General features: G+C 38.2%; 4 protein-coding genes across 8 annotated transcripts in view; 2 read left to right on the forward strand and 2 right to left on the reverse strand.

Annotated features, from left to right (window-relative positions):
- The first annotated feature begins 9,512 nt into the window (after positions 1-9,512).
- Gnpda2 (glucosamine-6-phosphate deaminase 2) lies at positions 9,513-27,148 on the forward strand. 4 transcript variants are annotated; one of them, XM_041671322.1, is made up of 7 exons: positions 9,513-9,608; positions 11,996-12,158; positions 15,514-15,615; positions 16,965-17,147; positions 22,438-22,622; positions 24,254-24,428; positions 26,234-27,148. In XM_041671322.1, exons 2-7 carry the CDS (start codon positions 12,035-12,037, stop codon positions 26,293-26,295), a joined length of 831 nt encoding a protein of 276 aa, XP_041527256.1. In that variant the 5' UTR covers positions 9,513-9,608; positions 11,996-12,034; the 3' UTR covers positions 26,296-27,148. The 4 variants fall into 4 exon arrangements, with proteins under 4 accessions (XP_041527256.1, XP_041527257.1, XP_041527259.1 ...); XM_041671323.1 differs by having other exon boundaries at positions 22,444-22,622; XM_041671325.1 differs by having other exon boundaries at positions 17,037-17,147.
- Positions 27,149-31,050: 3,902 nt separating this feature from the next.
- On the reverse strand, positions 31,051-31,540 carry LOC121460858 (40S ribosomal protein S16-like). Its single transcript, XM_041671508.1, has one exon. The coding sequence runs from the start codon at positions 31,523-31,525 to the stop codon at positions 31,085-31,087; it is 441 nt and encodes a 146-aa protein (XP_041527442.1). The 5' UTR covers positions 31,526-31,540; the 3' UTR covers positions 31,051-31,084.
- A 1,206-nt stretch (positions 31,541-32,746) lies between these two features.
- Guf1 (GTP binding elongation factor GUF1) lies at positions 32,747-47,927 on the reverse strand. The gene is made up of 17 exons (XM_041671418.1): positions 47,706-47,927; positions 46,621-46,732; positions 46,312-46,460; positions 45,958-46,038; positions 44,758-44,835; positions 44,098-44,181; positions 42,917-42,981; positions 42,162-42,365; positions 40,770-40,909; positions 39,576-39,699; positions 38,784-38,916; positions 37,831-37,974; positions 37,169-37,302; positions 35,823-35,924; positions 34,895-35,014; positions 33,516-33,552; positions 32,747-32,899 (listed from the first exon to the last, which is right to left on the reverse strand). Exons 1-17 carry the CDS (start codon positions 47,838-47,840, stop codon positions 32,762-32,764), a joined length of 1,980 nt encoding a protein of 659 aa, XP_041527352.1. The 5' UTR covers positions 47,841-47,927; the 3' UTR covers positions 32,747-32,761.
- A 14,243-nt stretch (positions 47,928-62,170) lies between these two features.
- The window catches only part of Yipf7 (Yip1 domain family member 7), a 17,363-nt gene continuing 7,444 nt past the window's right edge, over positions 62,171-72,089 (forward strand). For both annotated transcript variants that reach the window (XM_041671526.1, XM_041671528.1), the window contains exons 1-3: positions 62,171-62,274; positions 63,935-64,051; positions 67,606-67,769. In XM_041671526.1, the coding sequence (XP_041527460.1) occupies positions 62,174-62,274; positions 63,935-64,051; positions 67,606-67,769 (382 nt within the window). In that variant the 5' untranslated portion in view covers positions 62,171-62,173. The remainder of the gene's footprint in view (positions 62,275-63,934; positions 64,052-67,605; positions 67,770-72,089) is intronic.

Consider the following 72,089-nt stretch of genomic DNA (forward strand, 5'->3'; position numbering starts at 1 on the left):
TGGTGAAAAGCAAGGCAGCATGAAGGTAGACACCGTGCTAGAAAATGAGTTGAGAGTTCTATACATTGATCTGTGGGCAACAGGAAGTGAACTGTCTATCATACTTGGCATAACAAGCATATGAGACTTTCTTTAGGTCCTGGTAATTGTGGAGGAGGGTTCAGAACCAGGGAATTGAGAGAGGGGTGACCTGTTTAACATGAATCCTTCAATTTAGCTTCCTGGAACTCACAGGAATTCTTTAAGTTTGTGAAAACATAAGTTTTAGACACATACATTGTATAAACAGCAGCATATTTATGCCAGAATGACTGTGACAGATGTTTTCGTACAGTGAAAAGTATCTTTAGAAAACGATCAAAGAGAATTTAAAATCTTGATCTTGCAGTAGTGGTAGGTACTCTATCAGAGTTAGATTAATAGCTTATCAACATTTAAATGATAATGCTAAGACTATGAATATAATGAGAGAGAGAAATTTGATAACTTGCATTTGTAGTTTGCAGGTACATACCTTAATAATTTGTATTTGTATACCTTAAAACACCTTTTATTAAACATGGTAAGAGGTCATACTGAAATCTGTGAGGTTATCCTTTTTTTTTTTATTGAGAAACGGAAAAAAACAAGTTTCTGCCTCCTCCCAGCCTCCCATTTCCCTCCCCCTCCTCCCACTCCTCTCCCCCTGCCCCCACTCCTCTCCCCCTCCCTCTCCAGTCCAAAGTGCAGTCAGGGTTCCCTGCCCTGTGGAAAGTCCAAGGTCCTCCCCACTCCGTCCATATCTAGGAAGGTGAACATCCAAACTGGCTAGGCTCCCACAAAGCCAGAGCATTAAGTAGGATCAAAACCCCATGCCATTGTCCTTGGCTTCTCATCAGCCCTCATTGTTCGCCATGTTCAGAGAGTCCGGTTTTATCCCATGCTTTTTCAGTCCCAGTCCAGCTGGCCTTGGTGAGCTCCCAATAGATCAGCCCCACTGTCTCAGTGGGTGGGTGCACCCCTCGTGGTCCTGACTTCTTTGCTCATGTTCTCCCTCCTTCTGCTCCTCATTGGGACCTTGGGAGCTCAGTCCGATGCTCCAGTGTGGGTCTCTGTCTCTATCTCCATCCATCACCAGATGAAGGTTCTATGGTGATATGCAAGATATTCGTCAGTATTGCTATAGGATAGGGTCATTTCAGGTTCCCTATCCTCAGCTGCCCAAGGAACTAACTGGGGACATCGCCTTGGGCTCCAGGGAGCCACTCTAGGTTCAAGTCTCTTGCCAACCCTAAGGTGGCTCCCTTAACTAAGAATTGTGCTTTCATGCTCCCCTATCCAACCTTCCTTTATCCCAATCATCCTTTTTCCCCATGTTCCCCCCATCCTCCCCTTCTCACTTTTCTCTCCCCATCTCTCCTTACCCCCATCCCACCCCACCCCCAAGATCCCAATTTTCTCTCCGGCAATTTTGTCTACTTCCCATAGCCAAGAGGATAACTATATGTTTTTCCTTGGGTTCACCTTCTTATTTAGCTTCTTTAGGTTCACCAATTGTAGACTCCGTGACCCTTATTTATAGCTAGAAACCAATTATGTGTGAGTGCATCCCATGTTCATCTTTTTGGGTCTGAGTTACCTCACTCAGTATAGTGTTTTCTATTTCCATCCATTTGCATGCAAAATTCGAGAAGTCATTGTTTTTTACTGCAGCATAGTACTCTAATATGTATATATTCCACACTTTCTTCATCCATTCTTCCATTGAAGGGCATCTAGGTTGTTTCCAGGTTCTGGCTATTACAAATAATACTGCTATGAACATAGTTGAACAAATGCTCTTATCATATGATAGGGCATCTCTTGGGTATATTCCCAAGAGTGGTATTGCTGGGTCCAGGGGTAGGTTGATCCCGAATTTCCTGAGATACCAAAACCCTGATTTTGAGGTTATCCTTTTTAAACTGACAAAAACTTCTCAACTATCAAGCTGCATCAGAGATCTTTGAGAACGATAAAATTTTATTTGAGTTATTGATTTTAAAAAATGACTTAGAACTTACTCGATTGGCTACCAAGAGTCAAGTCCTCAGGATCCATGATGGCCATGACAGGGAACTTACTCAATTGGCTATATAGAGCTGCTCTTAAGGGTCCTTCATGGTTGTTGAAGACAGGGTTTTTCAGGGCTGTACTTCCCTTTTGTGGTCAGCACCGAACTGCTGGACTTCAGAAAATCCTGTGGGTTAGGAATCTATAGGAAGATAAGCCTACCTTGCCCTGAGCAGCAAGATGGTTGATTCCAATTTTCCTTCATCCACATCTGGAGATCTTCAGGAGTTTAGATGAAAGGCAGTTTTTCCAGTGATTAACACTTTCACTTGATTAAGCAAATTGTGGATAGACATTGTTCTATGCCCATCTGTCTTCTGTCTTCTTTGGAGTAAACAGAATGCTGCTGCTAGGAGCCAATCTGTCTCTCTGTTATGAAAAGCCTTTTAATAATTAAACATTTAAATGCCATATTTTCCAGATCTCTAAGCACTTGAAATCTATTTAGGGTACCTATAATTTTGACTACAGTATAGAATTTGCCTGGAGAGCTGGGTCCAAGCTTAATTGTACTGGTTTTTAACCTAACAGGTTAAAAGGTTATACTCGTGAAAGACAAAGAAGAAAAAACTGTTTGCAATAGAAGCTTAACAATAAAACTGACGCTAGTGTAGAACAGCTTACAGGAAAAGCTGGAGGTTAGCTTTTAATTTGAAAGAGCTTTTTATAACCTTAAATTTTTATCATTATATAGAGTATATTTTAAAGCAGAATTCAATCACATATACACTATATTGTAATAGGTTTAAAATATAAAAGTACATACCAATTTAAAATACTTGAAACTTATTGCTTTCTTATTATGGAATGAGATACAATGAACAGAGCTTTTTATGTAATGGATGCCACAGCAGTCCTTCCAAGTTAGACCATCATGCAAACACAAAATGCAATGGAGCATAAAAGTGATTTTTAAAAGCCTGGCTAATGACTTAAATGTAGCTGATGGCAGGTCATGTATCTAGGAAGCATGCAAGTCACTACTGGAATGTGGTCAGCCTGTTAGCCTCGAGCTGCTGGCACCATTTGCCTGGGACAAAACCTCATGAGTCTGTGACCCCTTCCTATCTTAAGCTCAAACAAAATGGTCAAGGTCATGTGGTGCACTGCACAGAGCAGCCGCAGAAATGTTGCCACTAACAAAGATGGTGGCAGTCATGTGATGGAAAGCATAGAGAACCCATGGGAATTTTAAACAGATAGAAATAACTAGAGAGACATATAGGATGCATAGAACATACATTTACAACAGAATCACATCCATGTGGCCACTCCATTCACACATGAAGTAGACAAGAAACTTTCTCAATATTGCCAACTGCAGTCAGGTGGGAAAAGGGACCTACTCCTTGAAAGCGGAAACAAGACTGAGGGGCAGACAGCGGCTGTGGGGGTAGGTGCAGGTGGCAAGGGTAGTGACCCCACCAGCTTTGTTGGCTCCTGCCCGAGATCCCACCCCAGACAGATTTGGCTGTGGTGGGAGGCAGACCAATGGAGGGAAAAGCAGATGTGGGTGAGATACCGACAGGATAGACTTTAACATAACTGGATAGAAACTTTTACATATGCCTGTTTGCACACAGAAATTAGAAAGTTTCTGTGTTGGGGTCTGTCATTATGCAGCCAATATAGATTATTATTTATGGAGTACATAGGCCACGACCCAGAGCTGAGGGAGGGATGAGAGATGAGATTCAATAGCCAAATGTGCTAGGCATCCCTAAATTAAGGCAAGGCTCCATCAGATTGGTTAAGCCATTCTAAGGCTAGAGAAAAGGAGGATTGGGATAAAGGAAGGTTGGATAGGGGAGCACGAAAGCACAATTCTTAGTTAAGGGAGCCACCTTAGGGTTGGCAAGAGACTTGAACCTAGAGTGGCTCCCAGATGCCCAAGCCGAGGTCCCCAGTTGGTTCCTTGGGCGGCTGGGGATAGGGAACCTGAAATGACCCTGTCCTGTGTCAATACTGACGAATGTCTTGCATATCATCATGGAACCTTCATCTGGTGATGGTTGGAGACGGAGATGGAGACCCACACTGGAGCACTGGACTGAGCTCCCAAGGTCCCAATGAGGAGCGGAAGGAGGGAGAACATGAGCAAAGAAGTAGGGACCACGAGGGGAGCACCCACCCACTGAGACGGTGGAGCTGATCTGTTGGGAGCTCGCCAGGGCCAGCTGGACTGTGACTGAGGGAGCATGGGATAGAACTGGACTCTCTGAGCATGGCGAACAGTGAGGGCTGATGGGAACCCAGGGACAATGGCACGGGGTTTTGGACCTACGTAATGCTCTGGCTTTGTGGGAGCCTAGCCAGTTTGGATGTTCACCTTCCTGGAGATGGACGGAGGGGGGAGGACCTAGGACTTGCCACAGGGCGGGGAGCCCTGACTGCTCTTTGGGCTGGAGAGGGAGGGGGAGGGGAGTGGGGGGAGGGGGGAGAGGGGTGGGAGGAGGGAGAGAGGGGTGGGAGGAGGGGGAGGGAAATGGGAGGCTGGGAGGAGGAGGAAATTTGTTTTTTTTTCCTTTTCTCAATAAAAAAAGGGTTAAAAATAAAATTTAAAAAAAAAGATAAATGACTACTTTTCAAGCAGAAACTTTCCTCAAGCCCCCAAAGGAAGAGAGACCCTTATCCAAATTCCTGATCTTGGGAAAAGTGATGTGGGATTCTCTCTGTATGCTATGAATATGCTTTTTTACCATTGGTTATTAAAGAAGCTGTTTTCAATGGCTTAGTAGAGTAAAGCCAGGCAGGAAATCTGATCAGGGATATAAAGAAAAAGTAGGTGGAGTAGAAGAAACGCCATGTAGCTGCTGAAGGAGAAAAACTTCAGCCTCCAGTCTCCAGCACTTTCAAAAACCTATAAAATATGGCATTTAAAATGTTTTAAGAACTTACACTTTTCTTGATGGTGAGTTATATCTTCTTCTGACAGTACCAATTGCTTCATGAGGATGATGTGCATCGAATAATCTCTTTATGGAGCTTGCTAGCCATTTGGGCAAGAAACTGCTCTTGCCTGGACTGCTTGATGGTATGCTGTTATGAACTGGACATGCAGGACACATAGAAAAATATGGGAGCCAAGAATGCAGATCATTTTCCATATTTGTCTGATGGTCAGAGTAGCTGTGAGAGTAACTGCTGCATTCTGGCACCTTCTGACACAGGAGGTAGTTGCCTAGCTCCTTTGATAGTAAAGAAAACCGGTGGCCATCCTGAAAGTGGTCAGGATATGCTAATGCCGTTCTGCTCCTTCTATTGTAATTATGAGGTCCCCCAAGGAAGAGGTGTTTTCAAGTCTATGTAACAAAATAGGCATAAACAAGACGTGACTTAAGCCGTTCCCTGCTATGAAGGAAACAGAATGCAAATGAGGTTTTTGTAACCTTCCCCCCTCAGTTTATGTTTAATGTTCCCACGCAGGTAAAATGGTAAAAGATGTTTTATGTTGGGGCTAGACCCTAACAAAAAAATGACTACTGAACTTGCCTAAAGAAAATAAGATGGTACTTCAGGGTTCCTGCTTCATGAAAGAAACTTCCAGACATTCTGCAGGACACAAAAGAAAGCAACTGATGAAGTTTGTCATTACAAGGCAAAACAGATCTTCAAGTTTCCTGCTTCATGAAAGTCTGCTGGATATTACTGGCTTGTAAGCTAAAGAGGGATGCCCCAATGATACACAGGTTCTTCTTCTTCAGACAGTCCAAGAAGTGAAATGGCTCTGTCAATTCTAAAACTCTGAAAGTTGCTTACAATGTACTTCCTGTTTACTTAGGTAATATTATGTACTTCTGGGGTCTTTGGTGGAATTAAAGAAAAATAATTGTAGTTTTCCATAGTTATGATAAAAGATAAATTATATATAAAACTTTAGACTCCCAAAGATAGGATGATAGAATATTTCCCTTAATTTGCTAAATGTCTAAGTGAACTCAATATTGTAACTGTAATTCTTGCTTGATAACTGTTTTGTTATATGTAATTTTACTATGTTAACGTTAAAGCCTTCTGCAGCGCACAATGCCTGTTTGTGCTCTATGCACTACTATACAGTTCACAAGCTTCGGGCAAGGGGCTGGAGATTGAAACACACAAAGACACACAGAGAGACAGAGACAAGAACCTCTAGTCCCTGGTAAGAAGGCCTTTATTCACAAGCACCACGGAGGCTTATATACCCAACAGTCAAATGAGGCCAACAGGTGAAAACCTTATCCTCAGATCCTCAAGGTCAAGGCAACACGTGCTTATGAAGCAGAGCTGGTAAACAACTTTGACACAGCTTTTAGTAACTCAAATCAGAAGGAAAGTAAAGATCTCTAGCAGGGAAGAGCAACTGTAGGCCAGAACTCCAAATGGTCCCAACAGCCTTCCTTTTTATTTAGAAGAAATGGGGAAATGATATGGGATTCCCCTCTATATGATATGAATATGCTTTATTACCTTGGTTATTAAAGAAGCTATTTCAGACAATGGCTTAGTAAAGTTAGGTGGGAAATCCGAACAGAGATATGGAGAAAAGGCAGGCAGAATCCAGGAGACACCATGTAGTTGCCAATGGAGAAAGGCACCAGCTGCCATCCAGAACCTTACTTGTAGGCACAGCCTCGTGGTGATACACAATTAATAGAAATAGGTTAATTTAAGATATGAGTTAGGCAAAAACATGCCTAAGCTATTGGGCAGTGTTGTAAAGTAGTATAGTTTCTGTGTGATTTATTCAAGTCTGGGTGGCAGGGGATGAATGAGCAGTTTCTACCTACTAAAAAGGATTTTGGTGAAGCAGACAGTATATTACAGTTTCTTAGTGTTACCAAATGGGCCTGTTCCCCTCAACCCCCCCCCCCACACACACACAAAGGGAAGGTACTGATATCTTACTCTTTTCTCATTTTACCATTATTCTGATTCTGTATTTATTAACTGAACTCTTGACTTTAAGGCCTCAGACCCTGGATATGAAGTGTAGGCAGTTCATCCTTGGGCTCAGGTGTGTCTAGTAAATCCCTAGCATTCTTCTTCTTGGTGGAATTAAGAGGGCATAACCTGGTTCCATGGTGGTGGGGAATTTTTTCCAAAGAATTATTTTGTTGAGAGAGGCCACCATTATACGCATTTTTAGCCTCTTACCAAAGACCACACAACATTTCCCAAAGGGAAAGGTAGTAATATTGAAAATCATTAAAAATGAACGTACAAAGGAGCTGGAAAAGTGTGCTATAAAATGTTGAAATGCTGGAACTTCATCAAGCAGCAATGATCACCATGTGGTCGATGGCAAAGAGTCTTCCGATTTTTACGTATTTCTGCTCCTGAGAGGGGAAATTTCGCATGTCCCCCCCAAATTCTAGAGTCCTGTAAGAAACCTCCAGTCCTAGAGAATCTGGATTCCTCTTTTATTTATTTATTTATGCATTTATTTATTTATTTATTTAGTGCCAAATGTTGAGTGTTCTGTGTTGTGCTGGATAGTCTGAAGAAAGAGTGTCACTCCAAGATAAATTTTAGGACCTCTGCCACATGAGAAGAACAGCTTCTGTGAACTAAACATCAGACAGCAGTGCCAAGGTTTATTTATTGTTACACAAAAGTTGGTTTTGGGGTAAAAACAAGTTCATTATACCAAAGTCCCTGATCTAATCTCTATGTTTTCTGAAGGAAAACATCACATGCCCACCACCTTAGTCCTTACTTGTATACTGGTTTCAGTACTCAGTAATTCAAGAGTTCCAGGTGTGTCAGGATAGTCTTGTGGCCAAAGTCATGTAAAGGCTGTAAATTTCCATTAGAAAAACAACTCCATGGGGGAACAGAAATCCATGTTTTCTACAGTGATTCCGCAAGGTCAAAGTACTTCTAGAAAATAACAATCCATTCTGATGTTTACCCTAGACACAGTGAAAACAGCTACCTCATTCTAATGCCTACCTGAGGTACAATGGTTCTACTAAATTCCTATAACAAGTTTTGTGTTAGAATGTTGAAAACATCTTAGGAAAAAAACATTGAGGGAAAAAAATCTAATTTAAAAATGCTATTTACGCATCAGTAAAATTGCAATATGACACAGTAAACATTTCTGTGAAAAAAGCTGATAGTACTGAAAAAGCTAATACTTGTTTTTTAAAGTTAAATGAATGAGATCATAAGAAACATTGTTCAATATCAACATATTGTAACTGTTCTGTTAGCCCTCATAAGAGCTGAAATCTTGATTTGCCTGGAGGATTTACCAAGATATTTGACCCAGTCGGGATTTATAGTGATGGTACCTAACTTCAGGAGTTTAAAGGAATAACACACTATTTGTATCTTAATTTTGTAGTATCTACGGAAACAGAATCCTGAATCATCTGCCACCCAATGCTGGTAGTGAATTTGTTGCTCCTGGTGGAAAGTCCAGCAGTTTTTAATCAAATATTCTGAGAACAAAAGATTTTTTTTATTGGTGCATGTGTGCGTGTGTGAGTGACTGCTGCTTACTTGGTGATTTTTTTCCCTTACAATGAATGTCACAACAGCCATTCAGTTTATGTACACTTCCACTACCCCTTAGAATCATTCAGAATAAGTCACACAATGCCATATATAATCTCAGAAAGGTTATATATAATCCTTTCTGAGGATTCAGTTACTGTGTTTTCAAAAGAATGAACTAAGTTCTCAGAAGAGAGCACTGTACCTGTTTTAACCCTTCAGAACTGACTATAACTCAGTCTTTGTAGGAAGAAGAAATGTTCCAAGTCCAGAGACACATTATCTCGGGAGGTCTCAACCTTTTGCATGATGACTTATTGCCTCCCTTGTATCTGACCAAATATCGTCGTGACTAGTAGGAAAACGCTCTTAGAACAAACTGACAGAAACTCAAAGGCTAGGGCTTTCATCAGGAAGCAGCATGAAATTGTTTCCTGGTTGGAATATAGTACTTTGGCTAACTGAAATCTTGTTCCCTAGCCATAACTATCACTGCTTGGCTCCAGGATAAACTCTTTCCTATTCCCTTTAAGTTAAGAGCTATTTTACGATGTTGAAAAAAAAGAAAGAAGTAAATATTCAATAATTGGGATAAAGTAATCTAGCTGTTCACTTTATCATACACAGGCACTACAGGCCTACAATCAATCTCCTGCAATTCAACCTCTGAAAGACTTAAAGAAAAACTAGTAGCAGGTGGGTCCCCCAAAACAGAAGAGTCCACCACTGGCCCCTAGCCAGGGTGGAAAGGTAGTTCTGGGCTGGAGAGATGGCTCGGCCCATTAAAGGCTAGGCTCACAACCAAAAATATAATAGTTCGGAAAGGCGGTTCTGCCACAGGTGTGAGGACTTCCCTCTCCCAGGCACCTACGTCGGCAGTGCGCCTGCGCGCCGTCCTCCCGGGTCCTTCCTGTGTTGGTGTCTGCATCCGGGTTCCCAGGCTTCATAACTGCTCACCGGCTGGAGTCGCTGGCGGGTTGCCGGGTGCGTCAGTTACCGCCGCTCTGGTGTCGTCGGAGGCTGCAGGTTTGCGGGTGAGTTTAAGGGGGGCACAGCTCCGACGCGGGGCTTGGACGGGGCTCGTTGCCGCTGACCCCCTGGGCACAGTGCGGAGTCGGGCGCGCTTGGGGCGACCCTGCTCGGCGGCGTCTCTGAGCCCCGGGTGCTGTCGGCCTCCGTGGAGCCAACCAAGGCTTCCAGCGCCCGCCGGCACCGAGTCCTCCTGTCCCGGGCTGCGCAGGGCAGGGCAGCCCTGGCCCTGAACTGTCTGTCCCTGTGTGCGCTGAGGTGGGGGCAGCCTGGGCATCTGCTGCGCGGGGCATCACACCTGCTCGGGTCCGGGGGAGGGTGCTGCGGGAGCTGGGCACACCGAGTGTGTGTATTCCGGATCTGGCCCCCCGGTTAAAGGGCTGTGAAAGTTCCCTGGTGTAGAAGTTCCCACCCCATAGAAACTTCAGGGACTTGGCGTCTGACCATCCCTGGGGATGCTCTGCCCAAATGAATCAGCACCTGCAGGAAGCACTTAAGCGCCAACTTTGGCGTTTTTAATGCTAACTGCTCACCATGCCAGGGTCACAAAGCATCGACAGTTTCGGTTTCTGATGACTGTAAAACCTGGGAGAAAGGAGCGTCTTAAAACTCCGAATAAATGTGGAGAAGAATTTATCTTGAGTGACAGAGATTCTCTGAGGAATTTTGAAAGCGAAGACTGCCCGTTTAAGAATAAAAACCACAAATAACTTGGCTGCGCTTTATGGTCGGAATGACTTGGTTGAAAGTGTTCTCATTTTAGCTCAGGTCTAAGACTCACCTGTGACAAGTGTCTCATTAGCTCAACTCTTAAGAATCACCTGTGATGCCTCACAGGCGCTTGGACTCCATTTGAGATCTGTTGGAGCTAAGGAGAGGGGCCCAGAGCCTTTTAACAAGTGTCATTAGTTGTTCTAATTGGATCAAACAGTGAATGCATGGTTATTTGTGTCAGCTACACTTAAAGTCTAGCTCCCTCCAAAACTCAAATACCTTTGTAATTTCTGTAGAATTTGAATTAATTTCTACATTGAGGATTGAGAATAATTGCAAATTGAGGAAGTATTAAGCTTATCGGATGTCTTTTATCAACAAGGTCTTTTTCAAATTGTTTCAGTGCAGCCCAGGACAGTGTTTAATACAGTGAGTGTGATAAACTCCGGGATAACACGGCACCTGGAATAGTAATGCCTCTCATTACTGTGCCTTTTCCTTCGGATGTTTGCTGCATAATCATCTTAGAAAATATCGATATCTTATTGTTGGCTATGACAGCCAGCAGTTGTTTGGGATTTGGGGTGGCACTCTGTAGTTATTTTTGATGTTAGATTCTTGGTATACCTAAATGAAGACAGGGTTCAGTTGTTAGGGCTGAGTTTTTAAAAACTTTATAATTCTTTCCTACAAATGCTGTGTATCCCATATTACTGTCCAGGATTCTAGATTATAGTCATCAAACTTTCGTTGCTTTAGAATTCTAAGTCGTGTTCTTAAGAATATTATTTGGTTTCTGTGTCTTTGTCATGAGACTGTCTGTTTCCCTTAGCTTAAGCATTTGACTGAGTAGTCTTTGTGAAGTGTGCAGTTACCAAACAGGAATGCTGAAGCCGCCATGCCATTAAAGGGTTGGTGTTGGTGACCGAGACATTTAAACGTGAAACTAGAAATCTAAAGCTGAGAATTGTGACTTTCGGATATAGAACATAGATGTTTTTAGAAGTTATTTTTAAAAAGGGGTAGGCAGTAAGAACTAAAATTGCATTTTTTGTGAATTTTTCACCCAGAGGTCAGCACTTTCCCTCAAGTATGATTTTAATTAAACCCTAAAATAGTAAAACGTGTGTGTAGCTAATGATAATGCACAGTACCTCTGGTGGAATTTGTTTAACAAAAAAGGAAATTTGATCATTATGGTATTTATAGGGACAATTCTGGGTTTGGGTCAGTAACTCAAAGGTGCAAGGTCATTGTAGTAGTTAACTTGTCATTGATGAGTGCTCTTTCTCCAAGGATGGTTGCTTTGGGTAGTGTATGTACTATATTTGTATATAGTATAGTCTTATATTTTCATTTGAATTCCGCCATGTCCTTTGCCTGCATGATCACAGGCAGGTTGTATGAGCCCGTTTCCTCCTCTGTAATAAAGCATTGTTTTTACTTCACAAGATTGTTATAGGGATTAGCATATGCCTCTAAAGGACCTAACCCACTGTCCAAAGCACAGATCCTCTTTGACAAGAGAATCCTGTTGCTACTGTTTCATAAGTATGGATTGTATTTTTATATGTGCATGTCCTCCTTAAGTACTTTTTAAAAAAATCAGTATATTATACAATATATACTCTGGATGTCTGAAAGATGTCTAAAGATGTCTGTAATGGGATTTTCACAGGTTTGAACCTCTTGTGCTAAGAACCGTGTATCACCAATAATGAGACTTGTGATTCTTGATAACTATGACTTGGCCAGTGAATGGGCAGCCAAGTACATTTGCAATTGCATCGTTAAGTTCAAACCTGGACAAGACAGGTATTTTTCACTGGGCTTACCAACAGGTATCAATCATGCTTTCTATTTTATATACTCATGTTATATAAGATTAAGGAAGTAATTGGGCTTTTTTTTAGTAAAATACTTTTTATTATCATTCTATATCGCTGAACATATTAGTATATAAAGGCAGAAGTATGTGCAGTTTATTGCAGTATGAATGTATTGAGTCTGTTTGTGTTAAAGCTCTGTATTACCTGTGCCTCCAAACACTGCGGTTTCAGAAAGCACCCTAAGTTAAATGGTGATTGTAATGTTTCTGCGCCCTTTTCTAATAATCTAGAGTTTCTAGTGCACTGCTTTCATATAATTTTTTCATATAATTTCTTATAACTTAGCTCTTTCATTAGTAACAGGTGGAAACCAAAGTGGTTCCTGCTATTTCTTATTCCATATTACCTTCTTTATGATCTCTGATCTTGTTAGGCGTTTACTTTTTATTCTTCTGTTATAGAAGTATTTCAGGTGTAAATTTTAAATGCTCATGTCGTTTTTATCACATAAATAAACCCAAATGCCAATTATAAGTTCTATTGACTTCAGTTTTCCATGAAGAGTTGCCTTTAAAGAGAATCAGGTAGTATCACGTGATCTTTTGGCATGTTTGTATTGGTGACTTTTGATTTTTTGCAAACTGTGTGAGACCTAGACTCAGAACTGACTTTTAGTGGCTTCAAGGAATTCATTCCACATACCTCAAGCTTTGGATTCCTTACATGCACAACAGATAAAATGGTAATAGTTATGATAGCTTCACTACTCTTCTGACGCTCAGCTGCAGCAGTGTATGCGCAGATCTTTTGAATGCAGTCAGTGCCATGTGGCTCTAAGCTCTCGTGCTTATTTAAATAGACTGTTTTCTTCCTGATTTCCCTACATGCATTCTAACTGTAAAATCTATAGTCGTAATTCATTTTACTCACTTGATTTTTATGAATTATATTTTTCTAGATTTTATTTGCTATTTTGCTGTCTCATTTTGTCAGAACAGGAAAGGTCTTGAGAATGACAGTGGGATGTTTTGGGAACTGGGCATAGATACTGCATAGTCACATGAGCACCCTCATGCTGACTCTCGTGACTCAACACACCTCTATATCTGTGATGACAGAAAAAATAATTTGAGCTGGGGACAGGCAGGCTTCCAAGTACTGCATGTTAGCAGTGGGTGCTAGGCATGTTTCTTACGTGTTTAAACTGACAACTAGTGCACGTGCCAGGGGAGAGCCTGAAGACCCTTTGACATCTCATGTGCTCTCCTTGTTGAGCATTGCTGGTGTTTGTGTTCTTGACTTCCACCACTGCTTCTGAAATTGGAACATGCTTATCTGAGGTTAAAGACAACATCCTGTACATCGGTAATTCTCCCACCAGGCACAATTTCTGTATTTTTAAGTGAATTATTTTAAAGACCTGCATATTTTGGGTCTCACTTGCCTGAGAACCTTATTTTGACCATTTCCTTACCCTCAATTGGTTTGGAAGTAGACTGCTTGCCCAAAGGATAAGCCTGAACTTTCTGGCTTACTGGTTTTTTTTTTTTTTCTCTCATTTTGTTGCCCTATTGTATCTGTGTGTGTTTTTGGAAAAAGCACATAAATCCCTGGTTTTATTACCATTTGGCAAATTCATTCATCTTTTCAATCCAGTTCTTACATTTCCAAAAGAAAGATCCTGCCTGTTTTCCAGGATTCGAGATCTCCATGAGGGAAGGTGTGGAAACACCTGCATAGCATTTAAGCCATGGGCTGGGCGTGGAGATAACATCCTTGAACGTTTTTTCTGCATCTTTTGTCTGTCTTAAATTACAGATTGCTGTGTGGTTGTCAGGATTCCAGCTCTTCATGACTCAGTTGAACTGTTATCTTAGATCATTCTTTTGGCAAGCAAGATTGGAGCCTTTTATTCTTTTAGCACCATACCTTAGAATTACTGAGGTTTTTCTTTATGCCATGGTTTTGTACTTTGAATATGTGTTGTGAGTTCTTCTCAAACAGCAAAAGGCCTAACAAGCTTGGACTCACAGATACCTGTTATGAATTACTTTAGGGGGAATTAAGTGCACATCACAAAGCAAATAATGAAATGAATTTCTGTAATAGATTTACTCTCATCACCTCTTTGTTTTTTTAACTACACTGATTAAAAGTCTAGAAAGTAAATGGGTTCTTTATCACTGCCATTGGGGCAGTTTCTCACTTAAGCAAAATTCAGATAGCCTTGATCAAATGACTAAGCTTTCTAGCAGTAGGAGGTCTGTGTGCTTCTGGAAATGGAAGAGAAGCGAGAAGCAAGAAGCGTGTGCTCTATCTCCATGACTGTTGTCATGTCAGTGGGCTATAGATCTCTAAGTTTGGATGGGAAATTTGATCCTATGGCTGGACTTTTGAATTATTACTTATAAGTTCAGATATTCTTAGCCTTAAAGTCCATTATTCATCTGCTTTCTGCACTCTGTGGTAGTTTTCATTACGGCCACATTATTTACAGCCATTTGTTATTCTGTCTTCTCAAGTGAGGAACACTCACTCTTCCTGAAACTCCTCACCCCCTTTCTTGTTTCAGCTTGAGAATTTTTTTTTAATCTACCAGATTTCTAAATACTGCCTAAGTCTAACTACTGCTCCAGAAATGTTCATTTTTGTGGCATTTTTTGTTTTTGTTTCATGATAATACGTGGCCTAAATATCCATTCCACCCATGTCTGAGAAGACAGGTCACATGCTAATAAGGGTGCCTTTTTCCTTGGGATTATAGTGAAAAACAAAAAGCAAATTTAATAAACAAAAGAAGGCCCTTCATAAGCTGATAAACTTTATTGTGTCATATCATGAAGCTGAATTAAATAATTATATAGTCCATCTAAAATAAAATAATCACCTTATAGCCAGTCGTGTTTGCTCTGAAGAGATCCTAGAAGTCCTCTCTATTTCAAAGGCAGCACTTTTCTTTCTCAGCCGAGCCTTTTAATTGATACATGGGGAAGATAAACACGAAGCAAAAGGAGAGGCACAAGTTGTGCCTCGCTCATGCTTCCGCTCATTTTCTTATCGGCAAGTGTGGTGTTCACTTTTCTTTTTACCCAGTGTTCATTCTAAAAGGTTTTAGTCTTATAATTTGTAGTAACATTTCAAAATACTGAATACAATTCAGAATAGATTTCCAACTTCCATTTTTGTTTATGGGTTACCAACCAAATTATGGTGTAAGAAATTTCAGTGCATTATGGAAAGAAACTACCTATCATGAGCATTAAATCTGTATTTAAGTTGTTTGTCTATCTTGAAACGTAGAATGTTACTCATCGATTTAAACATGTTTTCAAGTTATTTCAGAAAATGGACACTTTATCTCTTTTAGGAAGCACACCTTTAGGATGTTATAAAAAACTAATAGAATATCACAAGAGTGGAAACCTCTCATTTAAATATGTGAAGACTTTTAACATGGATGAATATGTAGGTAAGATATATTTGAATATGCTATTTGAATATATTATATATTACATTTTGAATATTCTGAAACTTTAAAATATGTAATTCCTAGACCCCTTTGTGTACTGCTTTGTTGGACAAACTGATTATAGCATAGAATGATGGAAGGAATACAAGGCTTGGAATCTGAACATCTGCATTCCTTCTGCTGTTTGAGTGCCTTGACCGTCTGTCCAGTCACACGTCCTTCATATCCATTCTCTCTCCCTCTCCTTTCTCTTTTCCCTGTCCATCTCATCCCCTTCTGCTTCTTTCCTTAAAGTATAATTAAAATTATAGAAAATTAACTGAAACATATGTAAAAGTTAATTCATAGTTTTTTTTTTTAAAAAAAACTGTGTTAGCACCCACAAAACTTGTGTAATTTGTTGACTTGCTTAACTTGAAGAATCTATGACAGTGCTTAGAAACCCCTTTCTAAAACCTAAATATGAGCGTACATTTTCAATGTCTGTATAAGCAATAGCCAAATAGCTATTATGGTTTAGCATACTTTGCATACATGTAGGATGAATGTAAGAAAATTGAATGTAAGAAAATTGTGGCCACTAGTTAATTCTTTAAAAATACCCTATTATGGGTATAGCTTACACAATGAAGTCTCACCAGCCTGGCTGCATAACATGATCTTAACAAAGATGTCATGACTATACATGCTAATGTGGAAACTGGAATCTCAAGAAGCCTCAACCCTAGACACAGAATTACAGGCAAGTAAATGCAGAGAGTAGGAGAAATACTCTTCCCCAGGGAAGGTTAACTTCTATTAGCAATTAGTTATTCAGTACCAAGTGGTCAGCCCTGAAGACATACATACAAATAAGCAGGTTGTCAGGAATATATAAACACACACACACTTTAAAAACAAAAAAAAAGGCATGAATTTAAAAATATGAGACACAGAGTATATGGAAGGTTTTGGAGGAAAGGGAAAGGGGAAATTAGGTAATTGTGTTGTAATCACACACATATACAAAAAAGAAATGGTAAAAATACAGAAATCAGTACCAGTACTTTTTGTGCACATTTCAGAAGTGTGTAGTGACTACGTGGCTAAACTAGACTTTCGATGTTTACCTCGTAGACCCTCTATCAGCTGTCTGATTTGACAGAAGTTCCATGCTTCATATGTTCATCTATAAAATGAGAATGATAGTAGTATTTTATGTACATTTACAAAGTAATTGTATTAGTGTGTAGATACTTAATGTGACACAGGTATATATCAAGGATATGTTTTATGCCAACCATTTTAAAATTAATGTATAGGAAAGGTTTTTCTGGGAGTTATATTTTTATTATTAACTTCATATTTAGGACTTCCAAGAAATCATCCTGAAAGCTACCATTCTTATATGTGGAATAACTTTTTTAAGCATGTTGATATAGATCCTAACAATGCTCACATCCTTGATGGGAATGCCGAAGATCTGCAAGCAGAATGTGATGCATTTGAAAAGAAAATAAAAGAAGCCGGAGGAATAGATCTTTTTGTTGGAGGTATGAAAGAAACATTGTTATCATTTTATCTGCTAATATTTGAAATAGTATTTTTAAAAGTCACCATTGTATAATGTAAAGAACACCTGTTAACTGACTGTTAATATCCAATAATAGAAATAAAATGATTCCAATTTTACTTTATTTTCATTGAAAAGTACAGATAATGTAAGTAAAAATAATCTTAAAATTGCAACAGTTAATACATCGTTTAAATTATGCCTGGAGAAGTAGGTCTCCATGCCTGTTAAACGTTTGATTACCTCTAAGGTCAGCAGTTCACCACATCCTGGAAATGCACTGCTGGTCGTTGTGCTGAGCGAAGCCTGTTTATTTCTCTCTAGCTCCAGCACAGACCATGTAATAGATTAGAACTGAGTATATGAGAAATGGGTAGATTTTTAGCACATAACTCCAGTTATGCTGAGCTCATTCACGTTGCATAAGAGTGATGTAAGACTTTGATTACAAGCCTTTAGACAAATTAAATTCTCCTAGTGCCTTGCTACATTCCAAAGGGAATGAACATTTGGTTAACCAAATTCCAAGTAAAAATTAAAATTATGTATTTATGTGCATGAATGTGTGCATAAATATACTGAAAATGTGTTCCTTTGTAATAGCTATGGCTCTCTATTACCAGAATGAAGCAGCTTGAGAAAGTTGTTGTGTCAGAAAAATATAAATCAACTACACTAGAGTCAAAACTGTTTATGCCAATCTTTAGTATTCTACTGAAATACTAGTGCTCTATACTGCCTTTATATATTTTACACCTAATTAATGGGAAAATTGCACCAGAGGTATGTGGATTCATGGTTGCAGTGGCTGAGTATGTTTGCAGTGGTTGGTTGCTTTTGGGATTTGGAGTAAAATTTATATTTGTATCTTCAGTCTCTCTGTATGCCTGGTAAGTTTAGTGAAGTTCATTGTAACTAGATCATGTGCAAGACAGGATTAACTCTTAACTTGCTCAACATTTGTGAAAATTCAATATATTATAATGTGGTTGAAGTGCTTTAGAGTGGTGCTCGGCACCCAGCTGACTCGGGGCCCACTTGAGTGGTTTTTTCCGTGAGCTGTAGTGGCTAATATAGTGTTGGCCCTGAGTTCATTGAGTTCCCAAGGTTTTTCCTGAATTACATTATGGATGACCAGGCGAGACTGAATGCTTCTCCGAGGAAGTTTTTATCTATGTGTATCAAAGCCAGTGCTGTTCGTTTTCTTTTATAGATAGAACTGCTATTTATCTGATCAAGAATGTATGTTTGTTATTTTGCCTTTTAACTACTCATCCATTTTAAGTAAATCTTGCTAGTATTCACTTTAGCAATCCTATATAATGCGTTCATATTCTAGCTTTGTACGTATGGTTTAGTTTTGAGATAATTACCATATTTGTCAGTATTAAGCCTGAGATACTAGATGTTTGGGGATGTTTAAACTTAATTTTGTGATTTCCATATCAAAATAAAATTGTTGGACTGTACTATTCCTAAATGGTTTATCTTAGTTTTTTTTTTTCAAGAAGCATTTTCACTAATTATTATGTTGTAAACATATGCCATATATTAGAGATAGTGAGTAGCTTGCCTCAAGGAAAGAGAGCATCCTGGGCAGGGGATTAAGATACCACTGTGCTCTTCTTTACCTTCTAGAAAGCACTCTTCAGTTTAGTAGGTTGTTAAGGTTGCAACTCTCTCATCCCATATTTCTGGTAGAAACTCAATTCCCATTGCTTTAAATCATTTGTTATTTCTTGTGTTTTTGCTCTGTTTCCTCAAAGTAATAAACGCCACTTTTCCCTTCTAAGTGAATAGGATATTAGTTACAATTATGCCTGTCACTGACTTATTGTCACTTTGTTTTTAAACCACCTTTATCTCAAGCTCCCTATAGTTATTTCTTTACTATGTCCCAAAGCAGAAAACATTTTTAAGAAAATTATTTTCATCTTTCATTAACATTTTTACTGGAGTCTGATGATTGAGAGCCTGACATTTTTTTATGTACTGCCCGGGGAATGCAATTTCTGTGCAGAGAGAGAGGAATTAGTGTATGCTTCATTTTCCTATTGGAGTAATGATTGTTGAGCATGTGCTTGTTCCTGAAAGAATCTCCTTTGATTCTTTGCAATTCTTGATCTAGGTAATTATCTTTGGAATTTTTAAGATGAGGCTTGGTATCTGGGTCTTACCACTTACCCTTCTTTTGTTCCAGGGTTTGGTTAATAAAAACACTAAGAACTGCCAAATGGGATCAAATTGTCAGCTTTATTAAAGGTAAAGTTGGAATAGAGATTGTAGGTTGGGCTTGAAGCCAGTGTTTTCCCCTCCACTGTGAACCCGGCTCAGACTACGAGAGCCTAAGAGCATACTTTTGTGCTATTCTCCCCAGCGGGTTAGATGGGTTCCTTTCCCTGGGTAGAGAGAGAAAGGAGGAAAGAAATACACGGAGGGCTCTCAGTCTCTGAAGGCAGATATGGGGAGAAAGGTAAGGTGTATCACTTGAGTTTCTGAGGAGTCCTCAGCAGTAAGGGACACAACAGTGGGATTTTGTACATAAAACCTAACTAATTCTTAAAATTTTGGTATTCTGTTTAAAATTTTTAAAAGGCAGTGGGGAGAACTTCGTAATTTTTAGTCGTTGAAGTCTTGGCTTAGTAATGGGGATAACTCATGGAAGGGGACTCCAATGTGTTAATTGGAGCAACTCTGATATAAGTCACAAAACCTAGGAGAAGGGTCAAACATTGGAAAACACAAAGAGCCTCAGCTCTCAAAAGCAGAAGCTCATTAACCCTGGTAGCTGTTTGTCCCTTGTTTGCGGTTCCTTTGTTTCCATTCACCAGATAAAGAGCTGGCTCTAGAGAGTGATTTCCATTGCTTCTGCTTGGAGTCCTTTTCTGTAGGCCACCCTCACTCAGTATGACAGGGACATAAGAAATTACCTTTGAGACCCACTCCAAGCCCCTACCCCTGCAACCTGTAGTGAGGAGTGGAGCAGAAGAGGTGTAGCTGGGAGAAATGGCCGAACCAACCAAGGAAGAATATAGTGCATTAATTCATTCAGCTGTGATTTATTGAGTGCCTCCTGTGTGTAATGTTTGGTTTTGAGTGATAGATTGAGGCACACACAAGCCTTGTTCAGAGGAAGCTTACAAACTGCCCACAGAACTATAGGAACAAAGCAAGGGTAGATAACATAATCCCACCAGTGAATTCTTGAGCTGATGCTGATATCCTAATTTAGATTTGAAGGCCAAAAGAGTTATTTGCTAGCTGAACTTGAAGCAGTATCAGAGCCACAGTCTCTGTGCTAGTTGTGGCGGGAAGCCAATGTGGAGCTCCTTTTCTGTCAGTACCCGTGACCAGAATCCCAGGTTGGCCATATGCTTCTCAGTGGCCCGGGTCACCACAAAGAATGTTGACATGAGCCATTGAAGACATCTGATTTGTTTTCTGAAGCTTTTATATTCCCAGATCTATGCTTTCTTCTGTTCTCAGATAAAGAGGAAAGTGTTGATGTATGTATTATATATATATATATATATATATATATATATATATATATACACACACATATATATATGCATGTAATAAGTATGATATATGTGTGTGTGTGTAATGTATATGTAGTGCATTTATAGCCCCAAGAGTAAAGCAGAAATTTGGAAAACATAGTGAGAAAGGTTTAAGTGCCATTAGAACATACTAGAAACAGGTCTATACTTAGTGCTGGAAAGAGTCTTTGAATATTAACCATATTAAAGTCCTTCTTCAAAATGTACTTCCAAACATTGGTCATTGACAAATAACATTTTGCTTTATACTGTATTCATTTTTCCTAATTCTTCAAAACTAGATTATAACTTGCTAAATTTTTAATGGCTTGGGAAACTTAAAGTTGTATAGCAAGTATCTGTGAAAAACACTTGTTGTATTTCACCACAACTACACATGTGCAGTTTAAATGCAAAATGCTTTGTTTTTATTGAAGTTTCTGTAAGTCTGACAACTAATATAGGTGTATTATAAATTTGATTTTTTTAAAGGTTTTTTATTTTATGAAGGGAATTACCTCCAATTGTCTTCAAATCAGGAATATTGCATTCTTTTCTATACTTTCGAAGCCATCTTAGAATATAGCAGGTGTATATAGGTCACTTTGGTTGTTACCTGTATGTCATGAAATCAGTGCAGCCAGTAACATCCTGCATTCCCTTCTTGCATTAGTAAGGAGATGAAATGTAACAGAAAAGATCTTACATGACTGCCAGTAAAGCTAAGTGTTTCATGCATTTTGTTTGTTTGGTTTGTGTGTGTTAGATTAGAGCAAAAAATCAAGAAAGCTTGAAAAACTTTGGTATTATACAATCTATATATTGTCTTATGGGCACAGTGGTTATTGCCTTACCTAAACATGAGTTCAGCGAAGCAAAGTGAGAGTGTAAAGACCACCCAGTAGTAGTCAGAAGGCTGATAGGAGTGTATCTGTTCCTGATGTGCCATTTATTTACTTTTTGCTCATCAGTTTATGAGTTAGCAGAAAGGTGGCAATGAAGGAAGCATCCATGTTTAATCTTGCAAGATTACCTCCTATTATCTGTTATGAAAATGCTTCATAAGCCTATCGTGTTATGTGTGATGCTTCCCTGTTGGGAGGAGTGGGCTGCTTGTCATCCCAGCCGCCCTGCTATCTTACACCCGAAATAATCACACAGAAATTGTATTAATTAAATTACTGCTTGGCGCGTTATCTCTAGCCTCTTATTGGCTAACTCTCACATCTTGATTTAACCAATTTTTAATAATCTGTATATCACCATAAGGTCGTGGCTTACCGGGAAAGATTTAGCATGTCTGACCAGGCATCTCCATGGCGGCTCTCTCACTCTTTCTCCCTCCCAGAATTCAGTTCTGTCCCGCCTCCTACCTAAGTTCTACCCTATCACCAGGCCCAATGAAAGCAACACAAATACAGAAGGACCTCCTACACCATTTTGTGGGACAAACAAGGCTCCCCCTCTTTGTGCTCCTCCTACAACACTTCCCTACTATTGGTAGAACTGTGTTATTTCATGCTGTGTATATAGCACATATGGAAATAGTAAATGAAATATAGAAACAGATAATTTTAATATTAGGAATTCAGCTCTAAAAGAAGGTAAGTGTGTTTATCGTTATTTCCTTGCCTTTATAACTGTTGAAATTTGAGAAAATGTTTACTCTTATGTTGGAAACCTTTCTTTATTTCATGTTTATATGAGTGAATATATCTGTTTTGAAAGGAATAGGTCCAGATGGTCATATTGCTTTCAATGAGCCAGGATCCAGTTTAGTTTCGAGAACAAGATTAAAGACCCTAGCTATGGACACCATTTTGGCAAATGCTAAATATTTTGATGGAGACTTATCAAAAGTACCAACCATGGCTTTAACTGTTGGTGTGGGGACAGTGATGGATGCTAGGGAGGTAAGAAATGTTCTTTGATCATTTTTCTTTGATGTTGAAAACTTATGGTGTTAAATATTTTAGATCTGATTTTCAATAAAAATGCTTAAATTTCCAGCATCTAACTTTTGTCATGCTCATTGACTTGTAAAGAATCAACTTAAGTCTGCAGTTATAAACCAAGCCCCAGGAGCTACCCACTCATCTGCCCAGGCATGCTTCAGTTCGAGCTGTTAAAATCTTAGTAACTCTTATTTGCTGACATTGGAATAGTCTTGTGAAGGGCAGGTGGACCGTGGCGCAGAGCAAATGCCCTGCGTAGTTTTGCAGCATATGGGATTGATTAGAGTGCTTCATGACTATACTCAGGAGCACTGGCTGCATTGGTTTCCCACAGCTCCATTCCCGAGCCCCACATACTTGAAGGAGAAAGCTGATTGATGGATGTGCACACACACAAATAAGTAAAAGGCCATTTAATATTTTGTAAAGAAGCATTATAGAGATCCAGCTGCCTTCTGAGAACTTCTGTGAGATCATTGGCATGCTGGTGACCAAACAAACTTTCATTACTGACCAATGTTCCAGAGATTAGAAAAGACCTGAGATAGCCAGTGATGTGTAGGTCTTAGAGCATGTAGTACACACACATGTCATTTTGCTTGTTTCTGTACAAATACTCCATTCTTTAGACAATATTCTGTATAACACTGTCCAGCAAGGAAAATGTACAGATTCATTAATACTTTGCTTTTCTTACATCAAATGAGTTAATTTTTGTTGTAAAAGACAGTTGGTTTTAGATAAGGCGATACACTCAACTCTAGTTAAGATTCACCTTCACCTAGAAAATCATTATGAATTATGATTTTAAAAAGAAATAGAATACCTTGATCCAGTCATCTTTCATTTTCTGTAATTTAGAATACCTAGGCATAAAATACTCATACATAATGCGGTTTTTTATTTTAAATACTTTAGAACTGCATTCATTTTTATGTTTAATAATCGTAATGGTAAAAAAGTAAAATAATCCAAGTTTTTTAATTTTGTCATCCACTACAAGCGTCTCATAAGCATACTTATTCAGTGCTCACCTGTAAAGTTTTACGGCTAGTCCTAATTAAAAAGAGAACAATAGACTCTAACACTGTTAGTGTACGCTTGCATCCGCAGTTGTGGGAGGAGAGCTGAAAGATTGTAAGATCCTTGCTGACACACACTCGCATGTTTCTTGAATTAGTTCACAAGGGCTGAGAAATTTAAAAACCAGGACCTTGCAATTTCTGTAATTTCCAAGAATATCATGTGCTTTAAAGTCTGTCTGTCTTTCAGCAGATCTGAATTCTTAAACTCAGTAGTTTAGAACAACTTTAAAGACCATCACATCTATTAGGTGAAAGTTCAGGCTTCCCTAGCCAGCTTTTACATAAAGCCCTTGCTTTTCTAATGTAAGATATTTCGTAACTGAACTAGAGAGATTTGGGGTTTTAGCCCAGATTATATGAATTTGTTGAAGACACATATTTTGTTCCCCCCAGACATGTCTTCTACACATCAGTACTAAAGTGTTAACTCTAGTCTTCACTTTTGTGCTATCATAGAGCTTCCTACTTCCTTTTAATTAACAAGAGGCACTCTGAATTCTGCAGGTGATGATTCTTATAACAGGTGCACACAAGGCATTTGCCCTGTACAAAGCCATCGAGGAGGGAGTCAATCACATGTGGACTGTTTCAGCTTTCCAACAGCATCCCCGAACGATTTTTGTCTGTGATGAAGATGCTACTTTAGAATTAAGAGTTAAAACTGTGAAGTACTTTAAAGGTGAGCATTGAACTAGTATGCACCTGGGATGCTTGTAGTGGATGACAGCTGGATGCTGTGGATGTTAATCTTACAGTTCGGCTTCTTGAAGCCTGGCATTGTGCTAGCACACCAAGCCAATTTTTCAAGGAGTAAAACTAAAGTTTTCAGAACTTTCATGACATTCACTGAAATTCAGTGAAGTATATTAGGTTTATATTGAATATTCAAGACTAAATAATTCAGTAGTGTCCTCTCTGCGTTTATCATTTGTTTGGTAACATTTGAGAGTCTACCTTATCCTTCTAATTGTGACCTAATCCATGGTTAAAAAGCATCACCTGCTATCCCATCTAAGCTTCCTGATGTAAGATGATTCCATCCCGGGATGTTACAGTTGGTATTATAGTGGATATACTTTAAAACAGTATGATATCAATAGCAAAGCAACAGCTCTGGTTGCTTAGACTTGTACATGTAGATTTTCTATAGTCTGGTTATTTTCATATTTTATTTGTAGTGGCTTTATATAGGAAAATACTTGTGACATAATGAACACTTTAGGAGAGCATTTGGACCACCCTAAGCTTAGTGTTTCCTGATTATGAGTGAACTCGTACGCAAGCTCAAACACAAAGTGTAGATAGAGGACTTGTTTAGAGCAGTTGGGTATTGAATATTTAAGTAAGTGGTTCATAAAATGTATAGTATATATGACAATTCTGGGACATGGGTGAATATATACTTTTGTGGTAACTTTGATTAACAAGTGTTAGAAAGTGTATATTTCATAAATGCTGAAAGAAAGGGTAACAAAGCCGCTGTGTTTTACTGACTGTGACTTGACTGAAATCAGCCTGGGATGCATCTTAGCTCACTGATGGTGTCAGACTATCTTGTAAGGACAGTGTAACTCAGAGAGAAGCTTTAATGACTCACACACACACATACCCATTAGAACATAAATTTTTAAATATACCTACATTTAAATGTTTTATTTCCACTCAAAATATGCATACTAACTATAAAATGATTTTTAAAGTCTACCTAAATTTAGAATCTAAGTTTCTGTCTCCAGTCATTTAAAACAGGTGTCTCCATTGTGTTGATAAACATCCTCAGTAGATTATGGATAAATTTGTAATCACCCAGTTCCGTAAATACATTGCAAAGTCTACGTGAAGGCTCGGGACATGGCTTAGCTGGAAATGCGCCTGCTTCGCAATTGTGAAGAACCATGTATGGATCACCCAGTAACTACATCATAAGGCAAAGCATAGTGGTACATGCCTGTTACTCTAGGACTCGACGTCAGATAACAAGATTTCTGGAACTTGCTGAGCAGCAAGTTCCTCCCAGTTACTGATCTCCCTAATCAGTGAGGTGCAGTGATAAAGGGTAGACTTTGACTCTTGGCACCCATACATATACGCAAATATGTTAACACATGAACCCCCCCGCCCCTGCAAAGAAAAAGATGAATAGAGTAATATTTTGGAGAACAGAGCTATCTTATTATGAGAGTTCTGGGTCCCTTGTCATCAACTAGAGCAACTGCCATAAAATAAAACATAAGCTTCTAGATAATAAATTAACCAATCATATTCAAATTCACCAGCCTGCCAGTCTAATCTTCCTGAAGACAAGAAATGAAGCTGCACTGGGACTCCAGTACCTGTACTGTTCTAGATCTACACTAGTTTATAAGTTGTATTTCTTCAACAGTTTTGGTAGACCCTGTCACAAGAATGAAATACTGTAGCATGTAAATCTTAAGTAATAGTTCAAAATTAGCAAAATTATAACTGGATTTTTTTTTCTTGAAGGTTTAATGCATGTGCACAATAAACTTGTGGATCCACTCTACAGTATGACAGAAGAAAACTGAAGGAAACTGGAGCAGAGTTCTGCTTGGAAAAGAACCTTTTCTTACTAGATGAATTTTCAGCTTATGCAATACAATAAAAATGGGAACTATAAAAACATTGAAATAGAAAAAAGAACAGCGTGTGTTAAACATTCCATATTTAGAATGTGTCTGTTTTACACTAGGGTCTAGAACCAAGTGGATCCCCAAACTGGTGGGCATTTATAAAGTATAGAAGCTATATAGCTACCTATAAACAGCATAGCAGCAAAATGTCTGCATAGCAGCAAAATGTCTGCATTTAAGAGATTCTTCACAGGTCAGTGACTTAATCTCTGACTCATTTACAAGAAGGCACTCCAACCCTTTCCAGTGTCATAGAAGCCTTCACTTTTGGAATGTATTTTTTTGTGCATCACACATATGCTTTTGCCTGTAGTTGCCTTAGTCATCTTTCTGCAGTGGTTCTGGACATCAGAAGTCCTGCCATTCACTAACCAAGGAGATCTGAAGAGATGACAGTGTCCCGCAGTAGTTTACATCCTTTCAGAAAGGATCTGTAAGTGCATGCTTCTATGCACCTTCCTAAGTAGGACTTTTCTACACATATGCTTATTTTTATTTAATGACTTGGATCAGTGCCCTTAATATTGGCAGGTATCAGCTTTATACTTAGCTATAAGGAATTCCTTTTGAAGAACATTTTCTGATTATTGTTAAATTTTATAAATCATCCTTATATATGTCTAAAGAAATAATTACTGTAAATGTTTAAATTGCAAAAACTTGTATAATTAAGTTGCAAATAAAAATATTGTTTTCTACCTTTAATTCAAAGTTTACAATAAAAGAAGTATCTAATTTTGTTTCTAAATGTGAAATAACATTCATTGGGAGATTCAGTCAATGTAGTTAGGAAACTAAAAAGATAGTTTATGTTGTTTTTTACTCTTTTAGATTTTTGCTCTTTGGGGCCTCACCACCCAACTCCCAGATAAATCACTCACAGAGTCTTATTCTTAAGAATGCAGGGCCTTAGCTTGGCTTGTTTCTAGTCAGCTATTCTTAAATTATCCCATCTACCTTTTTCTCTGGGCTTTTTTTCTTATTTCTGTACTCTTACGTTCACTCTTATTCTGTGGATGGCTGGGTGTCTGGCCTCTTTTCTTGCTCCCTTTTCTTCCAGATTTCTCCTATTTATACTGCCTGCCTGCCATCCCTACCTGTCCTTTCTTCTTCTGCCTGACCATCAGGTGTTTTAGACAGGCAAAGAATCACAGCTTCGGAGTTAAACAAATGCAGCATAAACAAAGCAACACATTTTACATCATTAAACAAATGCTCCACAGCATAAACAAATGTAACACACCTCAAAATAATATTCCACAACAGACAACACCAAAGAAAAAATAAGGAGGCTGGAGAGATGGCTGAGCAATTGAGAGCGCTTGTTGCTCTTGCAGAGGACCACGGTGGTACACAAACCCAGTGTAGCTCAAGTTCTAAGGAATTCTCTTATGCCCTCATTTGGACCCCCAAGGGCACCAGACACACAAGTGGTACATACATAAATGCAAAACATTCAAACACAAAATAATGGTGCTTTAATACCCAATGATCTTAACAGCCTTGTTCCTGTGTACAAAAGTAAATCCATTTAAAAGAAATATATTTGGAAGATACTGAAGCATGGGAATATGAAGGTGTTATAAAAATTGCTGCAAGCTGGGAAGCCCTTTACAAAGGGGTTTCACATGAGTCTAGAGCACTTAAAATATATATTCTCAAACCTATTCAGACTCAGCATTATCTGTCTTCTGAACTTCAAATACATATTTTGAAGAGCACAAAATAGGACTATTACAAATTCTAAAATTTTCTAAATCCCTTAGGCCTCCTGCTTGCTTAAAACTGGTAGCACCCCACCAAGTTAGCCTTAATAGTGTTCCTCTGTCACCCTCCTGTCTCAGTCCTGTAATCCACATCTCAGTCACAGTGCACTGTTACCTTCTCACTGCCCGGACAAAATACTTGGGAGAAACATAGTATATCCAAAAGGGATCCCATGTCCTTAACATATTTTAGCTAACCAATCAGTAGCATCTTGTACTAATGATTTTGGCTGTACAGCATTGTAGTGAAAAGTTAGCAGTCTCTTTTGATGTGTCATTACTTCCTTGTTCCAAAGACCTAAAATGAGTTGTTTTTATTATAACTCTGATCTTGTCTAATACAGTCTTGTCCTCAAGCACCTCAGCACGTCTCTAGCCATTGTAGCTTCCTAACTCAACACGGGGTACTATTAAAGAGTGTAGAAACCGATTGACATTTCATATAGAGCAAAAATCTTTGAAGAAAGAAATCTTTACTTGAATTCCATCTGTCACCGGAGAATATAAGTGGCAACATCTCACCTTCTACTATTGCCTCCGTTCAAAGTTCTATGACAGCACAGTGGCCAACCCATGCCGAACCTAATGCAGCAACTTTTAATCATACAACTATGCACATTTTTATTAGATTGCAGGGGAATACACGCAAGGCATAAAACTCAATATTAACACTGGGAAATAACCATGGGGCAGTAGATAAGCTTATGCTAAAAAATAAGACTAAAATAACATTTTCCACATATTACAAGTAAGGCTAATAATTCCTAGAGTTATGGATTAAAGGGGAATAAAAAGCCCAAATCAAAAAAGTTCAGATGTTTCACTGAAGATACGTTATATTAGAACACACATGCTTCGACTTTTGACTTTCCTTTAGCAATAATATAGGTACAGAAGTTGTTGTTGTTGTTCATGTTGTTTTTTGAGACAGTTTTTCTGTAGCTTTGGGGCCTGTCCTGGAACTAGCTCTTGTAGACCAGGCTGGCCTTGAACTCACAGAGATCTGCCGCCTCTGCCTTGTGAGTGCTGGGATTAAAGGCGTGCGCCACCACCACCTGGCAGAATAGAACATTTTTTGAACAACTGGATTGTCTTAGTTTCAAATATATTGCCAGTCCAGCTGGCCTGGGTCTGAAAAAGCCTGGGATAAAACCGGACTAGCTGAACATAGCGGACAATGAGGACTACTGAGAACTCAAGAACAATGGCAATGGGTTTTTGATCCTACTGCACGTACTGGCTTTGGGGGAGCCTAGGCAGTTTGGATGCTCACCTTACTAGACCTGGATGGAGGTGGGTGGTCCTTGGACTTCCCACAGGGCAGGGAACCCTGATTGCTCTTTAGGCTGACGAGGGAGGGGGACTTGATTGGAGGAGGGGGAGGAAATGGGAGGCGGTGGCGGGGAAGAGACAGAAATCTTTAATAAATAAATAAATAATAAATAAATAAATAAAAAACACTATTGAGGGAATTTGGTATTTTACACTTACCAAATCTAGCTGGGAGATGTATGCTTTGCTAAAATAACTAATAAATCCTTGCACTGATATTCTAGCCCAAAGCCCACCCCCCCTCCATCCAGGCCTAGGAAGGTGTGCCTCCAAACAGACTAGGATCCCAAAAAGCCAGTACATGCAGTAGAAACAAATCCCAGTGCCATTATCATTGGCTTCTCAGTCAGCCCCCATTGTCAGCCATATTCAGAGTCCAGTTTGATCACATGCTTGTTCAGTCCCTGTCCAGATGGCTTTGGTGAGCTCCCATTAGATCAGGCACACTGGAGGGGGGAGTGGGTGAGGAAGCGGGAAGTAAACGGGAGGAGGGGAGGAAGTGGAAATTTTGAATGGTATTATTTTTAAAGCAATAAAATTTTTTAAAAAAATCACCAGTATGATCAAGTTGGCTTAATCCCAGAGATGTGGGGATGGGCCAACACATGAAAATCTGTCAATGTAATCCACCATATAAATAAACTGAAAGAAAAAAAAATATTCTACCAAAATGTTAAAATTTATCAATAGCCTATTTCTTACAAGGCATGCCATGCTTAAGACAGAAGGCAGTAAGTAAAACCCAGCATGAGGACTCTTTCTTGCAGTAATATATTTATGTTGGTTTGTTTGCTGTAACTGAATAGGAAACTAAGTCATTACTAGCTGTGTCATTTTAGCATTTAAGTAATAGTTACTACTTTATTAGCAGCTGGCGATAATATCAAATGTCTGTTGTATTGCATGAATGCATTTTGAATGTCAGAAGACAGGGCCTTACCCTAAGCTTAACTTAGGTGTATAGCATAAGCCATTTAGTTTCAGAAATGTTTGATTAAATAGATAAACATGAAAAGCGGTAACAAGTGTCTGGTAACATGTTGACATTTTTTTAAAAAAAGATTGTATTTTACATAGCAATCCCAGTTCCCTCTCCCTCCCCTCCTACTCTTCCCATTCCACTACCCCCTCCATTCAGAGTAAGGCCGCCCAAGGGGAGTCAACTGTTATCTCTTGAGGCAGGACCAAGCCCCTCCCCCTGTATCTAGGCTGAACAAGGTATCCTTCCAAAGAGAATGGGTTCCAAAGAGCCAGTTCATGCACTAGGGATAAATACTGGTTCCATTGCCAGTGGCTCCACAAGCTGCCCAAGCCACACAACTGTCACCAACATCTAGAGGGCCTAGTTTGGTCCTATGCTCTTTTTTCTTTCTTTCTTTCTTTTTTTTTTTTAATAGAGATTATGTTTATAAAACTGTAGGGAACCAATTTGTACACAACATCCTTATTTGGCTTTTGAATGTTTTGTTTTAAAGCTTTTTTTTAAATTTATTTATTTATTAAAGATTTTTCTTTCTTTCTTTTTTTTTTTTTTTTAAACCCTAGGATGTTTATTACAAAGGTAAACCCTTATCCTTGAGTTGGGCTTATCGGTAGGATTTCTGGTATCGAGCACGGGCACCAGGACCTCCGAACTTTTTGGATTCACAGCGCCGAGGATCAGCTACAAGCAGGGTCCGATCATACTGGATGAGGATATCTTTGATCTCCTTCTTAGAGGCCTCATCCACATACTTTTGGTAGTAGGCCACCAGGGCTTTCGAGATGGACTGCCGGATAGCATAAATTTGGGCCACATGACCACCACCCTTCACACGGACCCGGATATCCACACCCGCGAATCGCTCCTTGCCCAGCAGCAGAACAGGCTCCAGTAACTTGTACTGCAGCGTGCACGGCTTGATCATCTCCAGGGGACGTCCATTCACCTTGATGAGCCCATTCCCCCGTTTGCAGTGCGCCACGGCTGTGGCTGTCTTCTTGCATCCGAAGACTTGCACGGACTGCAGCGGACCCTTGGCCGGCATAGCTGCGAATATGAACACGAGGTCCTCACTGCTCGGCACCGCCACCGGAAAAAGGCTAAAGATTTTTCAAGACGGTTTCTTTGTTAACAGCCCTGGCTGTCCTGGAACTATCTCTTATAGACCAAGCAGGTACTGAACTCACAGAGCTCTGCCTGCCTCTGCCTTCTGAATGCTTGGGATTAAAGGCAGGCACCACCACCAACTTTTTTTGCTTTGAGAGAGAGGGTTTTTCTGTGTAACTGTTATAGACCAGGCTGACCTAGAACTCGGAGATATGCCTGCCTCTTCCTCTGAGTGCTGGGATTAAAGGCATGTACCACTGCCACCCAGATGAGTTTATTTCTTAATTTTCATATATATCAGTGTTTGGGTTAAAAATTATGACGCAGGGTAATTTTGGAAAGTTTTTAATTGAACTAGATAGAACTAGAGGTCCTTTTACTATAAATAAGAAAAGTCATGCATAAACGAGACAATGTAGCACATGCTTGTAATTTCAACAATGGGAAGGCTAAGGCAGTATTGTCACAAATTTGAGGTAAATATGAATTACATATAAATCCTGGGCTAGCGAGGGCTACACAGCAAGATCCGGTCTCAAAACACTAAACAATAACAAGAAAAAAAGCAAGAAAAAAATTTGACTGTGATTAAATGTATAATATGCCCTCTTAAATATGTAGAATATACTAATTGATGTGGGATTGCCCTCTGTATGCTGTGAATACCATTGGTTAATAAACTGTTGGGCCTGCACAAGGAATAATGCTGGGAGAAAAAAAGGTGGAGTTAAAGAGAAGCCATATAGCTTTGCTGGAGACAGACTTTGGGAACTTTACCCGGTAAGCCACAGCCATGTGGCGATACACAGATTACTAGAAATGGGTTAAATTAAGATATAAGTGTTAGCCAATAAGAAGCTAGGGCTAACTACCAAGGAGTGTTTTAAATAATAGAGTTTCTGTGTGATTATTTTGGGTCTGAGCTGCCCAGCAGCCGGGAACCAACAAGTGACCTCTCCTTTCAACAATTAACCTCTTTTAATTTTCAGAGACAGTACTAACAATCTCAACTGAGTAGTGGAACATAAAAGGACTAGGCAATGTAGCACACATTCTACCTCTTTTCTTCCAGGAGGTCAAAGTTAAAGAGCCTAAAAATAATAAACATTTCATAGTTTTCATTCTGTTGTCAATGCAAATAAAAAGAAAAAGAGAAAACTCCCATTTTCATGAATCATTTATTAGGCTGGGTTTTCAGAACTTTTATGAAAGCATCTTTTGGAATTTCAATGTTGCCAATCTTCCTCAACTTTTTCTTCCCTTCTGCTTGTCTCTTTAAAAGTTTCATTTTTCGGGTAATATCTCCACCATACTGAAAAATAAAAAAATCCAAATGGGTTCAAAGGAAATAATTATATAATTACACCAAGGAACACCACAACCATAATCATATCACTGTGACATCATTTGACTCCTTTTCAGAAAATGATGTTATTATTTATTTAAGCTAAGCATATAACATAGCTACACCCTAATGCAGAGACTCTCAGCAGCAGACCTGTGCCAGAAACTTTACCAGGCACTTAGAAAAAGCAGTATTTTGTTTAGCAACAATGTACATTTTTTACTAAAATAAATAAATAAATAATAAAAATAAAATAAAAAATTAATGTAGCAAGGTAAATTTCAATTGTCACTCTTCCAAGTGTGAGAGTCACTATAAATCTTTCATATCTATAACATTATGGTAGTAACATAAAATTCTCTTTTATATGGTATTACACAAGAAAAGAGAAAATGAGAGGCATTTATTTTTAAATGTTTTTAAAATGATGCTAATATGGTTAAGCAGAAATTTACTCTTTTAAAACAAAACTTGGAAATGAAATATATGGTACATAAAAACTAAAATAGAAACAAATTTATAACCCCACTGATTTTAAACCCATTAAATATAGTAAAGTTAAAAAAAAAAAACATATACATACACATTTGGCCAAAACATTTTTTCTGTATGCTTTCACACTGTAAAAGAAGAATTTTGTTAGGTTGAAAATTTATTACACAGTTCAAACGTATGTGATTTCTATACACAAATCTCCTTTTAAAATATGATAGTATTTAATGATAGTGTTCTTTAGAAAAAGTAGATTATGTAATTAATTAGCTCAAATGTTCTTGTATTTCTTCTCATATACTGATTTTAAGATGGAAAAAGTCCCCTTTAACATCAGCATATCCTATGGTAAGAAAGGTGCAGGTTTGTGGTATGTATGCGCGAGTAGAAATACAAGCATCTGTGACTTCAATAAAAAGAATTACATTATTCCCAGCTTAGCCCAGAAATATTCTAAAGAGTAACTTTTAAAAGTTAAACCATCACACTGCTGGTCTGACTGCCAATGGACAGTGATGAGTAAAGAATTTATTAATAAATCTGTTTTATACAGCCCTTCTCAAGACAAACTACTGTTAATGTAGCTAATCATCAACTATATAACTGTATTACTATGACACTTCCAGATCAACATTAATTTTGAAAAAAGTATCTTTTTTTGAAAATGTATTTCTAATACAATTTATGTGAAAATGACCACATGATAAGTGCTCTATTTTCTAGAATGTTCCCTGGAAGTCTGCCTAATTTCTGGATTTTCTAAGATACTGAATAATTAAAACAAAATAGTGTTTAAAATGAAATTATTCCCATAATGGGATACATTTTATAAAATCTATATCAAAATGGTGGTTCTAGTTCACGAGTACTGTCATATTAGGTTTATGTTAAGCTAGAATTAGGTAGCAATTTCCACTTTGTCTTAACTGAAGAATGTTTCTAACTTTCAGGGTCTTTAGAGCCTGGGATGGGGCAAGAGAAGTGCTGCCCCAAGAGTCTCCCATCATCCACAAAGCCAGCTTCCTACAGAAAGTAACCTATTTCCATATGTACCATAAACCACTAAGGGACCTGGTCTAGAAACCAAAACCCAGCATGTTATTTATAATCTTTTCCAATTCAGTGCTTCAGAGAAAATATTTTATTATTTCCTTAGGTTCTGTTCCTATCACTTACAATCTACCTGAACAAGTTATAAGCCATTGAATGAAACCTTACAGAAATCCCTTAACCCAGAAATTTAATGGAAATAAGCAGAAATTCTTTAATAAACCTTCATAAATTATATCAACTGTAAGTAGCAAAACTCAATGTAAGTACACAAAGTAATCGAACATAAGTGGAAGAGTCGGAATATTCTATCATCTCATGCTCTACAAGAATAAAGTGTAGGCCAAGATTAAAACTTTCACTGTGTTTTCTGGGCGTAGTTCTAAATCCAGCCTCGGACAAAAATGCACTTCAACTCACGTTTCTCTTGCGATGACTTTGCTTCCAATAGCAGCTTGGATGGCTATCTCAAACAGCTGCCTGGGAAGAGAATCCTTCAGACGTTCACATATGGTTTTGCCAACAGTGTATGCTTTCTCTCTGAGACAGAAAAAAAGATAGCTATCCTAAATATAAATATTTAAATTATCTTTATAGTCCATGTGCAGTAATTAACTGTAATAAAAGTAAATTAAGTTTTAAGAGATTCAAATAGAACTCAACACTTTACTTAGTAAGCATTTTTCTATAACTAGGTATTAATCTATATTGACTTATAATTGCATTGATGAAAAATAAACTCATTAAAAAGATAAAAACAAAAAATTGCATTGATATGGCATAATTTCTTTTTTTTTTTTTTTTTGTTTTTCGAGACAGGGTTTCTCTGTGGTTTTGGAGCCTGTCCTGGAACTAGCTCTGTAGACCAGGCTGGTCTCGAACTCACAGAGATCCGCCTGCCTCTGCCTCCCGAGTGCTGGGATTAAAGGCGTGCGCCACCACCGCCCGGCTCGATATGGCATAATTTCTAATAGTCTGCTAGTTTGTCAATATGTGTACTTGACTTCATTATCATGAATGATTTTTAGAAATATGAACATCTTTTTGTTCTCAATCCTTAAACCATCACTATAAAGATTAAAAACATTTTCTTGTACATTAACACAGTAAGGGAAAATTATTTACATGATAATACTAATTTGGCTATGACAACTCTATATTCTGTATTTAGTAATAGGGAAAGAACAATGTAAAAAACAGAAGAAAAATTAGTAGATTAAAATCTATCTTAATTATCTTTCAAAGTTTTAAAAACTGTATCTGCTCCAGTAAGAATGAAGAGCCATCAACCACACAAAAACACCCAAAGTGAGCATGCTTAGTTGGTGATCTTTTCTAGTCTGCTTACCTATGCACCACAGTCACTAGCTCTTCTACGATATTTCCATTCAGGAGAATATCCATTTTTATAAGTTCTGCAGTCTGATAACCTGCATCTTCATAATCAAAACTAATGAGAATAAAGAGAACAATGGTAAACATGATCCTATAAATTAAATCTTATAAATACAATAAATTCCTTTTTCCTACATATTCATTAGCTGTCCTCACCTGAAGAAAACTGATTAAATTATTACCACACATAAAGTTTCACTTAATGAATGTGTACGTCCATAGCAAAGAACCAAATGTATCAAAAGGTCTAAGTATAGGAACTATAAATCACTAGAGGAAGAAAAAGGAACTGGTTAAGGTAAAGTAGGAAAAAACCAACCACCAAAAACAAATGTCAGCTCCTTCTACTGTTGCTAACAGGTGGTGAAATTTGGCTAACACTATTTTAATGGTTCATTATTAGTTTTCTGTTACCAATGACAACTCTGGTAATGGAAACAAATAGAAACAAAAATAAAACAAACATGTTTAGATAATGCACTAATGAGCTGCCATTAAGAAGGGACACTTGGATTTCCTACACAGATACACAGTTTGAACATTCAACATTTTTGTCAGGCCTGAATGAGCTAGTACATGTAACAGTACACGTGGACCTAGAACATACCAATAGTTACAACAAAGCTTAGCCAATCACAAACCAGTGCTCATGTTAGCTACTATTTTCATCAATACGGTCAAAGCTAACAGTGCTAGCTAGCCACAAAGTTTAACTCATAAAGCCACTGCAACAAAACTGACTGCCAGAGGCAATGTAAAAAGTTTTTGCTTATTTAACACTTAACTCTTGTACTCTTATTTGGCTGGGTTTCAAGCACTCCCTTAAAATACACAGATTTTTATTAGCTAGGCAACGTCTGCCTGGGAAGACCTAGTTCTTGACTTCAACGTTGGTAAATGCTGTGCACATTTAGCAGTATTCATGCTCGATATTTACATCCATTTTTCAAATGCAAGTAGATGCTCCAGGGACAAAATAACATACACATATATTTTAAGTGTCACTTGGTCACAGATGTTCTTTGAAATTAATGTCCAATTTTAAGACACAAGGGATTTAAAACTCTTAAGAGGTTGCTTACTTTTTTCAGAGATTAAGTCTGATGAATCAAAAAGAATCTTTTCCTCCTATAAGTAAATTTCAAGTACTCGATAATATCTATAATGTTTCAAGCTCCCTAACCTTATAAGATTCTCAACTTTCAGAGCTAAAATTGCTACGGATAGAAGAGTAAAATCTTACTATCAGCATATTCAAAAGCTCCATTGAGACATTTGAGACTACCATTATTTTCTCACCTTGCATACCCAGAAGACAGAGACTTCAACGAGTCATAAAAATCTACCACAATTTCATTCAAAGGGAAGAGGTATTTAAGCATAACTCTATTTTCATCAATAAAAATCATATTTTTCTGAATTGCTCTTCGTGCCTAAAAAAAAATCAATGATAATCCAAATACTGATGAGAAAAGATAAGTTTTTAATTTCCAAATTATGATTTCTATAAACAAAAGTAAACAAAATGAAGTAATATTATTTAATGGTCTACCAAAATTTTACAAAGCATGAGTTTTTTAATGTAAGAGCAACATTACTTTTAAACCAAAGCTTTTAATCTCTGTCACAGCAGTTTTACTTTCAAAATCATACTATGTTCACTTTCAAGTGCACAGATGGTCTAAATCACACTGAAGTCCCTTCGGGATAAGTATGCAGTTCTTTTGCATTCCTTTCACTAAAATACTGGACTAATACTGAGAGTCAACCAGACTTAAAGCTAGTGTGTAAAATCAAGACAGTGTATCAGTACTGGCTCCGGGTGCAGGGCCCCAAAACAAGAACTATTTATTTAATTATTGAGGCCAATTCCTTAGCAAACAGAATCCTAAATCCTATAAAATATAAACTTAGGTAAGCACTGATCCAGGAACTGAAATCATCACCCTTTGTGTTTCTACCTGGCAAAGCGCCATTATCTTTCCAGTGTATTCCGTTGGTGTGACAACAGTGCCCAGAACAACTGGCTCCAAATATTCTGCTACTTTTGACTTGTCAGGGAATTGTGCAGGGTTAATAATTGTGATTTCTTTTTCTTTATATTCCTAAAAATGAGAAAAATGAAAGGTATTTAAAAACAAACACTAATATAATTACTTTTCTTAACGGTTTCTTTTATCATATAGTATATTTTAGAACACAGTTATAGAACTTACTGCAATTAACAAAGCAGCAACAATAACATCAACAAAAAATACCTAAAGATTAGACTATTACATAATATAGCCTTTCTCAACAAATAAAAAGATCGTCCAGCTTTTAACATTCTTAGTGAATGTATACTAAAAGTATACATTAAAGTATTTTGGTTATTAACATTTACAAATCATACCTCATGAATAACCTAGAAAAAGTATGACAAAATGTTATATTTATAACTTGACTGTTTAAGGTATTCTAACTATAGTGTATAAAATTGGTTTATTTGTGCTCAGGTAACAGTTGTTTAATGAGTAAATAACCACTTACATAGAATATAGTACTGGTTTATCACTAACTTAAAACAAAAATTTCCCACAAGGGTGGAGGTTTTATTTTCTTATTTGGTTATTTATGACCAAAATTATCTTTCATATTATGAGCAAAATTTTCAATGGTCCTCTCCTTCCTAATTCTTTTTACTGTCAGCACCAAACTAATTTTAATAATGAAAAGATCAATCTAAGAAAAATGATGAATTAGTTTTTAAAAGGTAATAAAATTTATATTGCTACTAAGCAATTGTAAATTACTTTTAATAGGGATTCAACTATAAATAACCAAAAATTTTCTCTTGTATTTAGTATATACACATATATTTGTATTAAATTTTTCCTTTCAGGCTGATACAAAATAGAAGTGAATATTATAGTACCTTTATCAATTTTGCAGATGAAAGAACAGCTTTGTATGGAACAGTGGGAGTCGTCAGAATAACAGAAGCATTATATTCTTGCTCTAGTCGCTGGTTGAACACTTCCATGTGCAAAAGTCCAAGAAATCCCAACCTGGATGGAGAAAAGGGGGAGAAAAAACACCAAAATCCTTCCAGACATCCAAGTCCCACTGGGTTCTGTTTTCTGTTGTGAACACGGTGCTACTTTGTAAGAAAGGATGGAAATCGAGACTCATTCCAGCAATTTGCATTTCTTGTATAATTTTATAAAATAAGTCTCAAACATTCTACTATTTTAAATTAGTATAAAAATTATCCACAAAACATGAACCCACTTGAGAAATGAGCAGACATGAAGATTTTTAGATATTTTACTCATAGAAACTGATCTTTAGGCCTGGTAAAATGGCTGAGTGGTACTGTGCTCATTGACCAAACAATAAGGACCCAAATTTGGATGCCCAGCACACACAAGAAAGGCGGGAATTGCAGAATGCACCTGTGACCTCAGTGCTGGGAAGAGACAGCAAGGTACCAGGGTGATATCCCAGGTCAGTGATAGATTTCATCTCAAAGAACAAGGTGTAGAGTCAGGTTGATCTCGGACCCGTGAGCATGAACACCTGGTGTGCACACCACATATACATGTGTATGCATACACACAACGAATACAAAAAATTTAAACTGATCTTCAGAAATGTTAAGAAGCAAGCTACCCAATTAGAACTCATTTTCTTAAAAGAAAGTGACTATGAAGTAAATCTCCCTTACCTCCAGCCAGCACCCAGGGCCAGACTGCTATCCCGATGCACTGTCACACTGGAGTCATTTAAAGTCAGCTTCTCTATAGCACTCTTCAGGTTGTTATATTCAGATTGGTCTATGGGGTACACGCCTGGAGACACAAACATAATATGAAGCACTGTCAAGTTCAAAATTAACCATTTGGTATTTATTTTACTTTTCTTTATTAAATTGGCTGCTAGGTATCTTGGAATCCATTAGCTTTAATGAATATACAAATGTGTTGACACTCCAAACAGTGGTTTTATGCTTTTGGAGAAGTACAAAAAGAAGAAAAAAAACTAAACAACGAAGGGAATTAAGCCAATACATAATTAGGTAAACTATATTTACTCCAAAAATTAGAAGCATAACATGGTCCAGTACTGTGATGAAAACTATTAGAAGGTTAGAAATGGCACTGGACTTCACTTCCAGATCAGTTACTAAATCTAAATATAAATGAACTTTTAGAAACTTACTGCTGAAACTATGAGAGCTACTACTGATTCCTCAGATTCTCTTCACCTCCTGCTCATGAAGTCTACAGTTTACGAATCCTCTGCACTCCAAATGACTGACTCTGCTGAAGTGCAGCAGTAATAAAGCTCGTGATCTGTGAGGGGACTATGAGGAGAAGCCAGGGGATCAAGACCCAGGTTAGAAAAATCAGATAGATAACCCTCCATTAGGTCTTCATTATCTAAATGTCTGCGAGACTCACAGCGAACCGTGTTCTGATGTTACATGTCCTAGAGGCTACACTGTTGTCTACTGCATCCACGAGAGCAGTTTAACTACAAAGAACTCGACTAAGACGTGGGATTAATTCCACTGAGAATTGTAATTAAAACACCCTAATTAATTAGAAAAAAATCCAAGTGTAATCAACTAACTTTTCAGAGAAATAAGAAAATTCATGTTATTAAGATCTCCTAGATATTATTTAAGAAATCCTAAATGAGCTCTCATATAAAATGTTATACAGTATACATGAAGTTGTAAGGTGATACATAGAAATACTGCATACAAATACATAGGCAAATATCATCATCTATATACACATTACAAACAGATCTATAAGAATGTTTATTATTCTCTAGTCCATTTTCTTTCACCACAGATATACTTTTAATTAAAAAAAATTTTGGTCTTTTGGTGTTGAATTTGTGAATTCCTCACCTGCAAATACCATTGGTTTCGCTGATTTAAACCCAGGCAAGGGCTCCACTGGATGATTATGTAAATATAATGTATCTCCTATTTGAGCTTCAGTGACATCTTTCATCCCAGCAATCAGAAAGCCCACCTGTCCTGCATATCTAAATAAAATTAGCATATGCAAATATTTACTGCTTTTCTGTTGAAAGTGTATACTCACAGTTCTGTCTTCCTAAGAATCTGCCATATCCCTTCCAAACAAGCAAGTGGCACATACCAAATTCAACCTCTGAAGCTCATTAAGAAAACAGTGTCTTATCCACTACCCTAATTCTGTACTCATGCTGTCTTTTTTGATTCTGCTCACCTTTCACAAATTAAACACCAGCTTCTAACATCTATTATGAAGCTAATATTAATGTAGAAAAATTTAGAAGACTGTCATGTCTATTACTATGTGATAAAGGTTCATTAAAAAGGGGGAAAAAGATAAATTTCTAACCAAACAGGAAAAAATAAACATGTAACAACAGTCTATTACATATCTGATTTTCACATGAAAAAAGCAGATTCCATGAATTCAGTTTTAGGTTTAAAAACCAAAAAACATACATAGTAGCAGACTCATTTACATATAGGTTATAGCAGAGGAGCAGTAATGAATGAAGACACGGTAATGTTCAATACATACATGATATATATACATACACATTACACATATACAATAAATGAAACACTTCAGAAATACTTCACTAAAATTAAAATGGACTGATTCAGAACATGTCATATTTCACATGAGGCTTTTTAGATACAACATGAAACTGTGGACTCTGATCCACATACTCAAATATTCTATTTGACACTTTAGACAACCTGAGAAGCAAAACTATGATGTCATGTCTTCTCATTACCAGAGTAGCCACTCAGCAGCTGTTTCACAGCTAACTCAGATCTGATTTTCTAGTTCATACTAACTTCTTAATCCTACTCCTCTATACATTTTATTTAATCTAGGTTTAACCCTGCAGCATTCCAGTGAAGAAAGGAGTGATCAGTTTCTGTAGCATCTTATATTGCAAAATTTAGTTGTGATGAGATTAAATGTAAAAGGAAAAATAAATCCATTGAATGAATTGAGGCCTCCTAATACTTAATTGTACCATCAAATACATTAACATGAGAACCAAGTGTGTACTAGATCACTAAGTTATTTCTACTAATTAATAAAACCTAATTATGTTTATAGCCATAAAACTGCCCACTACAAACACATGAGATCCTTCTGACCCAGTGTCTGGATGTAGAGTTGCATTCTACCTATCATCCACTTTAGTTCTACATTATGACCATTCTGAGCACATTGGGAGAAACACATACATAAACTTATTGTACATGCTAAAACAGATTACTTACAATTTATGAGTGGGCTGCTCATTTGGATTCAAAACGCCTACTTCATTAACTTCATATGTCTTCTTGGTGTGTGCAGATACAATCTTATCTCCTTTGGAAACCATGCCATCAAACAGTGCTATGTTGGCTATCACACCTCTATACTGGTCAAAGGTGGAATCAAACACCAATGCTCTCAGTGGGTTTTCACGACGTACTTTTGGACTATTATAAAAGTATATAGAGAAAATATCAAAAAAACTTATTTTCAATTGAGGAAGCATGTTATTTAATTTTTCAAAAGAAAATTACTCAAGAACCAAAGCAAAAAGGCCTTTCTATAAAATATGCTAGATAAATCTCAACCATCAGTTTTAAATTTTGAAATTATTTCAAAATAATATACATTTGAAATATTACTTTTTGAAATATATTCAAAAATATTTATTTGAAAATATGAGATGTATGCTCACTATACAGCAAAGACCAATTACCAATGAACTTATTTCCCTATGCTCTGATTATCAGAGAGACTGTCATTATCCATGCTTTCTTTTCCGCTTTACTATATTGAAATTGAACTTGCGTTCTTTACATTTTACTAAAAGCAAAAGGGTATTCCACCCTAGTGCAAGATCACTTGCCACATCCACTAGCTTAAAATGACAGATCAAGTTGATGGCCTATTAATCTAAACTATTAAATTATAAAGGTCTATAATTACTAAACTCTAAATTTAAAGTAGTGAATATATGAATAGTATAAAAACTGCTTACGGAGGTATTCTTTCAATGACTGCCTGAAGAACACTTTCAACGTTTGTCCCAAGTTTTGCAGAAATCTGAAACCATGAAAAAAAAAAAAAGCACTGAGATTTAAGGCTACACACATTCTTCCTGGGGTCTTGTCATTTATGATCAGGAGGAAAAATTCCTTTATTCATTTATTTGAACACAGAAAAAAAAAAGGATAAAGATATCTTCCCATTATCTGGTGTTAGTGACCCTATGCTTTCAGGATTAAAGTGAAAGAACATTCTCGGTGTGTCCAGAAAGCAATGGAATGAGAATTAAAACAAAAATTTTGATGAGCAAAAATTATGCCTTTTAATAAAATGTATCACTTTAACCAATATCTATCAAGTCCAAAAATACCTGCTCTTCAAAACCAAAATAACTTACAAGAAGTAATGCTAAGGGCAGAAGAGATGACTAAGATTTTGAGAATCCTTGCTGCCTCATAGAGGACCCCAGGGTTACTTCCCAGCACCCACAGCAGGAACTCACACCTGTAATTTGAGTTATAGGAGATCCAAGTCACACTTCTAGACTCCTTGGGTACGTGTACCACTGTGCAGAGTCTGGTGCTGGCACACACATACACATAATGCTACACTGAGTTTCAAAAGGCTTTTAGTTCTGACATACAGGCTAACCAAGTCTACGATATAAGGAAAGTGGTAAAATCTTTAGCCTTAGTTCATTTAAAAGTTACATAGCAACAATCTATATAAATAACATAAAGGGAACTTTCAATAGTTGTGCTAGCTAGATTTATGTTAACCTGACATAACTAGAGTCATTTGAGAGATAGAAACCTCACCTGAGAAAATGCCTCCATAAGATCAGGCTGTAGGCAGGCTTTAGGGTATTTTCTTAATTAGTAATTATGTGTGAGGGCCCAGCCCACTGTGGGTGCTGCCATTCCTGGACTACTGGCCTGGGTTCTATAAGATAGCAGGCTGAGTGAGCCAGCGGAGGAAACAACACCCCTCCATGGCCTCTGTACCAACTCCTATCTCCATGTTTCTGCCCCAATTTCTTTCCTTCAACGACAGCCTATAATGTGGAAGTATAACCCAAACAAACCCTTTCCTCCCCAAGGTGTTTTGGTGATGGTGTTTCATCACAGCAATAAAAAAAGCTAAGACAATCATCTTTTAAAAAAAGGCATTTACCTTTATGCATTCTTCACTAGGGATATCAAACACTTTTTCAATCTGTTTTTCAACCCTTTCAGGATCAGCATTCTTTAGATCTATCTGTAAACAAAATTACTGAATGAGCATAGTAAAAATAAAATTAGTTCACAGTAATAATATTTGGAGATCAATAATACTTTCTATGAGTTAACCTAATTGATCTCTCCATGATTTTTTCAAAAGAATTATTTACCTATGGGTAGTCTTATTTTACATTTAGCACCACAATCAAGAAATGTAACTTAATGCAGTCTGAATTTTTAAATTAGGATTCCTAACTCTATACTACGGGATGAACTTATATGGATGAAGTAAGCATTGACCTGTTTCATGGACAGCACCGATTCTTATTCTATTCCCCTCTCCATGGCAGTGGGGCTGGCACCTTTGCTTAGTCTGCCTTGCTCCCCCTTTTTTACAGAAACACATGCAATTCAAATGAACCTTTTCAACTCTCTGAAAGAAATATTTGACCTGCAATTCTATCACAAGAAATTCAGAGATAAATCAAACTGATAATCTAAGTGAATAGTAACTGAAGACCCCTCATATTAAGAAAAAAAAACATACTTCACAATTAAACATTAAAATATAGAAGGCAAATAATGAATGGCATTGGTGACTCATTTTAATTACCTTGTTTATAACCGGGATTACTGACAACTGTGCTTCAAAGGCAAGGAAGAAGTTTGCTACAGTTTGAGCTTGAATACCCTGGAGGCAAGACAACAGAGACCATGATGACTGTTTGACACTAAATGTATCACAAAATTAGTAATTCCGTACCATTCCATATATCATCATCAAACTGAGATTTTTGGATCACGCTAATAAAATGACACAATATGCCCTCTGTTGGAAAACAGCCAAAGAATGACACATGGTGAACAGTGCCTTGGGGAACCGTGGGAGAGGCTGCAGGAAGTAGGTAGAGGCTTTACCAAAAGTGCATTCTGTTTTCTGTGTTTTTCTTGGATGCGATTTCATGCTTCCTGTCTTAAACAGTGCATTCAATTCATAGGACGTGTTTATTCTTGTTGGAGCAAAAATGGGACATTGTTAAGCATTTTTAATAATTCTTTTTTGCTGATTTCTATGGCATATTTTCTGGAACAGGTGTTCCTTGCCTTCCTGTAACCATTTTTTAATTAACTTGCTATAAAAGAAGCTAGTTCTCCAGAATAAATTTAGTCAGTAGCTTCAGCTCTGTCTACCCCATTAGTTTCAGTCCCAGGTTTCGAAGGCAGATCTGCAAGGTGGACAAAGATTGGCACCATCAACCAGCCAGAGCCATGCCCTAAAACCTAAGACCCTTTGTTCTTCCTCACTTGTGTTTCCTGAACAGGGAGTAGCTTTGTCCCCAGAGTCACCCACAATCATCACAACTGTGCTGTGTTCCGTCGCTACTACGTTATGTTCCATCGCTACTACACTGTATTCCATTATACGTTATTTTCCATTACTACGTTGTGTTCTGTCGCTACTACGTTATGTTCCGTCGCTACTACACTGTATTCCATTATACGTTATTTTCCATTACTACGTTGTGTTCCGTCACTACAATGTTGTGTTCTGTCACTACATTGTGTTCCATTAATATGTTGTGTTCCGTAACTACTACATTGTGTTCCGTCACGACCACGTTGTGTTCCATTACTACATTGTATTCCATTATTATGTTGTGTTCTGTCACTACCACATTGTGTTCCATCACTACTATATTGTGTTCCATCACTACTATGTTGTGTTCCATCACTACTATATTGTGTTCCATCACTACTACGTTGTGTTCCATTACTACGGTCATGTCAAGTCATGTATAAAGAAAGATCTTACCTCATTTGCATCGACCACCAGTAAAACACCTTGGCAAGCAGAGAGTGACCTGGACACTTCATAACTAAAATCAACATGGCCCTAAAAAGCAAAATATTGGTATCCTTTAAATATCAGCTATATTTTTTAAAGGAACAGATATTATTGCTAATCATCTGATATGACAAATACTTGTAAAATGTGTGCTGGGGAAGTTGTGAAAACATTTGAAATAAGCTACACTAACATCAAAAAAAATGAGAAAACAAACACCAAAGGTAGATGTACAAATTCAGCCCCCAAATGAGAGAATTTTGTTTGGAATATCAACAAGACTAACTTCAGCAATTTTTGCGAAGTCAATCTGAAACTTACTGGCGTGTCAATGAGATTTAAAAGGTACTGTTTTCCTTCAAAATTGTAAAACAGAGTTGCTGTCTGCGCTTTCACGGTGATTCCTCTTTCTCGTTCCACTTGTAATTTATCAAGAACCTGCTTATTTTTCGTTGTCTTATCAATTGTTCCTAGAAACGGAAGAAGCATTGATTGATTTCTCCAGGTTTTAAAACGAAACATTAAGCATAAAACATTAAAGAAATAATAGCAAAATGTAAAACATCGTGGTAAAGCTAAATTCCCAATCACTCGAGGCAATCACAAGCTTATGATATAAAATGAAAATACCTGTTAGTTCTAGGAGTCTGTCAGCTAACGTACTTTTGCCATGATCCACATGTGCAATGATACTGAAATTTCTGATATCTTCAACAGGAAATCTAGACATGTCAGGTTTCTCCTAAAAAGGGAACAGAACCTCATATTTAGAGGCATAAAATTTGCATAAAACAAATTACAAATTCAAAGAAGACTCTTAATCTGTGGGCAATTTCACTTATTGCACTTTTACTTCATTTTTTTTCCTACAATAAAGATATATGACTAAGTCTAACTACAAAGAACAAATTACAAGAGACTTACCAATATGTCAGTTCCAGAAACAAAGCTAAATAAAACCCTCGTACTTAATACTTCCGTCATGTATTGAGCCAATCGCAAATTTACTTTCATTAATGGAGAAGGCAAGACAGACTCAAGAGTATGAGAACACCTTATCAAGCAAAAAGCTCTCAGAAAATCTTTACCACAGTGAGACACACCACAAACTGTTGGAAACTGGTATTCAAGAGAAGTGGGATTGTGTGTGCGCCCACGAGTCATTGTCCCCCAGGTGGTTTTCATCATCAGGAAACAAGCTGAAACTGTAATGACTGTAACGTCTATTTTAGCTTTCACTTAGTTACTCAATATAAGGCAGATGAAGGTATAGGGAAACTCTCCAAACAAAACCATCACAGCTGCATTGTAGTCTCTCCTTCACCCATCGCATTCAGGTCAAAGTTCTTCAGAACTGCAGCACTTTCAAAAACCGTGAATTGGGACGAATACAAATCCGTTTTTTCTAACCACAAGACATCTTTCAGCTGGAGCCTTTGTGTCCCACAAACCTCCAAGTTTGATTATTATCTCGCTCAAACACGAAGCTGCAGACTCGGATGCAAAGTCAAGTAAGTTGCCCAAGAAGCATAACTAACAAACCCAGGAAGACCTTTACTAGAGAGCAGCAGCTTCTCAGAGGTTTCCAGAAACAACACATGCTCAAGACTGACCCTGTCCCTAAGCCAGGCTAGCTGGCAAGCAGTCGGGGTCGAAGGGCTCGCCCTCCGTGCACACGCGGAAGCCCAGCGCCAACCCCGGGGAGAGCCGGTCACCTTGAGCTCGGCCGCGCTGAAGGGCCTGCGGGTGGCCCCGGGTTCCAACACGGCCACCTGCCGGAAGCAGGGAGGCAGCAAGCGCACAGCGCCGGCGGCCCATGGCGCGAGAGCCCGCCCGGCGAGCGTCCACATGCCGGGGCGGCTCAGGACCAGGCCGGGAGAGGCCGCCCCATGCCAGGGCCCGCTTCCCTGCCTCGGCCACAGGGGTGCGCCAAGCCTGACGCCAGTAAAACGCGCTGCCTGCGGGTCGCGCCGCTCGTGACGTCAGCGCGCCTCCGCAGGGGTCGAAAGGTCACGGTCGGAGTGCTGCGGAGACCGGGGCTGACCACAGTTGGTCGACTTAGTTCTGGTGCTGTGGTCATCGCCCTGCGGCTGCCTCTGTCTAGGCAAATGCAGCCGGACGTCCGTCAGAGCCCGCCTTTGGGTGCAGTGGGAGAGAGGCACCCTTGGCCTGCTGTAGCATGCAGCGGCTCCCCGAAGGGTCTGGGAGTCCACGAGTCTCCGTGAAGTGCAGCATCTGTGATGTGTTGCATGGGGGGACACGGCTTGACACCCTCCTCTCTGAAGCCCGGCGTGGCTGGGGAGTTCTTTTGAGAGACTTCTACGAAGCATAGAATTATTTATAAAAATATAAAAACAGGAAGCGAGCACAAGTAATTCACGCTTCAAAATCGTTAAGAGAATTTATTCTGGAGCCAAACAGACCATGCACCCCCCCCCCCCCAACAGCACCCCATCCAACACAGGTTTAGGATAACACATAATTTTACATTCCAATGAAATAGCGGTTTTATGAGCTTTCTATGGTGGCAAAGTCTTAAGTAAAAGTAGTTTTCAAACACATCTATAAAACACGCTGTTACAGCCCAGTTTAGAAATCTCGGCTCTAGGCCTCAGGTGCCGGTGTAGAGCATTCCGGCCTCTGTGATGATTAGGACTAGACTTGGTGAAGAGTTCTCAATTGGTTTCCATCTGTGTGAGAAGATGGTGGGTTGATCTGCTAGTCACAGCGTGAATACCTTCCTGTCTTTCAACTGTGATTCCCTTAGTTTTTTTGCTAGTTGTTCTCTAAATTGCCGAATTCACTCTCCCATCTTCTGGAAAGCAAGGGCACGTGCCCTGAGCATAATCCATACTGGCATTTTAATTGTATTTTAATAAATAAAGACTGCCTGAAAATCCGAGAGTGAAACAGCCCCACTGGTCAGCCTTTCAGACCAGGCAGTGGTGACATACACCTTTAATCCCAGTAGCCGCACTTGTTGCCATAGAAACCGGGTGGTGCAAGAGTTTAATCCCAATGCTGTGTGCCTTTAATTACAGCCCTAAAAAGAATTATACAGGAGGCTGGAGAGATGGCTCAGTGGTTAAGAGCATTGCCTTGTCTTCCAAAGGTCCTGAGTTCAATTCCCAGCAACCACATTGTGGCTCACAACCATCTGTAATGAGGTCTGGTGCCCTCTTCTGGCCTGCAGGCATACACACAGACAGAATATTGTATACATAATAAATAAATAAATAAATAAATAAATAAATAAATAAATAAGAAAGAATTATACAATGGTGGGAGACAGTTCTCAGGCATAGTCTCATTTTGAGATACTTGGAGGCAGGATGGCCATTTCTCTACTGAGGTAGAGGTATGCATGCCCTCGTACACACACAGTAAAATGAAAGTGATTTAATAATGGATATTAAATGGGTGCTAGGACTTAGAGTGGTCCCCCAAATCAGAGGCTGGGGGATACCCACAAAGAATGCGTCAAACAATCCTAAAATGGGGCAGGTTAAGATCCCAGACAGGGAAGCTCTTTTGCCAGGGTAATTAGACCAATGCATTACTACAGACATTTTTTTCGCCTAGCTTAGTGTTATATCTTTGAACAATAGTGACAGAACGTTGTTCATTTTGAGTATATTCCACAGAGGGGTAAAGGTCTAGAGTTTACAGGAAGGTCTAAGAAATTTGGCACAAGGCAGTAATGAGCTTCGATTCGTGCTTTGGGAAGGAACGTCGTCAGCATCTGAGAATATTCAATAGTTGGGTTCAAGCCTGACAGGAAAGGAAGCAGCTGGTGTGGTCACAGGGTGATCAATATACTCTGTGTCTTTTGGTCAGCATCCAAAAATTGTGAGGGGGCCTGGAAAACTATGATGTGGGCTTTATCTAATAAGACCCTCTCTATGCTTACATTCACCCTTTTAATCCTGTGTTAATCCTGTGTTGATTGAGATCCATTGAAATGATTTTTTTTCTATAATTCAGATAGAAAGTACTAGATGTCACAGCCTATGAAACAGCCTTTCAGTGATGAGGATCTGAATCTCCTAGAAGCATCAGAGGAGAAGCCGTTAAGACAAGCCTCATGGCTCTTATACAGTATTTAGTTAGGGTTTCTATTGGTGTGATTAAACACCATAACTACAAGGATCCGGGGAGGAAAGGGTTTATTTCTCTTCCATATCATAGTCCATCACTGAAGGAAGTCAGGGAAGGGACTCAAGGCAGGAACTGGTGTAGGAACCCTAGAAGGATACTGCTTACTGGCATGCTCTCGTGCCTCACTCATCCTGTTTTCATACAGCACCCAGGAACCCTGCTCTAGGAGTGGCACCACGTGCAGTGGTCTGGGTCCTTCCACATCAACCTTCAATCGAACAAATGTATCACAGACTTGCGCACAGGCTAATCTGGTGGGAACTTTTTATCAATTGAAGTTCTCTCTTCCTAAATGACTCTACAATGTGTCGAGTTGACCGACTAGCATACACTGAGTCAGCAGGAAGTTCTCTGAATAAAACCTGGGTGATGACAGGAAATGAGGGTTGGATATGGAGCATTCACAGTATCCATTCTAAGAACTGCAATATTCAAACTGTCTAGAAAATAAACTTTAAGTGCACATATGCCAAAAAATATTTAAATTTGTCTCTTAAGTAAAGTGATTTTCTTGCCATTTAATTTACCTTCAAAAAATTACAGTATATGCTGGAGTCATACCTCAGCTGTAGAGCACTTGCATAGCATACAGGAGGCCTAAGCTTGATGACGGAAGGGCTGTAAAACCCAGCGAAGGAAAAATAACATTTACTACCTACTGTTTAATACTTCGATTTTTATTTCCTTCACTGGTTTTTATTCTTTCAAGTACGTAATTATTTATATAATCCTGGTGAATTTTCCTCCTCTGATTTGTCGTTAGACACCTCACACCTGTATTCGCTTATTTAAAAGCAAGTTATCTCAGGACAGTCTTTTCCCAATGTTTTTATTTCCCTGTGACAGATATAAAATTTTTATTTAGTTTTGCTGCTAAGGAAAGGAGTTGTCGCGTCTTGAGTAAAGAACATAAGAAATAAACACTGGATTATAAAGCTGCTCTAGGACCATGAGGAAAATAGCTGTCAAAAATGCATTGAAAACTGCTTGAAAAAGTTCTCTTCAGATAACAGAAAATTTAAGTTTTTCATAAAAGATGTTAGCAGATTTTGATTTTCATTTTTGGCATATTTGGGTAGTGAGCGAATAGCCTACTACTTTTAGGTCTCGTTGTTTGCAGTTTTTCAGTAACTTTAGAAGGTGTCTTTTCAGGTCATATAGTCCAAAATTGTCATTGTTTTGATGAGGAGCACATAGCACCAAGGGGATAAGTTAATTTCTCGAGGTCACACAGGAGCAGTGAGGACAGCTCAAAATACTGCAGAAGGGAAATGTCAGCTTATGTGTTTGTAGAAAACAATGATTTGGGAACCTCTGGGATAAAACATGGTCAGCATCAGATATTTTCACCACTTGAGGGAGAGGAGAGCCAGAGGAGCCTCTGTTTTACCTAAGTAGCAAATGGTGAATGAATGGAATCTTTCCTATCTTTCTTCTGAGAAAGATAAGTTAGAGAGAAAACATATGATCATCATACAGCAAGAAAAGGGGGCATAATGGCTACTGGTTTGTCTTGCCAGGTCAGCTATCTGGCTTGTTCCAGAAACTGAGAATTATACAATTCTAACATAATATTTATAAATATGTTTTTGTACCTTTACCTATTAAAATTAATTCAGTTCATAAACTCATATAATGATATCTAAATGTGTCAATTCCTGAGAGGATCATTGTATTACTCATGTGTTGCTTCAGAACATATGAAACACCCCCCGTGTGGGGAGACTCTCACTCAAGTCTTGGGATAACACGACCTCCTCCCCCCACAGTAATTCACGAGACTGTCCTTACTGCAATCACACGAGGATTATTTGACAGGACAGGAACCAGTGCACTAGGGCCAAGACTCATAACCCACGCAGGGGAGGATTTTGACCTCGAATAACTGGAAGAAGGAGTTTTTAAGGGAAGAAACCACAGCCCAGTAATCCAAAAAGGGTAGGGAGAGTGTCATTGAAAATTCCGAAAATACCATTGATAATCACAAGGGGGTAACTCCCTGTTTCTCAAGATTATAATCTAGCTTTATCTTCAGCTAGTTCCTGAAACAGAGTCACAGAACCTAGATTTTTCCTGCTAGAGGGGTCTGGATTTATCCAGATCTTTCACGTACACTTGTTAGTTTTTAGTTCAATGGCAACTAAGAAATATTCCAGGGATATGTAAATAAATATCACATAGAATTTTCAAATAGGTACCTTCACATCACAATAATTTAGCACAACTGTAGGTGATATCTTCAGAGATATAGAGTAAAGAATGAGAACTGGGACCTGAGTCTTAGTCTACAAATCTCCAGAAATGAACACTGCAAATCCGAGGTGGATTCAATTCTGTCATCTCCTTCAACAATCTTTCACCACATAGATTACAAAACCTTTCCATTGGATCTGTACTTTCCTTAGTGACTTGACAAATAAAAAAGTGCAGTCGGAGCAATGCAGCCTTTCAAGGCTGACTAGTAAATTACTTAGTGTTTGTTTGGGTTACTTGGAGCACTTACTTAGCAGCCCAGCTCCCATTTAATAAGACTACCAATCTTGAGGTTGTAATGATGGAAGAACCCATGTGGAAAGTCTCCCATTGGAGACAGCAAAAAAGACAGAGAAAAAAATACCATGGTTTTTAAATCTCCATTTTGTCTCTTTTGAGGCCAGAGACATCATGGACCAGAAAGATGTCATCTCTTCATCTTGTCCAAATTGCTGATGTGTACGAATATTTGCTATTTTTAAGCCACTAAGATTTCCCCTTTTACTGAAAATGGGTCCTTTTCTCATACAGTATGTCATGATCTTACATGTCCCCCCCTCTACACCTCTCAGTTTCTCCCTCCCTCCCTCTCATCTAGGTTCACTCTCTTTCTGTCTTTCATTAAACAAGAATGAGCTTCTAAATGGTAACAGTACAAGATATAAGATAACATGAAGACCATTGCATTGAAATTGGACAAGACAGACCAACAGAAGAAAAAGAGCCCAAAAGCAAGCATGGGAAGAAGAGACAGATTTGTTCACTGGGGGATCTGTAAAAACACTAAATGGAAAGCCTTAACATATACACAGACCATCTGGTGCAGATTGATCCCTGTAGGCCTTGTGCTTGCTGCTTCAGTTCCCGTGAGTTTTGTGAGCTCATGTGAGCTTTGCTCAGTTGATCTAGACATCTTTGTTCTCCTGGTGTTCTCAGTACTTTCTGGCTCTTAAATTCTCTCTTCCCTCTCTTCTGTAGAACTGAGCTCCAAGGGGAGGGGTTTGATGGAGACATCCCATTTAGACCAAGGTGTTCCCCCCCCCCCGCTCTCTCTCTCTCTCTCTCTCTCTCTCTCTCTCTCTTTATTGTCTGGCTGTGGGTCTCTGCATTTGTTCCTATCTGCTGCAGGAGAAAGCTTCTTTGATAATTAGGCTACTAAATTTTTAAGTGGTTCGTAATGAAAAAAAAAACCAGTTAGCATGAAGTTTCACCAATTTGCATATTGCTTTGGAGTATGCAGAATCCCTCTACATGTCATTTAGTTGAATGTATGTCTGCAAACTGTCAGGTACAAGGTGAGTTGTTGCAGATACAGATGTTTCACAGTTTAGTGTCTCCAGCACTTGATAGCTCACATAAAAGATGCTAAGGAATTAAGGATGACCCTATTACTATCACAGTTCATATCTTCTTCTTCCTCCTCCTTCCCTCCTCCTCTTCTTCGTTGTTGTTGTTGTTGTTGTTGTTGTTCTTCTTCTTCTTCTTCTTCTTCTTCTTCTTCTTCTTCTTCCTCTTCCTCTTCCTCTTCCTCCTCCTCCTCCTCCTCCTCCTCTTCTTCTTCTTCTTCTTCTTCTTGGTTGATTTTGACTAGTACAGCCCATATGAACATGGGTGTAGGGCAGCCTATCATGGGCCACATTCGTGAAGAAAAATGACTTTCCCTTCCAAAAGGACAAAATAGAAATGATCTACATGCTTTGTATACATATATGAAGCTAGCAATGAATATTAAAATACATGAAAAAGACATTTGAAAAATGCTATCATTTAAATAAAAACACAAGGAAAACAATGTTCTTAAACTTAGGTGTTGAGGGTTTGTCTTTTTTATTCAGCTGTAATAAAAATGAAATCAGAAAAGAAGAAGTTATAGACAGACATTCTTAGTGTTGATTTCTGCTGCTGCTGACAACCACAGAGAGGTATTTCTGGTTTTAGTGAGCCAATGTAGCAACGCAGGGATTATTTTAGTTTGCCTGTGTAAACTCCATTCTGGAGCTTGTTGTCATTATTTTATATTCCTGAATAATTACAAAGAGGATAATATCAAAAGGTAATGTCTTCAATCAGGCAGAGAGCAGTAGAAACAAAAGGAATTGGTGAGAGAGACAGCGTAGAATCAGAGTTAATAGAGCTTAGTGAAAATTTAGCTTATTTTGACTAAGTGTGAATAATTACATTTTGGTATCATTCCTTAAGATAGGATCATTTCTTAAGACAGTGAGGAAAGCAAAGAAATCATTTTGGAATACATTGTGTGTGAAATGTGTATCAGGAAAATTATCCGGAGCTGAGAAGAAAGGTCCAGATTTCTGAAAATTGTTTGCATATACATATATTACAAAACCATGAGAATGAGTAAGAACAAACCAAAAAAGAACTATTGAGGAGAAGAGCAAAAGAAATGGATTGTGAAAAAAGGAAAGAAAGGGTTTTTAATAAGATCATGTTCTTGTCAGATGAGATCTTTGATCAAGTTCATTTTGATCATTAGACCTTATAAATGGTTATTTAAATGAATAAGCTAGAATTATCAATGATGACACTGTGGCTATCTTTCTGATTGATCTAAACTCTGTCCTTTAAGACTCACTAAAGCAATCAGATGATTTGTTAATGGGGAAAATATTTAAATCCATTTCGTACATGTAAAACATAGCATTTCTAAGAGTAGCTTTAAAGCACTCTACCATCTGTATTAATGATCCGTTAATGCATCTCTCAGGAAATTGAAGTCATTTGGTCTTCAATATTTCATAACTTACAGTACACTTGAGACTTAAACTAATTTTATTTTTATATACTGCTTTTGGTTGATGTATTTTTCAATTCATTTAATCAAACCAGGCTTTCATGAAGGAAATTGTGTTTTAAATATATAGTCACAAGAGTTTTCAATTTATCTAAATGGAATAAGATTTAAAATATCTTTGATAAAGTTTTCAGTGAATTTACATGACAGAAAAAAAATTCCTCTATTTTCTGCTGTTAATGAAAACCTAGGTCCTTTCAAAATAAACTTTGATGGCAGATACCCTGACTTGATCAGTGCACATTATATGGGTGTGTTTATCAGACCAGACCCCATTAATGAATAACATTAGTACCTGTTATTCAAAATGAGATAACAGAATAAAAGAACAATGAGAGAGGAAGAGGAGACTGATGATCCTAGTATGTCTCCTTTGCATAAACTTGATGTTTTCTCATAGTTATATAAACAAGACGGAAAAATTCTCCACATTCTAGAAATCATCCTCAAAATCTGTCCTTATCTAATGGAAAGAATCTTATAGTTTGATCAAAGTAAAAAAAAATTGCACTATGTACCTATTCACTCCTCTTTATTTTTATGGGGCTTCCCTCATCCTTTTCCCCATCTGAACCTTTTCAATGACACTCATGCTCTGGACATGACGCCTCAATTCATCCTTCAGCTGTCATGACTTCGGTAGCAGCTCTGCCACTGATGCTTTATCCTCTTAAACCACTTGCATCTCATGCTGTGTCAATGCAATAACCTCCACTTAATTAGTGTCTCATTACCGTTTCTACATAAAGCTGATCATGCCTTTCTATTTCTTAAAACCCCAAAGAGCATCTTATTTCCAATACGACAATATGTGGATGGCTTGTCATGGCCTTCAACTCCCTTGTGATCTGGTCTACATCTCAGAATTATCTCCTTAAACCTCCCCCGAGTTCAAAGTTACTACTCAGATTGGCTTTGTGTTTAAACCTCAAGTTGCCAAGCTCCTTGTCATCTTACAGTCTTTTCTCGAAATGCTCTTATACAGCCTCCCAAGGGCTTCTTTCTTATTAATCAGTTCTGTGCTCAGACAAACCTTTTCACAGATCATCAAAAAGATCTTCTTCCCTCATTAATCTCCATTTTGCATCATTAATTCCTAACATCAACCTGGGTTGCTGTAGGCCTTGCTCCAGATAGGCTTATGGGCCTAGGATGGATGTGTGGAGTTGGGAACATAAAGAAATTGTGAGCACCTGTTCTTGCTCAGGCACGTGGCCAGGTGTATCCTGGGGTATCTTTATTTATACCGATTTAACATCCGTTTTTACTTCCTAAGGTTTAGAAAATGGCTATAATCATTGTCAGTGTGTTCCTTGTTTCTTTCTTCTTCTGTCTCCCAACTCTCTTGCCAGTGTTCATTACCATCAGAAGAATAAGCAGTTTTGCAAGATATAAAGGAACTTTTCTGACTAAGCACACCTACAGGTAGAATGACATGCCCCGTTGGTAGAACATGTGATTACAACATCAAACAGGGTGATAGATAGTTTTGTCTCTTGTAATTAATATTTGCATCTGGTAGGGTCTGGGTTCTCATGATCAACTCACCAGCCAAATTGGACCAATTATTTCTACATTTTGTATTACTCCATCCCTTCCGAGGCATACCATGTTTTTTTTTTTTAAAAAATTTTATCCTATAGGCAACATAATCTGGACTCTTTCTCTTAATAGTTGGCACTGGTTATTTCTTGTTCTTATGTCTATCTCACTTAACTTCTTATGGTATTGGCACACTTACTAGAATTGTGGGTTTCTATGATTCTACTTCATTCCTTGTTACTTGAATGTTCCCATTAGCACTTGGTAGCATCTATTTAATAACATTTATATAAAACTCTTGTGGTTAAAATAATTCTTTCAAGTTTCTTGAGTTCTCTATATATTTTGGAGATCAGACCTTTGTCTGTTGCGGGGTTGGTGAAGATCTTCTCCCAGTCAGTAGGTTGCCTTTGTGTCTTAGTGACAGTGTCCTTTGCTTTACAGAAGCTTCTCAGTTTAAGTAGGTCCCATTTATTCAATGTTGCCCTTAATGTCTGTGCTTCTGGGGTTATACATAGGAAGCGATCTCCTGTGCCCATCTGTTGTAGGGTATTTCCCACTTTCTCTTCTATCAGGTTCAGTGTGTTCGGACTGATATTGAGGTCTTTAATCCATTTGGACTTGAGTTTTGTGCACGGTGAGAGATATGGGTCTATTTTCATTCTTCTACAGGTTGACATCCAGTTGTGCCAGCACCATTTGTTGAAGATGCTTTCTTTCTTCCATTGCATACTTTTAGCTCCTTTATCGAAAATGAGGTGTTCATAGGTTTGTGGGATAAAATCCGGGTCTTCTATACGATTCCATTGGTCGACTTCTCTGTTTTTATGCCAGTACCACACTGTTTTCATTACTGTAGCTCTGTAATAGAGTTTGAAGTCAGGGATGGTAATGCCTCCAGAAGATCCTTTATTGTATAGGATTGTTTTGGATATCCTGGGTTTTTTGTTTTTCCAAATAAAGTTGATTATTGTCTTCTCCAGATCTGTGAAGAATTTTGATGGGATCTTGATGGGGATTGCATTGAATCTATAAATTGCCTTTGGTAGAATTGCCATTTTTACTATGTTGATCCTCCCAATCCAAGAGCAAGGGAGGTCCATCCATTTTTTGGTATCCTCTTCAATTTCTTTCTTCAATGCCTTAAAGTTCTTGTCAAATAAATCTTTCACTTCCTTGGTTAGATTTACCCCCAGATATTTTATGCTGTTTGTGGCTATCGTGAATGGTGAAGCTTCTCTGATTTCCCTCTCTGCTTCCCTATCCTTTGTGTATAAGAGGGCAACTGATTTTTTGGAGTTGATCTTGTATCCTGCCACATTACTAAAGCTGTTTATCAGCTGTATAAGTTCTTTGGTGGAGTTTTGGGGGTCGTTTATGTACACTATCATATCATCTGCAAATAATGAAAGTTTAACTTCTTCCTTTCCAATTCGAATCCCCTTGATCCCATTATGTTGTCTTATTGCTATTGCTAGAACTTCAAGCACTATATTGAAGAGGTATGGTGAGAGTGGACTTTAAAATGCTAATTAACCCAATTAAAAAATGGGGCACTGAACTGAACAGAGAATTCTCAACAGAAGAAGTTCAAATGGCCAAAAGACACTTAAGGTCGTGCTCAACTTCCTTAGCAATCAGGGAAATGCAAATCAAAACAACTTTGAGATATCATCTTACACCTGTCAGAATGGCTAAACTCAAAAACACCAAGGATAACCTTTGCTGGAGAGGCTGTGGAAGAACGGGTACCCTCATCCATTGCTGGTGGGAATGCAATCTTGTGCAACCACTGTGGAAGTCAGTGTTTCGGTTTATCAGGAAATTCGGGATCAACTTACCCATGGACCCAGCAATACCACTCTTGGGAATATACCCAAGAGATGCTCTATCAAATGACAAAAGCATTTGTTCAACTATATTCATAGCAGTATTATTTGTAATAGCCAGAACCTGGAAACAACCTAGATGCCCTTCAATGGAAGAATGGATGAAGAAAGTATGGAATATATACACGCTAGAGTACTACGCTGCGGTAAAAAACAATGACTTCTCGAATTTTGCATGCAAATGGATGGAAATAGAAAACACTATCCTGAGTGAGGTGTCCCAGACCCAAAAAGATGAATATGGGATGTACTCACTCATAATTGGTTTCTAGCCATAAATAAGGACCACGGAGTCTACAATAGGTGAACCTAAAGAAGCTAAGGAAGAAGGTGAACCGAAGGAAAAACATATAGTTGTCCTCTTCGCTAAGGGAAGTAGACCAAATTTCCGGGGAGAAAATGGGATCTTGGGGGGGAGGGTGGGATGGGGGTAAGGGGAGATGGGGAGAGAAAAGGTAGAAGGGAAGGAGGGGGGACCTGGGAAACGGGAGAATTGGGATAAAGGAAAGGTGGATAGGGGAGCACGGAACCACAATTCTTAGTTAAGGGAGCCACTTTAGGGTGGGCAAGCGACTTGACCCTAGAGGGGCTCCCTAGTGCCCAAGATGAGGTTCCCAGTTAGTTCCTTGGGCAGCTGAGGATTGGGAACCTGAAATGACCCTATCCTAGAGCAATACTGACGAATATCTTGCATATCATCATAGAATCTTCATGTGGTGATGGATAGAGATCGAGACAGTGACCCACACAGAGGCCGGCAGGAGCACTGGACTGAGCTCCCAAGGTCCCAAGGAGGAGCAGAAGGAGGGAGAACATGAGCAAAGAATTCGGGACCACGAGGCGTGCATCCACCCACTGAGACAGAGGAGCTGATCTACTGGGAGCTCACCAAGGCCAGCTGGACTGTGACCGAAAAAGCATGGGATAAAACCGGACTCTCTGAACATGGCGAACAATGAGGGCTGATGAGACACCAAGGACAATGGCAGGGGGTTTTGATCCTACTTAATGTGCTGCCTTTGTGGGAGCCTAGCCAGTTTGGATGTTCACCTTCCTAGATATGGACGGAGAGGACCTAGGACTTAACACAGGGCAGGGAACCCGGACTGCTCTGTGGACTGGAGAGGGAGGGGGAGAGGAGTGGGGGGAGGGGGAGAAGGGTGGGAGGAGGGGGAGAAGGGTGGGAGGAGGGGAAGGGAAATGGGAGGCTGGGAGGAGGTGGAAGCTTGTTTTTTGTTTATGTTATAATTAAAAAAATTAAAAAAAATAATTCTTTCAAGAAGAGGTTTGCAGATATGTAATAGTAAATTTCATGGCCGGCAGTATGACTAGCATAGTGGATGCGCACAAGGAGAGCAGCTAGTACACAACCCCCAGAGTCAGGCCCAGAATCATTCAGCCAACTGTCCACAGCTCCTTGCCAAGTGGGTCAGAGTCTCCAGGGTCTTGCCATAAGGAGAGCCATTCATGCTATTCTCAGGTTTTGTCCCCTGAAGAAATCACATGACCTCTACCACTGGATGGTCATTATGCTGGTTAGTTTTATCTCAACTTGATACAAGCTAAAGTCATCTGCGAGAAAGGATTCCTATTTAGGAAATATCGCCATAAGATTGGGCTACAGGCAAGTTTGTAGGGCAGTTTCTTAATTAGTGTTTGATCGGGAAGGACGCTCATTGTTGGTGGTGCCATCCCTGGGTTGGTAGTACTGGGTACTATAAAAAGCAGGTTGAGCAATTCACTGGGCGCAAGGTGGTAAGCAGCATCCCTCCATGCTCTCTGCATCAGTTACTGCTTCCAGGTCTCTGCATTTTTTGAGTTTCTGACCTGATTTCCTTCAATGATAAACAGAGCTAAGGATGCGTAAGTCAAACAAACCTTTCCTCTCCAAGCTTCTTTGGTCATGCTATTCTGCTGCAGCAATAGACACCTTAATTAAATCAATCTTGCAACTTTGAAGTTTGTCCACTTCATTTCCAACATTGTCTTTCCTATTGAGTATCCGATGTCTCTGGACATATTATTTCATCTTTATTTTTTTTCTAGAAAATGGCAAAGTTAAAAACTTATTTAAGTGCTACAAAGATTAAATTACCTACATTTAAAGTTGGTATGTGATGCTGAGCTATTCATTATTAGTTGCAGATGTGGTATTTAATGTACTAAAATATATAACTTTGAATTCAGACCTGCATATCCATTTCTGTAATCATACATTAAGGCTGGAGTCTACCTAGGTACGATGACTCACACCTTTATCCCATTACTACAGAGGCAAGAGACCAGTGAATCTCTATGAATTTAGGGACTATATAGGTCTAGGTCATTCATGATTCCTACCTCCAAAATAAGAAGAAAAGACTCTGGTACTCAGTAGCTGGTCCTCAATAAATGTGTGGATAGATGTTATTTTACCACTGACATAGAAATAGAAATTGTTAAACAATTCATTTTTTAAAAAAATTAAACACCAGGATTTTAATAAGTAAGGAATCTGAAGTCCTAGAAAGGAGATTCAGAAGAAAGCAAACCATAGGGGAAATAGCCCTCAAAGTTATCTGATCCAGAAAGACTGGAGACTACTAGCTATAATGTTTCCTATGAGTGACTCAATGATATAATACTGAGGGTCAACTGTGTATCTTTCAAGGGCAAGGATGAGTTAGAAAGCCTCCAGTATCTGGAACTGACTTAAAATATGACAGAACACATTCTGTACATAAAAACACTGGACCAGAGTGAGAAGGTGGCACATGGGTTAGAAGTGTTTGCTGTGTAAGCATAGGGCCCTGAGTTTGGAAACCTGGTACCTATGTAAAAAGTCGGTGTGGAGGCTCAGCTCTAATCTCAGTGCCAAGAGATGGAGACAGAAGGATCCTGGGGGCTTGTTGGCCACTCAACCTGGACAATCAGCTGGCCATGTTCAGTAAAATTCTGTCTCAGAACACATCATGGAGAATGATGGAAGAAGGCACCAGGTGTCAACTACTTCTGGCAACATGCCGCTCTGCACGCAGTCCCAACATACACCAAAACAAACATACAAAAACTAGGTCAGAATAATGTATCTCTATCTCAACTGCAGAAATTAAAATCAGGTAAAGCCAAGATCACGCCGTAATTCATCTTCCTAAAAATTGCTCAGATTTGGATAAAATGAAAGCATTTCATTTTATTTCAGTGCCGAGATCTTCATGTTAAGATCAATCACTACAGATTTATTTTTTTATCGCAGATTACTGGTAAATCCTACTAGACTGAAAACCAGAGTGGAAGAAGTCACATCAAGCCCTTTGCTTTCCCTGGCTGACTTCCAGTAAATAATCTTGTTGCCAAGTTTAATGGACATGCACACAAGAATACTGGATTTATTTCTCCACATTATCTGATTTATGTCTGCATGTTGCTCATTATGTTTCAAGCCATAAAAATGTGTTATAAGATACTGTGTTGGCTTTTTGGCAGCGTTGCTTTCTTGGCTGTGTCATCTGTCCACTCCGTCAGCGGACAAATTTAGAAACTTTTATATATGGTCAGTGCGTCTCCTTTTCACCCACTGGCTTGTTTAGATTTCCCAAGTACAGCTACGTTTGTTGGAGGATCTTTCCTCATAACAATACATACAGACAGGTACGTGTCTAGTCTATGTGATCCTTTTAAAAACCACTTAGCATTTAAATAAAATACAAAAGGGGATTATGTAAGAACTCAAAGAGCTGTTACATAAAACTTGGCATGTTACCTAAAGTTACTGTATTCTCAAGAAAATCTTCCTCTGGGCTTCATAACAGTTTTTATGGGCTGAGAAACTTATACTATTAAGTTTTAGTCTTTATTTTATATTTAATATCGAATTTATATTATAGTTTGTTAAAGGATTCATTACTAAGTCTTGTTTTAGTTTTCATAACTCATGGCTACTTCATGTACATCACTAATGAAAAGTCACACTTATTTATGAAATCAGCTGCATGAATTGCTATATTCACTTTTGCAAAGCTCTTTGTATTTTACTGAATCGAATAACTGATATTTTTAACAACTGTCATTGAATATTTATGATTAATGAAGATCTTAGAGTTAAGGCTGTTTTTATGGATTTATAATTTTAAATTCATTATTGGGAGTATTTCATGAATGACTATAATTATATGGACTACTCCCAGTGGTTTCTAAATTCACTCTTTCAAAATAAAAATGGTTTTCAAAAACAGCATTGAAAATCCAAAAGTCTCTGCTCTGTCCTAGAATTTTGAACCAAATAGCCATTCTGCCTTTCTGACACCTTGTTCTGTTACCTCGTGATCTCATTTTGTCCTTTTTTCATCTGTTGCTTCTGGATTCAGTATGAATTGACTTGAAGCAAATTAGTAAGTGTAGGTGAAAGGACTGTGTCCTTAGCCTAGTGATACAGAATCTTTTCTATCCTTTCTGTCTCACTCATCCGCAACCCGTGATAGCATACTGGAAAAAGGAAGAAAATTTTCCAGATAGCTAATAGGAATTCCTAAGTATAATTAGGAAATATTTTATACAGTTCTACTTTTTGTTTAGGTGAGCAAGAAAGACATTGAGTAAAATTTATGTCTCTGGGTAAATTAAAATAAAAATATTAATAATTTGTTACTTTCTGCCTTTTTTGTACTGTGTGTGTGCATCTAAGTGCATGGCTCTGTATGCATATACCTGTGTAATTGTATATCATTTTCTAAAGTAAGAAACTTGCATTGCTTATTTTGCAGATATGTAGCACACCAAGTTTAAAACTTTTCTCTAAACTACTAAGAATGGGGTGCGTGGGGAAAGGGTGTTGGTGGTTTCTTCTAGAAAAGCTGAAGTAAACTTACAGTCACAATAAGAAAGTGTGAAAACTTCATATAGTAGTTGAAGTTGATTGGTTTTTTTTTTAAATATTTATTTATTTGTTTATTATGTATACAATATTCTGTCTTGTGTGTATGCCTGAAGGCCAGAAGAGGGCACCAGACCCCATTATAGATGGTTGTGAGCCACCATGTGGTTGCTGGGAATTGAACTCAGGACCTTTGGAAGAGCAGGCAATGCTCTTAACCTCTGAACCATCTCTCCAGCCCCATTGATTGGTTTTGAAAGTGACTTTCCAGCATGAATTTTCTGCTTTTCCCCTAATAGTTAATTTATTCTTCCAAATAATATCTCCTTTGACAGGAAAACAACTATAACCACACCAACAATAAATCTTTGTACATATTTCAAAAAGCTTAATTGCCTAACAAACGAAATAAAATCAGACAAACTCTTAATTTTTCAGGATGTCTAACCTGGGAGAGTATGACTTGGACTTTTACCAATCTAATTACATCATTGAGAATCAGGAGCAGAGCTCTAATGATTCTAATGCTCATGAGAATCTTTATGGATCCAGAGAGTAAGTATTTGATAGTGAGCAAACATAGTCCCACTTTTCGAAATGTCAATGGTTTGTCAGTTAGTTCCTGATACATGGGCTCTCTTGAGGGAAGAAGTTAACAGAGTTAACCGAGCAGTTGTCAATGAAGTATCCCCCACTAAATAACAAGAAAAGACAGATAAATTACTCCAATTTTCTGCCAATATTTTTTTACTTGGTGCTCATGCCAAGTTAGTGTTTTATTTATTCTTTTAAAAATAATGGTTAAATAAGAGCCCTTTACCTGATAGTTATCTGGACACTAAAAATGGATTCCATTTATTTAAAGACGTTGATTTTGTTTAATTTTTCTCAGAAATTAAGGCCACTACAAAACCATGGTAAGAATGAAATCTAAGGTCTTTTTGTAATTTTTATTTAAAAAATGAGAATTTTCTACACGTGTACTGTAGTCCCATAATTTCTAGCTCCCTCCAGTGTCCACTCCCAATCTCTCTCAAATTCATGAGTACCTCTTCTGGAGTAGTTAGTATTGGATATGCACATGTGTATGCACACACACACACACACACACACACACACACAATTCAGACGTGTGTACAGGAATCTCCTGAGTCTATTTGGTTTTGGTCTCTTATGCATATGTGTTTATTGCTGATCACTTGGGACTAGATAGTTTATCAGGGGTTCGTCCCTGGATACAACTGATTATATTTAGCTCTCTCTGCAGCCATTGGTTGCCTGTAGGTATACATCCAGGGGTAGAGCCTATCCCTTATTCATGATGGCACATCAATTAGCACTGACCTTGTGATCTTGTTTAGGCAACCATGCCACTGAAATTCCACCGATGTTACTTCCTGTCATGTGTAGAAGATACTACGCTACAGCAGATATCCTCTGGCTTTCACTGTCTTTCTGTCCACCCTTTCTGAAATGTTCTTTTAGCCTTAGTTGTAGGGGTTGCATTGGAAGTGTATCAGGTGGGATTGGCACCCTACAGCCTGTTCTCAACATTTTGACCAGTTATGAATTTCTATCATCATTTTGTCTGCTGCTAAAAGCTACATTTATCTGTGGTATAAGGCTATGTTTTTTTTAGAATGGAGTTAGAAAGTCTTTTCCATTACAGAGATAAGGTTTTACTTTTGAGGAGTTGAACAATAAATTATGCATTTTAATATGTGAATATTTGCCATTGACAGTATTGACTTAAACGTATTTTAAGATGTGTTAGGTACTGGAGATTAATTATAAGGTCTGGTGAGATGGATCAATTGGTGAAGTGCTTTCCAAAAAAATCATAAAGACCTAAGCTGAGATCTCCAGAAATAATGTGGAAAAGCTGTAGGGAGTGATATGTATCTGTAACACAACATGTGGGAGGCAGTGATTGGAAATCTTCTGAGGATTGGTGGCTAGACATTTTAGACAAATTAGCAAGAGTCAGTCCAGTGAGAGATTCCCCACCTCAAAAACATAAGGCAGAGATCCATTGGGAAGACCCTCAACATTGACCAACGACTTCTACATGTGCATGTATGCCCCCCATACACACACACACACACACACACACACACACACAAACACACACACACACACACACGGGGCTGAAAACTCTTAACTTGAATTTTAAATAAAGGAAATGAAGAAGAATTTAGTATTTATTTTTATTAGAAAAAAGAAAGTAAGTAAGAAACAAACAAACAAGCAAGCAGAGAAACCCCCACAAACTGAGAAAATTTGTCTTGGCTGGCATTGTTTATCTCTGTGACACCGAGACTTTTATTTCTTCAGCTGAGAGACAAAAGGACATGTCTTTGTGCAGTTTTTATAAAGAACAAATGCATTGATGTATAAAAAGTATATATTAAAGCAAAGCCATTATTTGAATATTAGATAAATGTAAGTTTCCAAAGCACTCTGCTATCCTATGGTATGGGTTGCTGAGCTGCCCTTCTGCACATTGTTCTGTGAGTCTATGTCAGTGAACTGGAAGAAGGATCATGTCTCTCAACGTTCATAATTAATATTTACTGAAAACTCTTCATGCATTATGAGCTGCCTTGAGCCTTATTAAACATGGCATTAGAATCCTGAACAACCCTATGAGGTAAGTATTACTTTTGAGAAGCCAGCTACAGAGATAAATTGATAATTTTTTCAAGGTTATTAATCAGTCATTTTTCTTGTTGCTATGACAAAATATCCATAAGTGACTTAAGTCAGAAAGGCTTTGTTTCTTTGACTTCTTTCTTTGACTCAAGGTTTGAGACTACAGACACTCATGGAGTGGGAGGGGAGTCATAGAGGTCATAGTTAAAGATTATGGTCACATTGTGCCACAGTCAGGAAACAGAAGGAGAGATGAATGAATGCTACTGTTCCCATCATTATATTCCTTTGTTAAAATTTGGGTACGGTAGACCACATAATCCAATCCAATCTAGAATCTCCTTCCTTCACACATATGCCAGATGTTTGTCTCTCTTAGTTGATTCTAAATCCAGCCTTACTGACAATAAATACTAACCATCACAGTCAGTTAGTAAGAAACAGGCTTGAGGTTTGGGGTCTGAGGTTGTTTGATTTTATATGAGGGGGAATGGAAGGTGTTCAGTTTCATCTCTGTCTAGGGAAATCTGGACCATATTCTTATTAACTGATCATCTTACACACATGAACAGTGGGTGCTGCACTCATTCCTGAGTGGTGTTCTAGCTGAAAGGGAAAGGTACTTTTGTATAATGTTTCTACAACCTCAAATGGTGAGTGTCTGAAACTTTAGCCCATGGTACCATTTATGATTTATACTTGAAGGGATAAAGAAAACTAGAGGGTACTTGAGCTTTAGTGAGGGCATTGAGTATGAGGCTATTTCAGAATGGTTAGTGTAATGACGGAAAATGAGAAAATGTGATTGGCTTTTCATTTCAGGTGCCCTGTTTCATAGAAAAGTACACTTTGCCTTGAAATCCCTATTCCTTTACACATTCCCTCTTCCACATGATATTTCTACATGAGTACTACTTATTTTTTTTTACTAAAATAAAGCTCAATATGAAGAAACTAAGTCTTTATTCTTAAACTCTCCCATTCCACCCAACTGAACATTCTTCCCCATTTGATTATTTATACCAACACTTCTCAGAAATCAGGATGACAAGGTGATAACACAGCGAAATGAAAAAAGTTCGTGATTACACTGCATCAGCATGGCTGCATCTGGCCCAATCAGAAGCCATGGTTCCATCCCACACTGAAAAAAATGAGAAATATTTCATATGACTGGGATAGCTATAATAATCTCTATGTATGCTGTAGGAGTTCAAAGCTATTAGATCATATCTCTGCCTTTAATCAATGGTCAATCATATGGCATATGCTTGATTAATACTGTTATTGTAGATAATTATTATAGGAGCTTTTTCATCATCCCTTACTTCAAATATTTGAGTTCAACTTAACTTAAATTAGGTGAATTCCTTATAAGGAAGATTGTGCTTCCCTTCCTTGATTTGTCGGGATATTGCTTTCTTGTATGTAAAATATAGACATTTCTAATTTTCTAGAGCACAAGCCGCTGAGCAGCTTCAGCCTTCCTCTTCTGTTCCACCAGCGATGTTCCTGTCATCAGGTTATGCAGGGCAGCTCTTTCAGCCAGCGGCTACCTCAGACTATTATCCACAGTGCCCTTCAGAGGACGGTTTTGATGAGGAACCTCCTTTGCTGGAAGGCAAGTTAAGGAAATGTTGTTTGAAGGTTTGCACAGCTCATAGAACTACAGCAAGAACCGGGGCTTAACCTGTTCAGCCACAGTGTGGCAGACAGTGCTTTGTGTGTAATTACTACACAGTTAACAAGAGTCTGCCAAACCAGGACGTATAAACCAAAACCATTGCAAGTTTGTTGCATTATTGGCTGAAGTTTCTGAGCTTGTTTGTTCTGCCACTGTGAAATTGTTCATTGTTGCTGTTAATGAATGATCTCTGTTTCTGGGATTTGCACTGACGCCTTATGTAAACAGGAAAGACATGTTATGGAAAGGTGTTTATATCGAAGCAACAACACTTTCTAACCATCTAAGAATGCACTTCATAACAACACTAATTTTAGTCTTTGCTGTCTGCCTGGGAGCAAAGGAGATAGTTTCTCACATTAACATTTGTTTGTGGTTGACAGGGAGGCAGTCCAAACCCTTTACCTTCTCTGGTTATCATGAGCTCTCTCTGGTCATTTTGGCAAAGCTAGGCAAAGGAGAATACAGTTCCAGTTGATAAAAATATTCTTAGTAAGGAGACTCTGGACTCCTGGAGCTGGAGGTCCAGAGAGATTTTAGGAACTTTCTATTCATACCCAGACGTTTTATGTCTGCCTTAAGAGATTTTGATGGAAGCAGCAACCCCAAGAAAGAACTTAAAACTCTACTGGATTTCCATAGGAGAATGAAGCATAACTACTCAGTGGTACAAGTCTTCTGTACATACGCCCGCTCTAAGTAGAGTGAGGTAAAAAGGGAGATTAGAATTATCAATGTTTTCCATAAAAGGGCTGTTTACCTCATTTGAATTCAATAACGTCCTGGAGTTAACATAGTCTTCTTTCTTTGCCTAAAAATGTAAACAAGAGAAAGATTTAAATAATTGTGAATAATACAGAAAATTAGGCAATAGATCTGTTATAACCTTAGAAGCTATTAAGTTTTGTGATCCATTATGTCTCATCAGTTCATTCTATTTCTCCTCTGCAATTACTAAACAACTGAAGCTTATACACTTGAAGCTTATAAACTATTATTTTTTTGAGACAGGGTTTCTCTGTAACATTGTAACCTGTCCTGGAACTCACTATGTAGACAAACTGGCCTCGAACACACAAAGATCCACTTGAGTCTGCCTCCCAAGTGCTGGGATTAAAGGTGTGTGCCAACACTGCCTGGCTATAATCTATTTCCACTAAATATTTTGGATTCTAACAATATTTTGCCTTAAAAAGCCCTTCAGTTGCCTAAGTGCATTCACTATACATATTTGAAAATATAGACATGTATGAATTAATATAGAAAGCAATTAAAATCTTGTCTCTAAGGATTAACCGTAAAACATTTGAATGTTTCTTTCCAGCAGCTCTCCTAGTTTTTATTTGTGTACTTATTATGTATGTACACACCTAGTTACTCCAAAAGGAAATACTATTTTTCAATGAAAATATTGGAGTATTTTAAAATACAGAATAATACAATCATATCTGGTCTTATTTTCACGTTATTGTATCATGATAATTTTTATATATGAGTTTTTTAAAGCCATTAAAAATTTAAAACTTGATTTATAATCATATTATAAAACTCAAGTGCCATAATTTAAACATACCTTACAGGTTATAGCTTACAATAAGTATTATTTTGATGAACATCATAGTTAAAATCTTTTGGCGTGTGCATTATTTGGGATGTGTCTATAACAGTGGGAGAATTTGGTCAGGAGGCATTTGGAACACTGTCAGTTGACCTGCAAAAATGAGTTTTCTACTGTACCGTTAGAGTCAAATATGCAATATCTATGTAAAAAAATTAAAGATGACTACTTTGTATTTCTGTATCACTAGAAGCCTGAGAGGTTTTCATGTATATTGATTATTTTTACTTCTTTCCATTTTTTGTGATTCTTGTCATATTAGCATTAAATTAGTTTTCCTTTCCTTATTTAATGTATATTTAGATAGCAATAGATAAATAACTCTCTTGAAGATGTGTTGCTGGAGGTTGTTCCTTTGTTCCTGGCTGCCCAGACTCGAATAAACCACACAGAAACTCTATTAATTAAATCAGTGCCTGGCCTTTAGCTCTAGCTTCTTATTGGCTAGCTTTTACATTCTAAACTAACCCATCTCCATTAATCTTTGCATCACCACGAAGTCATGGCCTACCAGTAAAATTTCAGCAGGCTCCAGCGGAGGCATCTGTCTCCAGCAGTGGCTATGTGGCTTCTCCCTGACTTCACTTTTTTCCCCCAGCATTCTGTTTAGGATTCCCACCTGGCTTTACTCCTTTAAGACACTGGCTGAAACCAGCTTTATTCATTAATCAATAAAAGTAACACATATATAGAAGGACCTCCCACACCAGAAGTTGAATTTGAACAAACTTTTTTCTTGTTTATTTCCAATGTAATTTTCTTATAAATCTTTGGGGAAACATGGGGATTTTAGTATTTATATTTTAAAATTAAAAATATTTCTTGGAGACTTTTTCCAATTGTTTTATTTAGAACCAGGTTTTCTAAATCAGTACAGCATTTATATCAATTTCCTTGAAGATGCTCAGATTTTAAAGTAATATTTTGTTTTATATTTTCATAAATGAGACCTAAAAGATAAAGTGGAAAAATAAGCATTAATCCTAGTACAAGGGTTAACTTTAGTCTGTCAAGCTGGAAAAGTTACTGGAATTCATAGTTCTCTCCTTGTAGCACAGGCTGATACATCTGAAAGGTCAGAGCCATAATTTATGTAAAAATAATGATCTTAATTCACTTTTATACTTCATGTCATATACTTTACTACCACTAGATGACAGCAAAATAATAAATTTTACATTCAGGTTTTATAGTGGTTCTATCTTCTGTTTTACACAATAAGGTGTTATGTTGGGGGCCCCTACAATGAATACTTGCTAAAAAATTTTGAAAAGAAAATATTTTGAATATACATAGTCCATTGGAAACATTTTTTTTCTCATGAAAATATTTAGTTTATCCTATATTCATTCATGATTTTGTGTGAAGTCCTTAAATATGTCATCAATACATAGTAGAAATCAATATTGAATTTGTATATCATTTTTATATGAGTTTTTTTCAGAACAAGTTATTAGTTATTTTTAAAGAGAAAAAAAAAGACATTTTTGTACCAAAGGCACTTAATTGTGATAGAAGATGATAATGAAATTTGAAAGTGACAGAAGCCTGGCATAAAATTAATTTAAACTGTGATATTCCTCAATTTTTATGGTCTTCTGCCATTTATAAAACCTACCACAATGGAAACTCCCAGGAATCTAAAATGGTGACTATAGATAAGACTCCTAGTGTTTGAGGGATACAGAGCCTAAACCAGCCATCTCCGATAACCAGGAAAGACTTTAGTAAGGCATTGGGACATTAACCCAGCCATAAAACCTTCGACCTACAATTTTTCCTTTCTACAAGATGTACTAGGGTAAAGGTGGCACAGAAATTATGGGAGTGGCCAATACTGGTCCAGCCTGAGACCCATGCCTCTAGAGGGAGCTACCTACTACCTACCTACTACCAGGAAGCAGAGGCTGACTAGTCCAGAGTCCCAAGATAGAACCAAACAGGACTGAAAAAAAAATCAATGAAATATCTCTAATGATGTTCTGCTAAACTCATAGTCAGGAGCCTAGCACAATTGCCACCAGAGAGGCTTCATCCAGCAACTGATGAAATAGATGCAGAAACCCACACACAAACATTAGGTGGAGCTTGGGGCATCCTGACAAAGAATGAGAAGAAGGACTGTAGGAAGCAGAGGAATCAAGGGCCCCAAGGAAAACCCACAGAATCAACTAACCTAGGCTCATAGAGGCTTAGAAATCCTGAACCAATAATTGGGAAACCAACATGGAACCAACCTAGGCCCTTTGCATACATATTATGGTTGTGTAACTTGGTGTTCCTGTGGGACACTGAACAGTGGGAGCAGGAGCGGTCCCTGACTTTTTTTTTCTCCTGATGTTGGGACCTTTTCCTCTACCGGCACTAAGTCTTATTGCAACTTGATATGTCATGTTTGGTTGATATCCATGGAAGAGAATGGAGAAGTGAATGGGGGCACGGAGAGAGGGGTCTGGGAGGGGAGAAGGAAGAGGAAATTGTGCTCAGAATGTAATATATGAGAGGAAACAATTATGGTAAAATCTTGCCCCACTTTAAGATTGTTGAACCACCCATCTCCTCTAGCATATATGGTCATAAAGTATAACACACTGAAAGTATAGAAAAAAGGTGGAGACAGAAATGTACTCAACTTACTA

The sequence above is a fragment of the Microtus oregoni genome, unplaced genomic scaffold (assembly GCF_018167655.1).
Source record: "Microtus oregoni isolate MIOR12 unplaced genomic scaffold, Mior012 000021F_ref0000039, whole genome shotgun sequence".
Taxonomy (NCBI): Eukaryota; Metazoa; Chordata; class Mammalia; order Rodentia; family Cricetidae; genus Microtus; species Microtus oregoni.

Excerpts from the sequence above, each read along its gene's own strand:
- Gnpda2 (XM_041671322.1), top strand. The coding sequence starts at position 12,035 with ATGAGACTTGTGATTCTTGATAACTATGACTTGGCCAGTGAATGGGCA. Across the intron at positions 15,616-16,964 it reads TAACATGGATGAATATGTAG|GACTTCCAAGAAATCATCCT; the intron begins GTAAGATATATT and ends CTTCATATTTAG. Across the intron at positions 24,429-26,233 it reads AACTGTGAAGTACTTTAAAG|GTTTAATGCATGTGCACAAT; the intron begins GTGAGCATTGAA and ends TTTTTCTTGAAG.
- LOC121460858 (XM_041671508.1), bottom strand. The coding sequence starts at position 31,525 with ATGCCGGCCAAGGGTCCGCTGCAGTCCGTGCAAGTCTTCGGATGCAAG.
- Guf1 (XM_041671418.1), bottom strand. The coding sequence starts at position 47,840 with ATGTGGACGCTCGCCGGGCGGGCTCTCGCGCCATGGGCCGCCGGCGCT. Across the intron at positions 46,733-47,705 it reads TCAGCGCGGCCGAGCTCAAG|GAGAAACCTGACATGTCTAG; the intron begins GTGACCGGCTCT and ends TTCCCTTTTTAG. Across the intron at positions 46,039-46,311 it reads TAAATCTCATTGACACGCCA|GGCCATGTTGATTTTAGTTA; the intron begins GTAAGTTTCAGA and ends TTTGCTTTTTAG.